This window comes from Pocillopora verrucosa, chromosome 3 (assembly GCF_036669915.1).
Source record: "Pocillopora verrucosa isolate sample1 chromosome 3, ASM3666991v2, whole genome shotgun sequence".
Lineage (NCBI taxonomy): Eukaryota > Metazoa > Cnidaria > Anthozoa > Scleractinia > Pocilloporidae > Pocillopora > Pocillopora verrucosa.
Genome location: NC_089314.1, coordinates 15,286,306 through 15,358,394, shown reverse-complemented (window position 1 = coordinate 15,358,394; position 72,089 = coordinate 15,286,306). Strand labels below are relative to the sequence as shown.

General features: G+C 38.5%; 1 protein-coding gene and 2 pseudogenes across 1 annotated transcript; 2 read left to right on the top strand and 1 right to left on the bottom strand.

Moving 5' to 3' along the window:
• Positions 1–18,837: 18,837 nt before the first annotated feature.
• On the bottom strand, positions 18,838–57,470 carry LOC131791095 (uncharacterized). The gene is made up of 12 exons (XM_059108410.2): positions 57,248–57,470; positions 42,868–42,979; positions 37,162–38,910; positions 33,930–35,826; positions 31,024–31,238; positions 30,139–30,320; positions 29,066–29,192; positions 28,401–28,529; positions 23,468–23,675; positions 20,915–22,170; positions 20,223–20,331; positions 18,838–20,008 (listed from the first exon to the last, which is right to left on the bottom strand). Exons 2-12 carry the CDS (start codon positions 42,977–42,979, stop codon positions 19,957–19,959), a joined length of 6,036 nt encoding a protein of 2,011 aa, XP_058964393.2. The 5' UTR covers positions 57,248–57,470; the 3' UTR covers positions 18,838–19,956.
• LOC136280004 (uncharacterized) lies at positions 39,228–40,237 on the top strand (annotated as a pseudogene).
• On the top strand, positions 52,551–53,456 carry LOC136279429 (uncharacterized; annotated as a pseudogene).
• Positions 57,471–72,089: the final 14,619 nt, after the last annotated feature.

The window sequence follows — 72,089 nt, the reverse complement described above, 5'->3', positions numbered from 1 at the left end:
GATTGAATGTATTCCACACTTCCAGCATGCTTGTACTGCTCATCAGATATGTGTTTATCTTGAAGAATGCTGTAGAAACCTTTTTTTCAGGAATTTTTTTCATCAAACTTTGTAAAACTGCCCATGAAATCGTAAGGATAAACACCTTTCTTTTTCATAAGTTTGAATTTATCATCTTTGAAAGCTTCTGATGTGTATTTGAATGCTTCATGAGGAAGATCACTTGCTAATCAATCTAGACTTAAGCTCATGAATTGGAAACTATCGAGGAAAACCAAAGGCATTTCCACATAAAGGCCATGTATTTCTCCATGTTCTTTGGAATGTCATCTGTTTGTCTTCTTCTTTCTTGTTCTTAATGTGTATTTATTACCTCTTTCACCAATCTCTTGCAGAACAAAATGGCAGTCATAACTTCGTGGATTATGGAAAATAACAGGTATCTTCATATCTTCAAATTTGAATTGGAAATAATTAACATTACAATCTTGATGTGCAGATCTTCTATATTTTTCTGTAATATGGCAACGATCTCTTACTCTTGTGTCTTTCTCTGTGTATAATCTCCCAGAAATATGACATTCTTCTGCTTGCTTGAAATGTTTCTCATCTTCTTCGGACCTTTTCAACGGTTTTTTGAAATGCCTCTTGGCTGTTTGTTTAGAATTTTCAATCCTCCAAACATCATTTCCATGAATTTATACACAGGTTTTTGCACAGGTTTGCTAAATCTATCATTATAACAACAAACGACTTTACATCCATATCCACAATCTAAGTGTTTCTGATATGCTTCTGTGTATGATTGATTTTGTGTTGTATTGTCTCTTATGTTTGTTGAGTATGTCTGCAGTTTTGAAAGATTGTAAACATGCAGAAGTATTTTCTTGCTTTGTGTTCTGTCTTATTATACATTAGAGAATTAAAATCTTTTATGAGGACATGATGCTTTTTCTCACTTTTTGTTATCAATAAGAGATTCAATACATTTGTGAAATGTTCTTTTGACACATAGATGGGAAAGAATTGTTTTTCTTCATAGCCAAGTACATTGACATTGATGATTTTCTGCTTTTCAATTTTGTTGTACTGCTTGATAGATACTGGAAATTCAATGTCAGAATAATCAAACTTATTTATATAATGTCTATCATCTCCTTTAATTATTTGAGTATCCTTCCCTTGTGGATGAAAAATCGGATGTGGCACCACCTAAAACAATTTTCATTTTCTTTGTTTTTGATGTTGATCAATTCCTTTGTAGAATGTGAGTTCAGTTGGAAGTGGAATATACGAGGATCCTTTTACTGGATTGTATTGTACAATGTTTATCCAAAGACAATTAACAGATTTGATTGTCCAAACAGATCCTTCAGAAATCCAAATAGCTATCTTATTGTTTATCTCTTCGCTGGAACTTTTTAAATCATCTTCCAAATCAAACACATTGAGGACCGTTTTTGGTGAGCTGTTAAAACAAGCTGTTTTGGTTGTTGGACCATCTCGTGTCATCTTTTCAAATGTGGCGATTCAAAAAATTTCAGACCTTTCAAATGATTTTCCTTTCAAATGCTTTGGTTTTCTCTTCTATTTTAGTTCTTGGTCCAGCGACTGGCATAATATTTTTTATGGTTTTTGGTTTTGGAACTGGTTTATACCCTTCTATGAATTATGGTGGTTGTGGAATGATGCTGTCTTTATATTCTTGAACCATCTGTCTTGCGCTTTTTCTGGGAGCAGGAATAGGCCTTTAAACTTGCTTTTCTTTTTTTTTCGATTCTTTCATTATGCTTTAATAATAATTTGATGAGTTCTGATTTACTCAATTTTTTCTGATCACTCTTTGTGACCATATTATTTGATTGCATAATATTTGTCATATTGTTACTAAAGATTTTAAAATTTTTTTAACCTGTAATGCAGATTCTTTAAATGTGTGATCTTAAAATAACCACTCTATAGTTGATTTAAAATTTTATTTTTGCATAAAAACATGTTTACTTGTCCAGTTGTTCTTTTTGCAGTTTGTGGTTTCTTTTGCTGCTTATGTGTTTCCATTTACCAGACATTCAATAATTGAAATCATTTCTACATATATCGCAATACCACTCTTTGTTCAGCATGCATTTTGTTTGTGATCTTATTGCTGCTTTTCTTTCTTCTTCGGTATGATATTTTATCTGACCACCTCTTTTTCTCTTGACTTGATTCTCCATATATTATACCATAACTATATGTTGAAATATTTATTAAATCATTGATTGGTATCCAACAGTTCAAATCATCGTCATAACCGTTCCATTTCACAAGAGCTTGTTTCTTCTTATGGTCTCTTCTTATGACTTTATCAATGCGAAACACTTCTTGTGTGGCTTCAATAATCCTGGCTCATAGAAACTTCACTTTTCTTCATTATTCAGGTCTTTTATTTTGTGTGATGGGATTAGTATACTTGATTTCATCTATGAAAAACATCTCTTCTGTTTAATTTGGAGTATATCCTTTGTCAATTGTCTTTCTCTTGTATTTTGATATCTCACCTTATCACCAACTTTGAATTTTGATTTTGTTGCTGTCTCCATATCACCAAACATCTTCAAATAAACAGTTCCCTTATTCTTCTTTTTATTTGCTTCTTCTGACATCATTTCAGTGCTTGAATGTTTTGTGTTGCTGTACTTTGTCAATGATTGTGGAAGTATGTCAAAATACTGTGTGTTGCCTTGAACTGTGAACTCTTTCCACATTCTCTGTTTTATTGTTCTATTCCATCTTTCAACAACACCGGATTTTTCTTCATTTTCTGTTCAGTAAATTGTTATGCTGTGTTTGTCTAATAAATCCTTGAGATGTTTATTATAGAACTCTTTACCATTATTAACTCACAGATATTTCAGTCGTTTACCTTCTTTAAATATGCTCTTGAATGCTTCAGTTACAATTTCACCTGTCTTGTCTTTTAAAGGTTTTACCATGCATATTTATTGAATAAATCAATAACCATTAGCAAATGCTTATACCCCTTGTTTCATTTACTAAATTTCTGCATGTCAACCAAATCTGCTGCCCAAATTTCATCAATGTGATTCACAACAACACGCCGTTGAGTGAAATACCTCTTTACAGGTTTATGTAATTCTTGTGCTAGTTCTGCCTGCCAGTTCTTACTTTTTCCGTTTTTTAAAACACCTAGTCCCAGTTTCAGTTTTGTGTTGATCATGTTTCTTACCAACCAATCTCCCCACTGTCTTTCATAATAAGGTACTGCATCAAGAGCTTTCACCGTTTAACTATCAGCTTTATTCTTACATTTTTGTCATCTGTTTTCCTATTTGGTTTATCATAGATATCAAGTATTTCACCAGTATCCTTATCATATCTCAGTTGTTTGTCAAGTGGGCTGTATGGTCCTGTGCATTTATGTCCAGGAAGTGTGAAACCTGATTTTGGTTTTGGAAACTTACCAATTGCTTTGTGGGTATCAAGACTGCCACCATGATGAAACGGATTTAATTTTTTTGATACACCAGAAGTGAAACTATCAAGTGCTTGATCAATGGAGAATAATACGTAGGCGAATTTCTCTTCGAGTGTTTAACTCGATAGCTCACGAATGAACGCATCATTCATCAACCTGACAGAGTGGCACCAAAAGCGAGTGATGTGTCAGCAGCTGATTGGATCTATCAACACAAATGAAAAATACGATATTTTTCATGTGTGCTGTTACAGCTTTTCTAATGGCCGGAAATCCCTGTACAACACTGCAGTTTATGTGATAAATATATTTATCAGCCATTCCCTTTATCTTGTTCTTTGCAAAATCAGATGTGATAGCCTTTAGAGCACCAATCTTACCAAGATTAAACAAACCTTTCATACCAGTCATACCAGCTTCTAGTGCTATTTCTTATAAAAATCTGCCCCCAGCTTGTGAGGGCTCATTTAGTTTCCCTGTTTTACAAATTTGGTTTTAGTCATACCACAAGAAGCACATGTACGGAAATACATCTGTTTGTTTCTACTCTCTCACACAATATGATACAACCATTGTGTATATTAATTAAATAGTTTTTAAATAGTGCTCTAAGAATCTTTCATTCTTCATTTGATCATATATCAAACACTTTTAATAAATCAAAAAATTATGTACCCTTACTCATCTCATTTATAAAATAATATATAGATTTAGCTAAGCCTAAAAGCGGAGCTCTTGTTAGTTTATTTTCTAGCCCCTCAATAATAATAAAAACTGTAATAAAACTCTTCAGCACTGGCCATAGAAGAGTTTCTTCAAGGGGTATTTTGGGACCAGTCCGGGGGGTTGGGAAGTAAGAGAACAACTGACGAGGTCTAGAACCCTGGGACGATGTTCTCACAACTTGCAAAGCAATCAAAACGTATGCTAGTCAGTGGTATCTTCAAGCAGCTGAGGACCTTCATTGTTGTTCCTGATGTTTTGAGCAAATTTTCGAAGATAAGGAATCTTTTCTTCTTCAGATGAAGTGTGTGATGTCAGCATCAGTTGAAATTTTATTCTTTTTAGCGTGACTGATAATTTTGGTTTGGGAAAATGTGCCAAAATTGAAAGAAACAATGGTAAACTACTTCGAGCTTAGACAGCACCGGTCGATTGAAGAGTACACATGTGATAACAGTGAAGTTTTAAATCAAGACGCCAGAATCGTATAGGCTTCTCTCATATCTTCTCTTGAAGTTGCCAGGTATGACTGTTTGCCCCACTGTTTTTCACTAACGTTTCAACCTCTTCTGTTTCGTGTAAACATTTAAAAGAAAAGTCATTTTCGGTGCGTGCCTGAAGCTGTTATTTTTTAAAAATTTTCCTCTTTTGGCTATCATTGTTTCATGATTGTCCTCTGACTGAAAATACACGACGTCTTTTTGAGATTTTTGCTGTTATTTGATTCAGTAACCTCTGCTGTAACTACTTATAATGTTGGTGTCTTTAAGTCTACTGTCCATGATCTTAGCAACTCTAGCTAATGAAATAAGAAATTTGTCTAACATGTTTCTTGCGCTGCAAAAGTTTGCTTTAGAAGAAGACAAGCTAGAACTAAATTGTCATGATCAAAACTTGATGACGAAGAGAGACTTAGATTCGATCACGAAGATATTTGTGCAAAACTTGAGATAATACCTGGATTTCATTTTTACATCACAGCAATCAATTCCGAACATCAATCAAGTTTTATCTTTAGTTTTAAAGTTGAGTTGATGTTGTTATTGGCTTCATTACATAAGTTAAAAAGTTTTTGATGGTATTTTCTCATGTTTGCAAATTGTTGAATTTATTGGAAGGTACTAGAGTTGTTGCAACATGTTAACATGAAACACAACAATAAATTTTCATTTGACTACCTACTGGCAAGTCGTTGTATTACATTTCAACCAAACCATTTTCCATAATTTGAAAACACCTTTACAAAATAATTAGTCAGGTAAAACATAAACCATGTTTGAGACGACGTCATGTCCATAGTAAGCAAACAGGATTGAGGAGGGTGTATGTGGCAATAGGCTCTCTTGTCTGTATCATTAATTTGCTAATCGCTCCTGTTGCCAATGTGTTGACGAGGTTGGCCTGTCAAGGTAAAGGAACTGAGGATTTTAGCGGGCAGTAACTTTTTTCAAACCTGGAAACTATTATTGTGAAAGCCATACTTATGCCTGGTAACTCATTCTTATTCTGATAAACTAGTTTTAAGAAGGATACAATATTTTATTACAAAAATTTGATGCATAGGTTGTGCAAAACACTTTATTTGACTGTACTTTTATAGCCAATACCAATCCGTACACTAAATGAAATGTTAGTAGAATTAGTGGAAAAAATAATGTGCCAAACATCTGCAAGATTTCATGTAATTATTTAAATTACATGAATATTAGCTGATACTAGAAGATCTAAGATCTAAAATTTGTTTGAAAAATTAGAGCTCAGCATGGGCCAAATAAACAAGGTTCTTAGAAAAAGAAATGTGTACTAATGAAAAAACTAAGCAACCTTTTTACAATAGTCTGTGCCTGCATGGGATGTAGAAAAGAAATTTGAAGTAGTCATTATCCTGGTTTTATATGTTGAAAACACGCACACATTTCCAGAAGAAAATCAAGTCTACACTGGTGATTTGACATATCATGAGCAAACCGTACGGCTGATTAAATTTTATTTGATGAAAAACATGAAGGGCAATAGAGCAAATTGGCTGGCACAGTTTCCCTTCTGTGATCGTTTTCCTCATATCACTGTCTTCTGTTCATCTGCTTCCTTTCCTAACAATCTTAACTATTGTTGCCAACAAATGCAAGGAGCGTTTAAAAATGTGTAGTTATTATCACTTTAATCCCTGAGAGTGACTAGCATTTAATTTCTCCTTTCATTATCATCCCTAAAACAAGCATTAAGGTCATGAGAATAAAGGAAATGATAATCAACTGAAGAACCTCTCAATTGTTTAACAAATTCTCCTTGCCAGTACATTAGGAAATGTATAGAGAACAGTATGGAGAATATACATACTGATGTGAGGGTATAAAGGGTTAAAGACATCATGTAATCAGTTTTTAGTATCTAGAGTATTGCTTGAATATATAATTATGGTGATTGAAAGCGCCTAGTAAACTTCGGTCTATGCTCTTCCACCTTGGAGGGTGCCTTGTGTACATAGAAATTGAAGTTTAGTTCCTTTAACAGTTTTTTTGGCTACATTTTTTTTTGTTAGATTTGAAAGCATCAGAAAATTTTCATCATTACAATATAATGAATTCCCCAATTTTAACCCTTTTGGTCCCACTAGTGACCAAATTGGTTGATCCAATTCCAAATTCTCTAACCTAACATCACATAAATTGTATGGCAGACTGTAAGGAGAATTACTAATGAAATCTTGAGAGTTAAAGGGTTATGTAATCATTTGTACCAGAAAGACAGCAAATAAATATAACATATTCCAGTAAAGTGTTCTTGTGTACAATGAAGTTTCAAACTCATTGAAATTAAATTGACTTCATGATTCAGATTTTAGTTTAAGGAATGTGTAATAGGTCTTCACATGGATGAGAAGAGAATGCCATTTATGAATTTTAAAATAGTAAATGCCAAAAACTTAAAGATATAATTTAAAAAAACTACTAAGATATGGAATATCTATTCACTGAGATTTTAATCATTAGCTGGCACATATAGAGATATAAAAGAAGCTTTGTGAAAAAAAAAACCAGGGCAATAAAGTTAAAAGTTCACGAGAAGCATATGACATCAACTCGTTTACTGATGTTCTTACCTGAATTCAGTCTGGAAAGAGAACTCTGCAACACTTCTGTTTTATCTTCTTACACTTGAAATTAAAACATAAAAATTAATTATTTGCAGGCAAGTTGAGGAGGAAATGAAGGGAATGGATATATGTTACATAAAAAAGAAATCCCTTACAATAAAAGTAAAGCAGAAGCATATTACCTACGTGTCTTTGCTTCTGAATACAGCTATAATAGGTATTCTTTAAGCAATTATCTACAAAAGTTAACCGGGTGCAATATACGGTCGTAAAAGCAATGTTATTCTAACCTTCCTCCTTGAAGGGTGCCTTGTGTATCAAATATATCAAATTCAGTACTTCCAGAGTCATAAGCCAGGTTTTGGGGCTACAAAATAATAAAATAATCAACGAGTTATGGCGGGCAAATTTATCGAGAGTAAATTAAGTATAGTTTCGTAAAATCGTATGGAAAGTTTAAAATGTGCTTCACTTGTGCTACACATACGGATTTATCGTTCTTAATTGCTGCTCAAATTCCAAGAGTGTGACTGAATTAATTCAAATGAAAATATCAACATTTTTGTTCAAGCGTGATCACCATGGACCCCTCTCCCTCCCTCTTGGGTAGTTCTGTCAACGATTTTGAATGTTTTGGCCGAAAAACAAAAATTGGAAATTAATTGCAATTGATTTTTATGACAAAAAATAACGGAAATAAAAAATTGACATCAATTTTCAATTATTGATTTTAAACGAAAATTGAATGGACGAAGGACACACGGACCCACACGGACCTTCTCACGGGACAATATTGTCAAAATCAAATAACCGCGTCAGACTTAATGCAAACACGGAGATTGCTGACTCAATATCATTTTATTTCAATTTTGGGAAAGGCCACTACCTCGTTCTCAGGCTAAAACAACACTTCTTCGACAAAGCGCGATTTTTGTTAAATGAATAGAGTAAATCCTGCAATAGTTGACTGAAGAGAGAAAGAGTTAGAAACGCGCTCGCCGTTCGTTATCATTTGAAGGCTTTCTATGTAAAACAAAATCCGTAAGATGACTTCTTTTTCATCAACACCACGACTGTAGAAGATATTCCAATCGACAGGACAAATACCTTGAAGAATACGAACACTATGAAATGTTATTCGAGCGACGAACCGGCGCGAGGGATCTAGGCGATGAAGACCAAAGTCATTGTTTTACCAAAACGTGACTTTAAATTATAAACTGAGGCTAGTATCAAACGACGATTGCATTAGAGAGAACCCAGATAAGACTCGAGTTACCTCCTCCTCTTTCTTGGATCCTTTGTAGTTCGCTTCTCTTTGTTGATGACCTCTTCTCAGTCTGTATTCAGGAGCGTCTTTACATACAAACATACATATATACACTTTATTGAGCATCCCTAAAAAGGGCTTTTCGGCATCAATATTAAAAATAAAATTAAATAAATAAATGAATAAGTTAATTACATCACTAATTGATAAAAAACCATATAAAAACTATCTACAAGAATAACTAAATGAATTAATCAATTACAACATTAATTGATAAAAAACTATGTAGAAACTATCTACAAGGATAACTCAATGATAACTATCTAAAATAATTATCATCTAGTCTAGATTACGTCGCAAATCAGTTCTTCGATCAAATGTCTCCTAAAAGCTTTAGTATTTGTTATTTCCCTTAGGTCTTTACTTAAGTTCTTCCATATTTTCACGCCAAGGTAATAAAAGGCGCGTTGGCCAGCAGTGATTCTACAATGTGGAATATTAAGGCTTTTCTATATCTTGTCTACCTGCTGTGAATAGTGGCTCGAGTTGAAAATTTGTCAGACATGTAGTTAAGTAGTCTTTGTGTTGCTCTTTGCTAGATATTCGCCTTTTTCCTTGTCTTTTCTTGTTCTCTTTCCCGTTCCTTTCGCCGTATTCTGCCTATTTTGGAGTCCTCTCTAACTTTCTTACGCGTTTTTCTCGACTCGCTTTACGTCTCTTACTTCTTGCCTTTTTTGATCGCTCAATCTCTTTCTTTTCATCCTATTTTCACTCAAAGCCCTCTCTCTACAAATTTCAATTATAACAATTTCCTCCCATTGACAAAGGTTTAGCTCTGCCGGTATTGTTGCTTTGCGAGTTGATTAGAATTGCAAAATACTGAGAATTACTCTTCAACCTCAACCTCACCAGTTCGATTTCCCGCCAAAAACCTGGATTGCAAATAATTTGCTTACACGGCTTCACATCTACTAGCCCACGTGAAGCCCTCGTGCAATGGCTAACCTTGTGCCCGCGGTAAGCTACACTGAAGTTCGACACTCGAGAATGCACACTTCATTGTCATCTGCCGATGTCTCCTGACGCACACTAATAGGGTATATTATCCTTCTCCCTCGCCCTTCCATTACTTAATGGCTCAGATAGTGCCCGTGGTACGTTTGGCCGCGCATGCCAAAAGTAGCAACTTGTACGGTCGGTCGTGCGGTCGTACGGTCGTAAGTCCAAATTTTTTCGGCTTGATGGGTTATGATAGGTTACTACTATTTCATGTAATTATGGGCTACGCTGCGCGCGCTTCGCGCGCTGCGAGCTCTGCTATAAAAAGAATTATCCATAAGTTGTTGTATTTATATTTTGAATCTGATTATTTTGATATAATATTCTCAAGTTATTATTTTTTTTTAGCGTGTTTGACAATTTCTTGAAATGGCGGCATTCCAAAACTGTCAAAGTAATTGATTATATTATCTCTCATATATGTAGCAACCCAATGTGATCCACTCATATATGAAGGTTCAAGATTGTAAATAAAAAGTGCATGTTTATGGTTATGTGGAATTGATCCATCTCTTGATAGTACATCATTTATCGATATAAGAAACATCACTTCTCAAAACTTGTCATCGCCCACATCCATAATCAAGGTCATCATAACCTCGGAATGAACTTTACGCTTGCTGAATTACGACAGAAGTACTGGACTGTCAATGGGAGAGAAAAAATTAAGCGATGGAAACGAGAGTGTAATGTCTGTAAACTTTGAAGAAAACGCAGAGGTGAACAAATCATGGCACCTCTACCTGAAGCCAGACTTAGCACATCATTACGATGTTTTGCTCATGGTGGAGTCGATTTTGCTGCGCTGGCCACTTTGTTCTCAAGCTGACGAGGAAGGTGACTGCAAAGCGTTATATGTGCCTGTTTACCTGTGCAAGCACACGAGTAGTTCATCTAGAAATAGCTTACTCACTGAATACAGCCAGCTTTCTTAGCGCGTTTCCCAGAATGGTCGCCAGACGCGGAAAACCGGAGATGATGATTAGTGACAATGTCACGAACTTCACATCAGCTGAAAGAGAATTGCGTGACCCAGTCTCGTCTTTAGATCAAACTCGGATCAAAGAACAGGTAGCTCATGACGGAATCCAGTGGCGATTTAACCCCCCTGTTGGATCGCATTATGGAGGAATTTTCGAAGTCCCTATCAAGTCTGCTAAGAAAACTTTACGCGCAATCCTCGGAGAGTCTAGAACTACGAATAAACCGCGATGGTCGGTTTGAATCCCGCCCGCTCAGTTATTGTAGCAGCGACTCCAACGACTAGCATGATTTAACACCGAACCATTTCTTTTATGGCCAAATGGGTGGACAACTTGCACCCAGGGTCATCAATGGTATCACATTCAACCCCAAAAAAACGTCTTTGCTTAAAAATGCTGCCCAGCCGGAAAAACAAAATATATTTATGAAAAATGGCAACGAAAGTAGGGATGTACTCGACGACTCACGAAAGTGTTACCGTGGCCCGTGGGCTGAGATAGAAAAATACTGACCGGGTAAAGAACCAATCAGATTGCAGGATTCGTTACCGTGCCCTCTGAAAAAAAATAACATCCTCCACTGGAACCTCCAGATCGCAGAACTTACTGCAGGGAGACAACTACCGGTGAGTCTGCTCCCTCACAAAAACATAGCAGAAAGCAAACCAACATTTAGAGCTCACATCAACCTTCCGAAATTACGGTTAACATTTTGGGATAGCTTTAATAATGCAGTACACACAATCCCGATCTACATAACATCGACATGATGAATTATCAAGAGGGCATGATAACTGGAGATGCAGCGCGCGCCATGTTGGGATTACCGATCAAGTCACAAAACTACGATACAGCAATTGGAATGCTGCTAGAACACTTTGGAAGAAAAGAAGTCCTAATTAACGCGCATTTGGAATCACTCTCAAAACTCACTACCCCTTCAATGGAAGTTCATGTCTTTGTTTTGATGCTACTTTTCGACATAGAAAAAGTATGTCGTATAAAATTATTCACCAAAAAATAAACGTTTCTTTGCCAGCTTCAATAATGACAGGGGATTAAGTTTAGACGATAAAAAAAGGATTCTGTTAACAGAAATACCGAAAGTCAAGTAAATTCATTAAATGAGGTCACGACTCGGGTAATATTCATGGTGAAAATTGCATATTTGAGCGGTCGAACGAAAAAAATCATTTCTCGAAAAATAAAGTATATTTTCACAAAAAAAACTACACCACAATTATTAGGACATATTAGGCTACAAAATATGAAAGTAGGAGAGAAAACGAATTTTGGACGACTTGCCAGAAGATTTCAAATTTGTTCGATGGATGTTGACATCCTCTCTTAAAAAGGAAATCAGACATGTTGACTGGGAACGAAAAACATTTGAAAATTAGCGATCTTGTCGAAACTGATCAAACCGTTGTAGCCGAACAATTTGCTGATTATTTTTTAACAATGGCCCTCAATGGTGCCGCCAGAAACATCTTGAAACTTAAAGAGAATGACTTTGACACACATGTCTGCATTCAAGCAATAAGATCTGCTGTATCTACAATTACTGGTATCAAGCCATTTAGTTTCAATACAATACATCCAGTTGAGGTATAAAAAGCACTAAATGAGTTAAAGCCAAGAAAAGCATCTGGACACGACAAGATATCCCCTCACATATTGGAACTGTTATCAAACGAATTGGCTCCATCCCTCTGCAAAATATTCAACACTGCTACAGAGTCATTGAAATGGCCAGAGGATTGGAAGCGAGATACCTGGACACCTGTTTTTAAAAAGGAAGATAAACAAGATGCAAGCAACTATAGGCCGATAACATACATACTTTATTAAATTCTCCCCAAGGGGCTTTTCAGAATTAATTTACAATGTGTATATATAATATAAAAGACTACGGATATAAAATAATAACTTACTTGTACTTGATAAAGAAATAACTTAAAATTACTACTACTAAATTAACAGTCATAACGACTAACACTCTAATATTCTATAGTTGTATGTTGAGATACCGGTATCCTATTTCTTCGCTATTTCAGCCTTTGCATGCTTTTCAAATGATCTTAGTGATCGAGCAGTTCTAGTGTTGTTACTAAGACTATTCCACGATTTTGCTACCCTATAAAAGAAACCACGTTGGGCAGCCGCTGTCCGGCATTTTGGCAGATGATTTGCGCAACACCAACCAGCAATACTTTCAAGATCCTCGGCGACTTGTTGCAGACAAGAGCGGATATCTTTAGACGTACACGATAGGTAGATCTTAGTGTCGTCCACATAGGATTCGATGTTACTGAACTTAGTTACCGTTGGAAGGTCATTCATATAGAGTGTAAACAGCATCGAGCTTAAGATGGACCCTTGAGGTACCCCATGAGTTATCGTGAGGGAATCCGACAATGATGTTCCAATTCGAGTACACTGCCATCTATCTGACAGGTAGCTCTTCAACCAGTGGAGTACCTTCTCTGAGGTGCCAAGCAGGTGGAGTTTGCTGAGCAGGGTAGAATGACAGACTGTCGGAAGCTTTACTTAAGTCTATTAGAACCGTTGCTGTTATTTGCCTGCTATCCATCGCTCTAAGGATGTTGTCCGTTACTAACTGAACTGACGCATGGCAATCCTCTCCGCTACCTTAGAGGGGACTGGCAGTAGCGTGATTGGACGATTGTTACTCGCCACCTCACGGTCACCTTTTTTTGGTGTGGGATTACTTCATCCTGTTTCCACGCTAGCGGAAACACGGAACTTGAGAAAGAGTGGTTTATTAGGTCAGTCAGCGTTAGAAGGATGTGCTCAAGGCAGTCCTTAACCACCGAAATGGGAACTTTATCAAAGCCTGGTGACTTATCGGTAGGCATGTCTAAGATCACTTTTCCCCCTCGTCCCTTTGGGCCTGTTGTGAAGTCAGCGTGACCTGCGGCGTGGGGTTGTTGTACTGTAGGCCGTGGTGGTTGGCCAGCTCTGTAGACTTCTTGGCTACTTCTTGTCCGACCGAGATGAAACATCGGTTGAACTCATTCGCCAGGACGTCGGTATCCCTTGTATGTTGAGGACGCTGGCTAGATTTGCTGGGAAGAGCCGGACGTATGATTTTCCACAAGGAATAAATATTACCTTTATTGGTGATAACTTTTTGTGTGAAGTATTCTCTTTCTGCATGCCGGATAGACTGTTTAATCTCCCGCCTCAAGTCCGCAAACGCTTTCCAGTCCTCATGGCTTCCGCTCTTACGCACCCACGTATGGAGCTTACTCCTTGTATTTATCCGTTCCCTAATCTCAGCGATGGATGGATTTGATTTGCGCTTTAGTTTCAGAGTTTTTATGGGGGCATGATTATCAAGACATATTAGAAAGAGGTCGTTAAAAGCGTCCACTTTGTCATCCACTGAGGCCATTAAGTTCACAGTTTCCCGTGGTACTTTGTGATGTAACTGGAGAACTGGTCAGCGGTATAGTTTTGGAAACTCCGGATTGTGATGTAGATGGGTGGAGGCTTAGGTACTTTCATATCAAGGACGACATACACTAGGTAGTGGTCGCTGATGGTGAGGTCTAAAACACCACTGGTCTTTACTATGTCCTTGTTTGATACCATGACAATATCCAAGAGGCTACGTGACTTCAAAGTGACCCTAGTAGGTCTGTCTATCAACTGGTGGGCGTTCACGGAAGTACAGAAAGACCAAAGAACATCACTCCTGGGGGTTTTGAGTATTAAGTCAAAATTTGCATCACCAGTCAGTACGATGTCCTTGTTACGGGATAAGGCCTTCACGTACGTTGGCATGAGCTCATTTTCGAGACAGGAAAGCCTATGTCCGGGGATCTGTAGACAATGCACAGCGAGATCGAACGCCTTTTCTTGTTTTGGATTTGTAACCAGAGTTGATGTAGACCTGATTCGCCGGTGCCATCCAGGTCCTTGAGGACCAGGACCAGGTCCTTAAGCCATGTCTGACATAAGCACAAACACCAGCGCCGGACTTCATCAAGCGATCCAGCCTGAATATCTGGTAACCTTTAATCTCGACACTGATGTAGGTAATAGTCGCGTTAAACCAGGTCTCCGAGATCGTAAGAACATCATATTTCTTCTCTAGCGCCATTTTGCTTATCTCGTGAAAGTGTTGACGGTTTTTCAGAGACTCGGCGTTAAGAAGAGCTATTGTGAGTTGTTTATTATGGTTTACACGCACTAGTGACTTAGCGCTTGCGTTATGCAATTATCCCTGATGTGGCCGGGCGAGACAACCCTGTTTTTCTTTCCCTTGAAACGTCTCCCGGTGTACACTGGAATCGCTTTTTTCGCTTCTTTATCTGGTCCCGGTAGAGGATGGACGTCGCCGCCCAACGTGATACGAAGCTTTAGAAAGTTGAAAGAAGCATCGGAGTTGGAAGAATACGGAAATAACAGTGATTCCAACTGCTGGAAAAATCTATGAAAAACGTCTGTGTGATCAAATTAGTAATCACACGGACCCTATTTTAAGTCCAAACATAACAGCATACAGAAAAAATCATAGTTGTGACACCACCTTGTTACGGCTTGTGGGGGAATGGAAAAAGAAATTAGATTGTGGAAAAGTCATAGCAGTTCTGTCAACTGATATGAACAAGGCTTTCGACTCGCTCTATTCTCCTCTGCTAGTTAAGAAACTGGAAGCGTATAACTTCTCTGATAAAGCATTGGAACTTATGCGATCATATTTCAACCAAAGAAAAAAACAGAGTGAAGCTAGGCCCTGTCTATAGCCAGAGGAAAGAATACTTACATGGATGCCCACAGGGATCCTGTTTTGGTCCCTGTATGTGGAAGCTTTATCAAAATGATCTCAACTACAATATTAAGAACTGTAACATATCAATGTACGCAGATGATCATCAGGTCTACGTTACAGGAACGTCTATAGCTACAGCACAGGTGCAAAGTCAACTTCAGTTTGCTGGAAATCAAATTACAAAATGGTACGAGCAGAATCTACTACAAGTAAATGGCAAGAAATACCAAGCTATGTTGCTGAATATTGGAGGAAAGAAAAAGGTATCTCTATCGATATCCTATGTGGAAATGAAATCGTTGGTCATTCTGATAAATTGAAACTCTTGGGTGTGACCATTGACAATCAACTAAATTTCTCAGAAAACATCAGTCAACTATGTCAAAAGGCGAGTCAACAAGTTGGTGTATTAATGCGGATAAAAAAGTTAGTACCTGAACGAGCCAAACTAGTAATCTATAGGTCTTCAATATTACCACACTTAACATATCGTCAGAAAATCTGGCACTTTGCAAGGGCATCCGACAAAAGAAAATTGGAACGTATACAGGAGAAAGCCCTATGGATTGTCTTCCTAGACAAAACATCCACGTATGAGCAGCTATTTTTTACAAGTACGTTTTTTGTTCCTAGCATATACTTTCTGCATTTTTAGAATTGTATTGTAAAGTTTATCCTTTCTTTTTAAATTTTCCTCCTAATATAGTGTCCCCAATTAGCGTCATTATGACGCTAGATGTATTTGACACTCAAATGAGGATACTTACTTATTTACTTACTTGCTACAAAAAAGAACAGCAGAAAGAACCTCTAGTTTCTTAAGAAATACCGACAAGACCATGGAAAAGCATTTCAGCCGACCTGTTTGAACTTAACAGCACCGACTACCTGGTTACCACTGACCGTTACTCTAATTACTTCGAGTTAGATATGCTGACATCTAAGACTACCAGAGGGGTTATTGACAAACTAAAGCCGTTCCTTGCAAGATATAGGCTTCCGAACCGTATCACCACAGACAATCACAGCATGAAATCGCAAATGTACGCATCTTTAACTCTTGTGAAAAGAAACGTAAATATAAATATATTATGAACCACATTGGTAAATTGCTTGTCAATTTCTTATGTTTTTAACTTTCTTTTAGAAATAAAAAATTTCAATAAAAGTTTTATTTTTAATTGAAACGTGAGAAATGGCCAGGCCCTTTTATACTGGACTGAATAATACAAACCTCTTGCTACGTTACTGTAAAAATTACAAAATCAAGTTGAAAAGTTATGACAATAAAATAAATTGCCATTTATAAAACAGGTGTTGTTATGGGTCAATGCTTGAAAGGCACGTACGGCGCCTTTTTACGAAAGCGTAAATTATCGCAAACGTTCTCGATACGACTTTTTGCATTACGCGCTAAGATAGCGCATTACGTTGATGTTGTCACGAGCTCACATTTGTTATGGTCTGATTAACAAAAAGGGAATGTTGCCAAAAAATCTAGACAACCGCAAAATGGCAAACGGGAATGTGAATATTGTCCTTTTACGATAGTTTAATAACGCGTAAAGATCGCCTTTCTGATCACTTTACAGTCGCCGTAAAATATCGTAAATATTCTCTATACGACTTTTTACAAGGCACGTAAAGATAGTGTTTTTAGTCTCTCTCCGTGATCTTTACGCACTATCGTTTTCAGTGCGTAAAGACATTCTTTACGAAAGTGTAAAGAAGTTCGTTAAGACGCGTAAAGAGGATCTTAACGCTTACTTTACGGCATGTCTACGGATTCGTAAATTCATAATTTCATGCTGTGAATGGACCACAGTTTGAACGAGTTTTAGAAGTTTGCAGCGGAGTATCAGTTTGAACACATTAAACTTCGCCACGATATCCGTAGTCCAACGGAAAGGCAGAGAGCAGTGTTAAAACTGCAAAACATCTTGAAGAAAGCTGCCGATACTGGCCATGACCCTCACATGTCTCTACTGAACTTTAGGAGCACCCCATCAGCAGGGATGGACACCATTCCTTCACAGCGTCTCATCCACTCAGAACCCGCACTTCCCTGCACGTATTCCTGATGTGAAGCTCAAATTACAACAAGGACAGAGGAGCTAAGGAGCTGTCACCACACAGAGTCGGAGATGTGGTGTAGATTCGACCCTTACCATGTCAGTCAAAATGGTTTAAAGCGCAAGCTGGTGGTCAGGTAGCCTTACGCTCCTTATAGTTTGCAAAGGAGATAGTAGACTCTAATTTTTCACATCCTAATAAAGTTCCCAAGAACTTCCAAGGGATGCCAGATGAACATAAAGTGCGGTCAAAGGTCAATCCCCAGATTCGACATCAGCATTGCAGATGCCAGCTGCTTCGCAGCCAGGTTCCCAGGCGGCTCTGCAAAGTGCTTCCGTTCTTGGCTTAAATAGAAGCGATGGAGTTGTTAGATCTTCAGAGTTCCTGCAGCCAGATCTTCAGCCGTCTCCACCAAGTGTTCCCATACCTGTCTCCACAAGAAATGGCAGAATTGTAAGGAGGAAACCGGTGTTGAGGCTGAGCTAACAATCTTGGACTTTTGAAATTTTTTAGTTAGTGTTAATCCGTTTTAAGTTATATTTACGTTTTCAGTTTTCAATTTCCTGTTATTATGTTTTTTGTTTGTTTATTCAAAGAAGGGAAATGTAACGATGTCACAATAGCCTCTACGGGCTTGCGCTGCACAATGAGAACTGATAACCCAGATGCATGTACACGTGTTTTGTTATGTATCTTTGCAATGGTCAACTTTCGATCAGATTACATCATTGTGTTATTTAGCTGTATTATTTAGTCCACCTATGGATTTCCTGATTACGTTACATCCAATTTTGGGAATCTTTTCTGAGGGACATATTTTGGCCAAAGAATTTGTCTAAGGTATCTTCTATTCGTCATGGAAGACGACAAGAAATGATTTCTCGACCTATCTACTGCAGGAAAAAGCAAAAGAACAGGAAGCAGATTATTGTGTATGATACAGGCCTAGTGGTTAATTCCTCTTTTCCCCATCTTGAGGCCTCTTCAGATAGCAAAGTATAGGACCCAACTCAGAAGGATCCATTTGGTTTACTCCAGTTGATTAAATTCATATAGACGGAGAAATAAAACCGCGGATGAGGCTTATCAGGATACAGAGGTCTTCCTTCATATGGTTGATGGAAAGGCAAAACGGAAACAAAAGACAATAATAGATATTATGATCAAGTTCAAGGGCAGCCAAGTGTCACTAGGCTTCCATGGTGTGACTTTGTTGTTTATCGCTCAGGTTCACACAATATTAATGTTCAGCGGATGTACTCTGAGTAGACATACTGGGAGGATAACCTTTTTCCAAAGGTAACAAAATGTTATTTTGATCATACTTTGGCCTTTTTAGAAAAATTATGAATGAACAGCTACATGTAGGGGGGGGGGCCTCTACATAGAATCTACAGGGAAATATTTACTGCCCTTTGTCCACTGGGAAAGGGAAAGAGATTGTCCAGACACGAAGCTTATTTGGCATGTATAAAATTCTTTCATTTATACTTCAAGAAACCTTGATGTATTACATGTGATACAAATGAGGTTCTAAAGTTATTGCTTCCCATTTACCTCATAACCACTTTTGTGCCATACTATTGACATTCCTTGTGATTTTTTTCAATTAACTTTGAGTATGTGGGAGCTAAGCAAAAAAAATTTCTGTCTGGCCAGATCTTTAACACACCAAAACGTTCACATAAGTAATTAAACTAAATTGTGAACAGTATAGAAACAGTTTCTTCACACACATTAAATCTCACAGATAAATCAGGGTATAATAATCCTAGTCTATTTTCACTAATACGAGAAATTCGTCTTCCACGGTCAGGAAAAAATTCCTGTCCCCAGGCTCTGGATTTTCTTCATCGGATTCATAGCTTGAAGCGGAAGATTCTTCAACATTTTCATGATCAGAATCAATCAGAGAATTTGAATTGATACAAGCTTTCGTCAGTTATTATGCATTGATTTATCATTTAAACTAATTTGACGTAGGCGTTATGGCCTTCTAACAGCACGTTTTCGTGGCGGCAATGCTCTGAAGTCATTATTTAACCATGCAGTATCTCTATTCAAATCAAATGATCCAACATAGAAGACCATAGCTTACTGAATGCTACACAACAGAGAGAGAGAAAAAATGGTATAAAAAAGAACGATATCAGGATCTTGATATCTATTAAATGTTTTTTTTTTCAATCCGTTATCAACTTGGAATGTACTTTGAAATTGAATTTAATGATTTGCAGAACATATGTTAAAAAATCGAATGACGCACCAAAGGTACAACGGTTTTCTAAAGAAGTTATTTCATTTTTTAATTCTAATCGTAAATTTCATCTGTAGTCCTACCGCTACCACTTAACCCTTAGAATAATTCTGAGATGTTTTGAGTTTATATAAAATAATGCTGACCACTGGTTCCGCATTCCACGTACCCCGCTCCTTCTGCGCCATTCTGTTTTCATTGCATCCAGTAAATTGTTACAATTCAGATTCAGCCTTGTTTCTGTCTTTCTTCGCCATTGCATAAACACTGTTCATAAATATATATATATTATGATTAGAAGACATTTTTTTAACGCTATAATCGTCTAGATCCCCTTCCGTTGTATGAAGCTATTGTCTTTACACTCAGATTTCACATTTTTAAATTTTTCTCCTTTTTTCGGATATTGCTCAATCCAACTCTTTTTCTTCTCGTGAATACCTTATTCTTAGATTAAGAAAATGAAAGCCATTACACATACCTTATTCTTCTCCTTCGGAAGCAACAAATAATGATCAGACCCAAAATAAAACCGCTTAGGAGGACGCCTATAATGCTCAGGACAATTATTTGCGTGCCTTGAAGATCATCTGAGGACAGGAAAAGAAAACGAGTCAGAAAAATTTCAGATATCTGTTGTAAAATTGGATATCTATCTCCATAACAGAAGTAGCTCCGAAATACGTTAAGTCACGAAACGATGACCAAAATATGTTTTAAATTTCTCGGTGCATAGTCAGTTTGACGCCTTAATCAACCACACTCGATGCATACGTCAAGGTAAAGGCTGAAACTTGAAGACAACCCTCACAAATACGTATCCTAAATAAGACGACTTACGTTCAGTTGAAAAGGTGCGCTCGTTCGTAAGATTTTATGATGGTAAGATGCGTGGGGTCTTGACGCTTTTAGCAGGCATTTGCGAAACAAAGGGTGATGGATTAAGGTCAAGAACAGACCCCTTTTCAGTTTTAACACTTTATTTCTCTTCATTGTGTGGTGGGAAAGTGACCATTTTCAAGATCACGGAGACGTGACTCTAAAAGAAAAGCTACCAAACAGTGTTTTGGTAAAAGAAGAAATAAAATGAAATACACTTTTCACGTAAAGATAAATGCACCAGCCAAATTCGTAACCCTGAGATGAAGGTGTTGGGCAAAAAAGCTAGCTCACCTGTCCTTTCCACGGCAGTGGGTTCATCAGGCAGATTGACGCGTAAAGTAACTGTGCATCGATCAAATTTCACTCCGTCCGTCGCACATATGGTTATGTTATAAATACATTTCTCCTCCAGCTCTTGTACGTTACGAACTGCTCCCTTTTCATCAACTTGAAACATGTTTGAGTTTGAAGAACACATTTCTGAGGATGGTCCATCGTCAATAAAGTAACCGATGTTGGCATTGGATCCATAATCGGCATCGGAAGCCGAGACATTAAAGAAGTGCTGTTCTGGTTTGGTTGACCCTATTACTATAATGTCTGGGCAATCTGTGAACACAGGGGGAGAGTTGTTTGCATCTTCCACGATAATCGTGACGTTTACACGCGATTGCCTACTCGGAATACCATGGTCACTAGCGATGACAGAAAACCTGTATTTAACTAGGGGTGCGTTCAGTTTGAGTTTGTCTAAAGTTATGATGGCTCCACTTGTAGGAATGACATGGAATAGATGTAGATGGTCGTTTTCCCGCAGGTTTTCCGCTAACGAATACGTCACGTATCCATTACAGCCACTATCGCTGTCTAGTGCTGTCAAATTCATTACCACAAATCCTATAGGAATATCATCTGAAATGGTAGTTGAAAAAAGGTTTTTCGTGAAGTACGGACTATTGTCATTGAAATCTTCGACTTGAATTGAAACGTTCGCGGTTGAATTATATTTACCGTCGGAGACCTCTACAAGAAGTTCGTAACCGCTCAGTGTCTCGTAATCTAATGATTTTTGGAGCAAAATCGTTCCGTTTGTTTCACTGATGCAGAAAGTGCCATTAATATTACCGCTAATGATTTTATAATGTATTATGGAATTCTCTGCTGAGTCCTCGTCTGTGGCAGAAACTCGAATGATCGGCGTCCCAAATGAAGCCATTTCTGAAATGTTTCTTTTATAATACTGTGGATTAAACACTGGTTGGAATTCGTTCACGTCCAATATTGTTATTAATAAGCTCATGTTTGATCGAAACTTTCCATCCGTCGCCTGGATTAGGAGTGTGAAATCACCCCTGCTTTCACGATCAAGGTTTCCGTTGACAGAGACATTTCCAGATGAGGCATCAATAACGAAGTTTTCTTTATACTCCCCTGACAGCAGAGTATACTTTATTCTCGAATTGTTCCCAGAATCTTTATCAATCGCTTTCACTTGATATATGAAAGTTCCATTTGCTACGTTTTCCTTGACAGAAATGTTCACAGTCCTATTAGTGAGATTAAAATTGAAATGTTACTTTACAACTTTTCGGAAAACGCTGGAAAAAAACCTGTAATGCAATAAAATTTATGTTACATTTTAATTATACAATAAATGGATGAGAACTTGAAATCTTTGTCATCTCCTCAGCGCGTGACGTTTCTTTAAATGACCAGCTTATTATCAACTTTAAAAGTGTTAGAGACCTACATTTTAAGGTCAGATAAAATAAAGGCCAAACAGAGACAAAAATATCGGAACTAAACGACGGCCAATTCTATCTATGCCTCAGCAAGTAATATAATTAAACCGCGCGTTAAAATTCCGACTAAAAATTCGCGCCTTAGGAGCGAATAGCTCGTAAGGTGATTGCGTGATAAAAAGAAAGGATTAATTCGACGTGATCTGTAAAAACCCAAAACATGGTAAATAACCTCCCAAATATATGCAAAATGTGGCCAAAACAGATACCGAAAGTCAGCTTGAGGAAAGGATGAAATCGCATAAAAAGTTCAAATGAAATAAATACCTTTAAAACCTCAAGATATGAGCCAAATATAAGCAACATATAGTCATGTGGCAGCCAAATGGATACCTGATAATCAACTTAAAGGCATGAATTAAAATCGCACATGCAGCGCGACAAAATATTGCTATATCTATCGTTGGGCCTGCTGTCATTGTCGATTTTAAGACTTTGAAGCCCTTTTCTTGCCAATTGAGTATTCTCACACAAATTTCCTCTGCGTGTGTAAGTTCTACACGGGTGTATTTTGATCAAGAATGGAGCAAAAAGAAGGAAAAACCGCGATGATTTTCGCCTTCGGTCCAACAAATATTTTAATGTGAATAGTTGGGACTATTGTCAACATCAATTTCAAGACTTTGAAGCCCTTTACTCTCCAATTCTTGCGCAAATTTCCTCTTCGTTTGGAAGGTCTACACGAATGTATTTTGATCAAGGATGAAACAAAAAGAAAGCCTCTGGCCCAAAGGCAGACCCTATTTTGAATAATTTTGATTACTCCCTGCACCCTGGCAAAATTTTCGGCCTTTGTACCACCCCCCTCCCCCAAATATTTGAACAGAAGACAATAGCATGACTTTTAGTAGAGAAGCAAATCTACTAGGGGAGGCATGAGATAGCAGGTTTAATCCGGGTTTTAATGTCTGAACTAATTGTTGAAAAAATGAAGAAATAGAGTGAGTGTGTGAGTGAATTTTTCCTCCATACTTAAACCTCATAAGATGACAAACGCTACACCATGAGGTAAAAATCAACGAGCCATGTCACAATACCTCACCTGTTATGGAATATCGGTTTATTATCGTTATCATCCAAAATATGAATTGTCACTTCGACTTCAGTTGATTTCTTCGTGTCCTGATTGGTAGCCTTAAGTGTCAGGTGAAACAGGTTTATGGCCTCGTGATCTAATGGAATTTGATTTCTTAGACTGAATCTGTCCTGTGTTACCTCAGGGAATAGTACAAACGTACCCTTCGTGTTTCCTGGATGATATAAGAAAGTAGAAATATAGGTTGAGTTTTGTACCGAAAAGAATCATAACAGCTATCATTTGCCATCTTTAAACAAGAAATGAAATTGAAGAAACTTAGTATTAAGACTCAAGTTAGCTAGGGCTATAGTTGGAAAATTTATTACTAGATTTACATGGAAATAGCAGATTTCAGGACTGACCGAAGAGAGAAACATGTCAACTGACGGTAATTGCGTAAGAACCAAACTTTATTAATGGGTTTTACACTAGGGCCTCGCACTTGTAACCTGGAAGCCAATACTTCATTCTAATTTCTTTGATTTTGTAATTCAAGTAGGGTATCATTAAATTCATATGTCACGAACAGTTTCTCATCTTCTCTTCTTTGCTCGCGTAAAAAGGAGGAGAAGTTTTAAGTAGACAGTGGATCAACTGTAAACATTATGACTGCTGAGACGGTGACAAGGCTTTATGGGCACAACAGCTTCAACGAATTAGAGAAAACCACAATGACTCTTGTAATGTAAAACCAGTCAGAAGTTAAACCTTTGGGCAAGAAAAGACTGAAGTTAGTTAGCCCAAAGAAAGATAAAAGGTACAGCATTGAGTTCCTTATTGTTAGAGGTGCATGCAAATCCATTTTAGGCTTGAGAGCCAGTGAACATCTTTAATTTCTAACTGTCAACAAACAGAATATCCATGGAGGGGACTCGGATGGCGTGAGGAGTGAAGGTCCTAAGGTGGAAGACTGCATGTCGCAGTACAAGGATGCGTTCACTGGAGAATGCAAACTGGATGGACAACTCCACCTGGAAATCGACCAGAATGTCCAACCAGTCCAGCTAACTACACGGAGAGTGCCAATCGTCTTCAGAGAACCTCTAAAACAAGAATTGGACAGACTGTCAGATATTTCATTGATTCGAAAGGTCGATTCACCGACTGAGTGGATTTCAGCAGTGGTGATCACAACGAAGAAGAATGGCCAAGTCAGACTGTACATAGACCCAAAACCCTTAAATGAAGCCCTACGCAGAAATCGTTACCCTCTACCCACAATAGATGATGTACTGCCTCTCCTATCAAAGGCCCGTGTGTTCACATTACTTGATGCGAAAAATGGGTTCTGGCACGTACAGTTGGATATTATTGATATTACACTTGAAGGGTTACCAGGGCAAAAAGCTATAGCAGACAACACGGATGAAGGAGCCCTTGAAGGTCATGACCGCAACCTTGGGAGGTGTTCAACCGCTGTAGACAGAAAGGTATCAAGTTGAATTCAGAGAAGATGCAAGTAAGACAGAAACAATTCAGCTCCATGGGCCACATTAATTCTTCAGAGGGTCTTGGCGCTGATCCAAACAAGTTGAAAGCCATCAACAAAATGCCGTCCCCTACTGATAGGGCAGATGTCCAGAGAGTACTAGGCATACTAAATTACGTACAGAAGTTTGCACCCAATCTAACAGATTTGGCAAAACCACTGAGAGAACTTGTCAAGAAGCAAAATGAGTTTGTATGGGAGGAAGGAGTTCATGGCAAGTGCTTAGAGCCAGTAAAGCAAGTATTAACCCTAGCGCCAGTGCTCAAGTTCTTCGATCCTCAAAAGAAGACGATACTTCAATGCGATGCCTCCATGAGTGGTTTAGGGGCCTGTGTGCTACAAGAGGGGCACCCTGTCGCTTATGCCTCTAGGGCCCACACTCCTACGGAAACTAACTATGCCCAGATCCAGAAAGAGTTATTACCAATTGCCTTCGGGGTTGAGCGTTTAAGGGCTACGTCTATGGTAGAAAGACTTTTATCGACACTGACCACAAACCCCTAGAATCCATTATGAAGAAGAGTCTGTTGAGTGTACCAAAGCGGTTGCAGAGAATGCTGTTGCGTCTGTATAAATTTGACTCAGTGAAGTCTCATACAGAAAGGGCACTGTAATGCACATGGAAGATCCCCTCAGCCGAGCCTTCCTTCCCTGTGCTAAACAAGTAAGTGGTGACAAAGAAGCAGTATGGAGTGTCACTTACATGAGTTCACCAACAGAAATTGAGCCTGAGAATGTAGATATGATTGTGTTTGTTCCCATTCGACAACTAACTCTCTTAGAAATCAAGAGTGCCATGGAAGTTGATGCAGAGCTTCAGGCATTAGCCACTATGATCAAACAAGGCTGGCCAGAGAGCAGGCCCTACGTACCACTCAAGTTGCGGGAATACTTTCCTTTCAGAGGAGAGTTGTCCATACAGCAAGGAGTCGTGTTCGAGAGTGAGCGAATAATGGTACCATCTACCCTAACGCAATCCATGATAGACAAAGTAGGTGCTTGTCACCTGGGTGTTCAGGGGTGTCTCAGGAGAGTTAGAGAAGCCTTCTACTGGCCAGGCATTTACAAGCAAATTACAAAGTTCATCTCAAGGTGCAGCATTTGAAACAGCTACAAACCAGAACAGCAGAAAGAACCTCTAGTTTCTTAAGAAATACCGACAAGACCATAGCAAAGCATTTCAGCCGATACGTTTGAGCTTAACAGCACCGACTACCTGGTTACCAATGACCGTTACTCTAATTTCTTCGAGTGAGATATGCTGACATCTAGACTACCAGAGAGGTTATTGACAAACTAAAGCCACTCCTTGCAAGATATGGGCTTCCGAACCGTATCACCACAGACAATGGACCAAAGTTTGACTGTCACAAGTTTTATAAGTTTGCAGCGGAGTATCAGTTTGAACACATTAAAACTTCGCCATGATATCCACTGTCCAACGGCAAGGCGAAGAACAGTGTTAAAACTGCAAAACATCTTGAAGAAAGCTGCTGATGCTGGCCATGACCCTCATATGTCTCTACTGAACTTTAGGAACACCCTAGAAGGAATGGACGGCACTCCCGCACAGCGTCTCTTTGCGCGCAGAACTCGCACTTCCCTTCCTATGGCTAGTCATCTGCTTCAGCCAAAAATTATTTATGATGTCAAGCTCAAATTAAAACGAAGGAATCTTAAGCAATCCATCTACTAGGACAGAGGAGCTAAGTAGCTGCCACCATTCAAAGTCGGATATGTGGTACTGGTTCGACCCTTACCATGTCAGTGAAAATGGTTTAAAGCGCAAGTTAGTAGTCAGGTAGTGGTACTTTCCTATAAAGGGGAAGACAGAAGATGGTAGGCTAGCACCCAAATGGTTCTCATCTTTACAAAGTTCCTGAGAACTTCTAAGGGATGCCAGACGAAGATAAAGAGCAGTTAAAGGTCGATACTCAGATTCGACTACCCGCCAGGAGACCCACTAAGGGGATACTCCAGCTACGAACTGAATCCTCAGCATTTCAGATGTCTGCTGCCTCGCAGCCAGGTTCCAGGTAGTTTTGCCAAGTGTTCCCGTTCTCGAATTAACCAGAAATAATGGAGTTGTTAAACCTTCAGAGTTCCTGCAGTCAGATCCTCAGCCCGCTCCACCAAGCGTTCCCACACCTGTTTCCATTAAGGAGGCCTGCGTACCTGAGGTATCTTACTACCTAGGGAACCGGTATTAAGGCTAAGGGAACAATCTTGAACAGTGAACATTTTTAGTCATCCGTTTCAAGTTATATTTACGTTTTCAGTTTCCTGATATTGTGTTGTTTCTTTGTTTATCTAAAGAAGGGAGATGAAACGATGTCACAATAGCCTCTACAACGAGAACTGATATGCCAGATGCAAGCACACGTGTTATGTTATGTATCTTTGCAATGGTCCACTTACAGTTGGATTGAAATTGTTGTGTTATCTGACTTCGTTACAATGGCTACGTCTCAGTAGTTAATACCGCTTAAAAATGTTAATGTTATGTTTTAACTACGGTGCACGTGGACATTGCAGGTCATTTTAAATGATTGTGGTACATTCAAACGCAAATACGTCATCTATAGTCAAAAATTGGAAAAAGCTTTATATCCCTATGCTATTCAAGCGTCGCCTCCAAGATTCATGTTGATTAACGTTAATTTAAATGACTGTTAAAATGTTATACAAAATAACATTACTTCCTAAACAAACGAAATCTATTGCGTAGGATGCCGAAACGTAGGATGTCTTGAAACCTAGGTTCGTAGATTTGAAATGTGATTTTCAAATGTCACGAAGACACAGGTTTGTTGATTATTGCTTTCAAGCGTTAGTTTAGATAAAGGTTAGGAAAGGAAAACTAGGGAGTGTTTGTGGTGAACAATCCAAGTTCAAGTTATTCTAACATCACCTCAGTGATATTATGAGCCATAAGAAAAAACACTAATATTAACATCCGCAGATCTCCTCTTTGGCTTGGCTTGGTACCCACATTAGATCACATTCAATCTTGTGGAGCTAGAATTTCGTTTAAAAAAGTAGAATAAATTTATTTTGAAAAGTTGTGGATCAACGCGATTTTACTAACTTGTGATTCATTTTTTTTTTTGGGAAAAGTTCTGGACCCAAACAATAAAAAGCCGTTTTATGGTTTTTGTTTGGTTCATCTCTGTTAAAAGTGAGGAGAATCGGTTTAAGAAAAAAGGAAGAAAAGAATCGGCTGACTAGGATTAATCAGCTGAAAATTTAGTAATATCAAATCCCCGACACATTTCTGTTGATGCACCTCCTAATTTGACTGAATTTTGAAAAATTGTTTAAGGTAAACTTTTTAAAGTTACCCGCTCAGTCCTGAAGGTATGCAACAACCTTGTAAGTGAGAGGATATTTGCCGTTTTCTTTACCAACCTTTAACTATGACGAGAGAGACAATGGCAGCCATGCGTTCCTTGTCCAAAGCACTAAAAGGAAGCTCAAATGAAGCATTTTTGTTTTCTGTGGCATTAAACTCTCTGGTCTCAAACTGCGGAGTGGTGTCTACAGCAAAATAGATAAAATTAGTAAATGAGTGAAGGAAACAAGTTGTTCCGATCTAATGTGTTGGAAAACTTTTCAGTGTTGCAGATCCCTTTTGTTCACCTAAAAATAGCACTTTGGCTAACTGTGGTCGAGAGGATTTTTAAGGAACTCAGTGTTGCTGCCTGAGTGAGATAAAATGATGATGTTTGCTCAATATTTGCGGACATCATGCAACCCTATAATTTTTCAACATGAGGTGGTATCAAGAACCTCCTTTGAAGCAGGTGATTGAAAGAAGGGTATCTAAAGATTGAGGGTTTAGATATAAACTCTCAGAGCCTTGAATAAGATTGCACATAGTAGAGTTTTGAGAAAACTCTTCTAATTACAAGGATTTTGCATATTCATCACGATCGGTATAGTATTTTTAAAGGCATCAATTTTCTGTACAATTGTGATGAGCAACATATGACAGCTATGTTACAGCGGCAACAACGACAAGCAAAATAGAGTGTACATGATTTTTGATTAAAGCGATTTTATATTGATATTACCGAACACATCAAGGTCAGCTTGTGTTGAGTACACCTTGACGCCGTCATATTCCGCCAGACAGACATATTGACCCGTGTGTGATACTTGCACGTTAACAAGAGACAGGTCATGAGATGGTACAAAAGGCTAAAAATTGTTACAGAAAAGACAGGAAAGAAAAAGTTAAAAATGGTAAGAAATTAGTATTGGATTATATTTCGTGTAACCTACTTCAATGAGTATCACGACGTTTCGACTGCAGACTGATCCTTTTTTCAGACATCTTACTATAACCAACTACAAACGGAATACATATTCAAAACGCGCTATCCACCACCCTACCATAGCAATCATGATACTTCATTAGGTGAGACGTAACCAACCTACCCTATCGCCTTAAGAGACTCGCAGTACGCAGTCGAAACGTCGCGATCCGTATCGCGAAGTTAAAACATCACGAGAAAAACAAAACAAACCAAAAACAATCCACCTCATAATTAGAGTATCGACCAAACGAAATTATCATGCAACTTTTTCATCATTACAATATATTTTATAAATAAAGCTTGAACATAACGCGCGCTGTCATTTGTTGAAAAAGCATACTCTATCTTAAAATGTTCAGGGAAAAGCGCCCCGTGATTGGTCAGAACGAGGTCATTTTATTTCCATAGAGCACGCGCCTTACGAGTGCACTGTAGAGATATAATGCACGCAGCCTATGTCATCGGTACGAGCGCACGCAATTCACGATACATTTTATAAAAGAAATTTTAGAAAATGTTCCTCGAGCATTGTTAAGTTAAGTGCTTATATAACTCAATAGTGCACTTGAGAGTTTTTTGTTTCTTTAATAATGAACTCGTTGTAACCAATCATGGCGCGCACATTTCTCTGAACATTTTATAAAACAGAACAGAGCACAGTCAATGCTGCTCTATTTGTTTAACATCGAATTTCATTTTTTAGTATTTGTAAAAGGAATAAAGAACCATTTTTGTTTTATTGATATTAAAACTCTTACGTAAAAGGTCTTCGATTAATTCAATACTTTTTACACTTTCTTGTCAATTCTCTGGTCCATTGCATGTACCTGGTTATTCTTTAGCCATTGATAAGACACATTTCCCTTAGCTACCGCATCACATCTCCATGAAACATTTAATCCTAGATCGCCGCCGAGACTAGTGTACGCTGGTGGATGACGTATTATACGTGGGCCTTTGTCAAACTGAATAATGTTGTTTCCTATTGTCTTGTACTGCCTTGTCTCCTCTAAAAATATATGATATAGGGATTTTAAAAAAGATAGATGTGCATAGCTTAATATTCATACACAGCGTCCTTGTAGAAAAGGTTGAACTTTAACTACAAGTTGATAGCTTTTCTTAGTTAGAAAAACTTACTTTGTTTTGTCTTATTGAGGATTGTAATTTTTTTTATCTGAATAAAAAAACTAAAAAAAAAAAACTAAAGTCTTATACTATTACTGCTGCTGCTACTACTATTACTACTACATAAACTACTACTACTGCATGGTTACTAATAATACTACTTCTACTACTGTTGCCACTACTACTACTGCTTCTATTAATATTGCTTCTACTATTACTACTGCTACTACTGTTACTTATTACTACTTCTACTACAACTAATGATAATAATATTAAGACAGTTCTTCAATTACAATCGTGGCTAAATAGCAGTACGTAGTAAGCACTTTTTCAGTCATGAGTGAAGTTCAAAGAAATCTTTTCAAACAGTTTTTGAACTTCTAAACAATATCGAATTGATGTTTTCATTCCACACGAGAATAATAACTGATATCTGTGAAAAGGTCGAAGAATAACGTTCAGGAGCAAAACTTGAAGCAAATACATTGCAAATCATGAATTTAAGTCGGACATCAGACCACTTTTCCAACTTTGGGAAGCAGGTCACATTTAAAATAAAACGACGTGATAAAACGACGTCTTACCTAATAGTACCACGCTAAAGGTACCTCCATTGGTTACTTCAAAATCACCCTCGCCACTGCTTCTAATCATCAAATACAACGTCTGCCACTGCTCAAGGTAAGCGGTAGCAGATAAACTTAGAACCACTGACAAGCCATCAGTTACACTTTTCGTAGCTTTTAATCCATTGGTATTCATCGCGTCCCCATTGACGGTAAGTAGAAGTTCCATAATTCTTGAAAGAAAAGAAAAGAATGCAGAACAGCTTTATTCTTTTTTCTTACTACCGTGAGGGCAGAAATTTTGGATTAATTTCTGTTCATAGGCATTCGGTTAGCGTGACCTACAAAGGTAGAGGAAGACGCAATTTTTCCACTGAAGGTGAATTTCTTATCGGAAGCTATCGTTTCCATAAGCTGCTTGTTCATCTGATAGACTCGTTTGATGAAGTTTGTAGTTCTATTTAACAAACAGAGAAGCCTTGACTGTGCTCTGTTCTGTTATAAAGCACGCAGGAAGCGGCTAGAGCACAAAAGAAGTGTAGGGAGAAACAATCGACTACGTCTCGTGTTTCTCCCCACTTCTTGGGAGGTTGGGAGAACACTCGATAAGCTGGAAACCACTTCGCTTCGCGTCGTGGTTTCCTACGCTTATCTCGTGTTCTCCCAACCTCCCGCGTGTTTACATCAGGCTATGTAAACACGGAAACCATTTTACATTTCTTTAATAGTTCGGCAGGTCGAATTTAACACTTTTGCCTGAAGTTTTTAAGTCTCTAATACAGAGTATTGTAGTGAAATGTTCAGTGAACTTTAACCGAATTATGGCTCATAAAAACACGCGAGTTTTTTCACACGACAAGGTAGAAAACAAACTTTTCAAGGCGAGTGTTTTTTGAATGAACGACAGCCGAATTCACCGGAACATGAAGATCGCTCGGGATGACAGCGCCGCAAAACTCGGCTGCAGTGACTGATGTGACTTTCTACTCAACGCATCGGTAAGGATATCAGAGCAAGCTCTTATTTTTTCCGTACCGTACGTAAGCTTGCAATCAAACTGAGCGTGAAAATCTTTAAAACTCGGAATATCTATTTTGTTTTTCCTTTGAGGATTTTCGTATCTGCTCACGTTTTAATAACGTAAATTACGGCGCCTGGTATGTTTACAAACCTTTGTTTGGTTCTTCTGTTGCAACTTGCCGGCTCGCTTGTTCTGAAATTTCACTTTCAGTTATCGGAAGAAAGCTAAAAAGAAGTCCCGGAAAAGGTCGAACATAGCACAATTTGACAGACGGCGTGACAGGTTTAGCTCAGCTCTATGCTCTATACTCTCATAGAACACGCTCTTTCAACCAATGACAGCACGCGTTATATCCGAACTTTATTATAAACTCTCATAGGGCGCGCTCTTTCAACCAGTGACAGCACGCGTTATATCCGAACTTTATTATAATGATAATTACGCAGTTTGCCAGCAATCGAAATGTTGTTCTCTCTGTTCAAACTAACCAATCGTCTTCTTTGATCACAAATGGCAATAAAATTGCCAGTCCGTTTACAATTTGGAATAGTAATATCGTACAAATGCAAGTTGACCGCCATCCAAAGACATCCAAACCTGGCACCGGAGTGAGTATTGAGAACACCCAAAGTCATTCTATGTCGTTTGACCATTCCCTTTTTAAAACCAGTTGTAAGTACAAGCTAGCATGCTTTTATGAAAGTTTATTTGTCAAGTGTACATTATTTTTAAAAGAGAGGCCAAAATGAAACTAAATTTCTAAATGTTCATGACCGGACATATTTCGACCTATAATGAAAAAGATCAGTTTGTCATCTTTGAAATCTTGGCCCTCAATTATGCTTAGCCGCCAAAGTCACGACTTCGTTTGGATCTATCCACACGAAAACGATATGCCAGCGTTTCCATACAATCGACTATGGGGGAAGAGTTTCAAAACGTCATAAACGCTGTCTACCAGAAAATGAAAAACACGAATGGAGATTAATAACAATTAACGTTATCAAAGATAACCGGCGACAAGTACACAAGGCCTTCAGAAATCGTGCAATGTCCAATCTACTTGCGGCGAAAGGGTAAACTGTACTGCTCGGAAATGATTGTGTTAAAAAAGCTTGTGGCAATGATATTTTCTATAAGTTTTACATATTGCCTATCTATTATACATCATACGCTGAATTAAATTCTCTATACCTATATAGATAAAGAGAGAGAAAGAAATTTTTTGCGGAAGTAAAACGTATTTATATAGATATAGAAGCTCCATGGGTGAATGACACATGCGTTAAAAAAGGTCGGCTAAGAGCCGAATATGTCTCAGTTGATAGCTTTTTGTTTTTTAGTCAAGGGTTGAGGATTAGACGTCGAGAACCAAAAGTAGCTCTCAAAATCATCAGAAAACGTAATTTTCCGAAGTTTCCTTTGAATCGTCTTTTCACCAGTCTCTGGGGTCTGTTTTCGCCCCATACCCATTTTCAGTATGATTTCAAGACCATGGGCAATAGAGTTTGTCACGATGTGAGTTTGAATCCATTTTTTTGCTAAAGAAGGACGCTTGTTTTAAATCTTCTATCGGCTTAATACTTGTATTTGCTGTCTGCATTTTCTACGCTTTTGTTCGTTGCGATAGTTGTTTACTAAAGTAGTTAAAAAATGAAGGAAACTACGAATAGTTGATGTACCACAGTAACACGCCACCCCAAACTCCATGCCATTCCTGATTTTTCAGTGGGATCATTTGCATTTTTTCCTCTGAGATCGTTTTCGGTCTCGCATCATTTGCGTTTCAATTTGTGGATCATTTGCATCCCACCTTCTTTCACAGCTGTTTTAAAGAAATGCACACGGAAAATCTTATTCTTCGAAAGCACGCAATAGAAAATTAGTGGAAAGATCATATTACCTTGTTTGATTTGATAAATGTGACGTCTTCACCACAACTGTGGTAGCCAGGAAGTAAATACCCGGTAGTTCAGCAACAAATATTCCTTTTATGAAATCTGAGTTTGAAGACTTGCACTTTTCATCAAAGTTTTCCCAATCTCCGATAGCTTTCCACCATGTTCCACTGATGTAATGGCTTGTTTTCGATCGCAGTGTTAAGCAGGAGTATTTGTCATTTGAAGTTACCAATACAGCAAACATTGTGGTGTTTGTGACAAGTAATGATTGCGAATCGGAGTAAACAGAAGCAGCCATCGTTTCCGATTCATTCAGTCGAGCAACGACAGCAGCACTATATGACACAATAGCGTCTCCTTCGGAGTTTGCTAAAACAGATAAAACACTGTGATTTGATAATCCTCTAGCATCAAACTTCACTCCAAAGAGGCTTCTTTCGCCTGCTTTTATCTGGAAATTAATCGAGAGAATATATAGCCCACTTTCCATCACGTAAAGTTTATCTACGGAGTATCCACCACGAGTTCTCCATTGAGATAACTCTTGCCATCCTATAGAACTTGACCAGTCGGAGATATGCTTTAGTTGAACAGTTGTGTTAGATTGACCTCGAAATTCCACGGATATCGTGACTCCTATTAGAGACGATATCTCAGTTTTAGACTTAAGACAGACTGAAATTATTTCGTTCTTTTCTAGGTCAATCAGTCCAACGAACCCAAAGGTGTAGTTGCTTTTCCTCCAAGTGTCAAAAATTTTAATGAGACACCCTGCAGACTTTTGACTTCCAACACACGCAGTGATATTTGCAGTGAGGTTTCCATTTAGAGTGAACAGGAGAGATATCAAGTAAGTGCCTTTCACAGGTGCAGTGAAGTTTCCTTTATCATTCGGTGATGTCGGATTTGGTTTGTATATGTCGCCACTTATGTAGGCCAGTTGACTTCCACCCCTTGACATAAATCCTGTTTTTGAGCATCCCGGGATCGCTTTTTTATTATGGCCATCCTCGAGAATTTGATGAAAACCTGGAGTTTGACGACGCGGAAGAAAACGCACTATCGAAAACCACGAATTTTTTATGGTGGCGAAAGGAGAATTTTTTTTAGATTTTATGCATGGGTTAATTTTCTGTCCTTTTCTCAGGAATATCACTCCAAATGCACTGATGACAAATTTGCCACTCTTCTGCACGTCACTGAGTTTCGACGCCGAGATGCCATTATGAGCAATTATCCCATTGATGCAAACTCCACTATCAAAAGCCTCGTCACCCTTATAATCTTTTACAATTAAAACGCTTTGAAGAAAATATAAGCCACTGTTCTTGATATTTATTGAAGTGAAAGGTGTTATTTTATACTTTTTAGAAACTGACGGCACAGATTTCCAGTCGGCGACTTTCTTATATCCCGTCCGCCCAAATGCGTCATAGATTGCGGTTGCCAAAAATCCGGCAGTGTAATCACTTTCCCATCGAGAAACTAAAACGGCGGAAAAACTACTGTTTGGCAGTACTTTACACGAGAAACTGTTTTGGCCAAGTAAGTCGATAAATATTGAAACTTTCTGATTGGGATAAAGGTGTACTGTACTGGATAGCGTCAGCGTGCTGACAAAGGCACCACTTTTTGAATTTAAAGAATTTGACTGAAAGGTTGTTACATTAATGGACTGTCCGTCTGCTACAAAGGCCATTCTGATTTGAGATAATCCTGAGTGAAGTATTAACATTATTGCACTGATGAGGTAAAGACCATCTTCTTTAGCCTTGAACCTGCCTGTAGCGGAGTCAAATCGAGAATTGCTCAGGAAAAAAGGGTCAGACACTTGTTGGATGAGTTTCCATTCGCCAATTTCCCCACCAGTGAAAATTTCGCTGGCTTCCTCTTGTTTAACTAAACGGAGAGGATGAACAATGTGTGTATTCGTGTTTACGAAGTGAAAAGAGTACGTTTGATAGATAGATACTGTTATGTGCCCCCCCTTTTTAAATAAAGTTGTTACTTACTTACTTACTTATTTACTTACTATCAGTCGAAAGGTTCGAGAAAAAATATTTAAGATTTGAACTCATAAATGAATTTAGGTGATAAAATAAATGCAGAGTACTTGTAAAACCAATCTTCGAGAACTAAAACCTAAACAAAACTTCCCGTTGAGAACTCTAGGCAAGGTCAAGGACAAAACTCAAACACGATTAGTGATGACGATCATCGAACGAGAATTAAGCCCTACTTTAACAGTCAAGGACACATAACTCAAAGGGTAAAAATAAATGTATTGTCTTGAAGCACATAACAAACCAAGACTCACACATGGATTTCATGATAATCTAACTGGCCTAAATAATTCCCAAACATTTAACCAGAACAAATTCTAATTCTAGTCGTTCCCATACGTTAAAATTATCAATTATCCTTTGAAATCGAAGTGACGTATAGTAAGATATGCCTTTATTCAAATATCCCACGACTATTAGCGATATTGAGAGAGGGAACATACCAAAATAAATTTCCTTTCAACCTCTTAAAGATAGTTAGTTTCAAAAAGTTATAGAGAACCCAAAGTAGTTAGTAGAAACAGGGAAATAAAAACTAAGTTGATCCTAAGCATGACAAGATCTTGACGATGGTAAGACCTGAATCAAGGATTATATACGGGCTTTTAATATTCTGCCTTGTTGTCTGTCAGTGCCACCTCCGATTGCGTTAGCCATCGCCCAACTGCCCTAGGTTAAATCGTCTTCTTTGGGCCGTATACCGCTCAGAAATTTGTTTGATTTCATCGTTCAAAAAGTAACATACGAAATTCCTCTCCATAGGCAGACTACTAGGTGAATTACTCGAATTGGAGAAAAATTGCAGGTGCAAACACAATAAAGATTACACGCATTTCCGATGGTCATCATGAAAACATTATTGTATTTCGAAACTGCACCTTCCCTGATACGAAAAATGTTCTTACCAGTAAAGTATTTTAGACCAAATTTTGTTGCACTCTCCGTGGTTTTTGGAGCAGCCTAAATATCCAATGCAAGTTAATACTACCAATTCTGTTTCATGCCTCAGGATCGCCAATCATCCACCACATACATGAGAAAGCGAACTAATGTTTATGAGGTAGAATGTAGTAAAGGAAGGTGATGTGGTGTAACGCATATAAATGTAATCACTGTGATGTATGTTGTAAATAAGGCTCGTGTAGATACATACAGGTATAAATAGCCTTACCTGCTAAGATTCCTGGGGTAGCAAGAGAATCTGCTCCAATTAACACCACTGAAAAGCCTGTTTCAATAGAAACGTTCCAGGATGACGATGCTGTAGTTTTGACGTACACCGAGACATTTTGACCTTTTCTAAGTTTTATGGAACCAGCCACATTAAGGGTGACCAGTCTTTTAGGATTTTCATCTAATGCGTAAAGTCCATTTCTGGGATCTAATGAGTCGTCGATAGCAATTATAGCTGACAAATACCCCTTGCCTTCACCTGCAAAAATTACATTGCAGGACACAAAGTACGATCCATCTTGATGTGGCTGATAAACTCCTTTGATTGGAAAGAATGCATTGTCGAAGGAGAACAACCCAGGAACATTGTTAGTTTTCCATTCAGTAATTTTCGTCCATTCTGGGAAATTCAGAGGAATGGCTTCTGTAAGTGAAGCTGCAACACCTGGCCAGTCGTAGGGAACAGTAGAAACACAAAACAGTCCATCCACCAGACCGCTTTCACGAGAATCGCTATAAACGTAAACACTTAATGAATCACCTTCGTTAAGCGAAACAAGACCGCTGACAATTAATGACCTGAGACTTGAAGAGAATGAATATGCTGCCAATAGTCCGCTGTTACCAGATGAAGGTTCAGTGACTGAGACAAGCAATCGAAAATCACTCTGACTTTCCGTTGAGGCATTTATATTCATGACAGCTACCACAATGAACACTCCACTAGTGTACGGCATGAACGTGCTATGATTGGTTTTCAGAATCATCTCTAGTGATGGAAAGTTCCTTTTTGAATAATTTACGATCCAGTTTTGCACCTTATTCCATCCAGGACTCATTTGCAATTGATTGTGGGAAGGTAAACTGGCGGAGAATTGCTGATTAGTCTCCATTTGTTGATCAAGAAAAAGGCCTGAAAAACTAGTGCCTGTTAAGACTACAGGGAGTCCCTCATCGGAACACTCAATCCTCATCTCAACACAATCTCCGCGTGTCAAGTTAAACATTCCGGACACACTAGTGGAATATCTATTTGTACCGGACGAGTACCTCTTCACCAAAGTAGTATTTGAGTTTAAAACAATACTTACATCCACGCTCGTCAATTGAGTTTTGGATTCGAGGTTTATGTTTGATGTAAATTTGTGAATTCCATCAACAATTGAGCAATACAGTCCAACAGAAGGTGAAGTGCCGCTGTGCATCACAAATAAACCTTTGGACCCACTGGTTCTCCAGTAGTTAAGCCGGCTGGTGGTGTGAGGCTTAATAACTTGGTCACGTGATAATACAGCGTGAAAACCTGGGACAGAACCTATTCGTGACATCTTCATCACTGAAAAGGTGCTGTCAGACAACAGGACTCCCGCTGAGCCACTAAGGTAGCAAGCTATGACGTCGTTCTCATAAAGAAGCAAAAATCCAGACATACTTACGGTTTCTGTTGTCGTGGTCTTTCCAACAAAACCTTCGAATCCATTTTTTTTTTCAAACTCGTCATTAATTACCAGACTTACTTTTAAGATGCCAGTAGTCACATTTGTCAGTTGTAAATTTAGTGCAATAAAGTATATTCCCTGTTCGGGTGTAACAAATGTGTCCTGATATATTTTTCCTCCTGCAGCATCGCCCGCGAAGAAGCCCTTCCGTTTCTCCGTAGCCCATGGTTTGACAAGATTCCAGCCGGCCTCAGGTATGTGAGACATTGCGTTCTCGAGATAGCTTGAAACTCCGGCCTCTAAAAATGCTGTGAAAAAAGGAAAAGTATTAATGACTGAAGGCATTATAGAAAAAAAGTATTATCAAAGACTATTACCTCCAAAAAAAAAGACACTATCATTAATAAACAAAAAGATTACAACCTATAAAATAGAGATAGCCTTTAAAAAAAGGACCAGAGAATATCCAGAGCAAAATCAAGATCGCATTCGTGAAAGGACGAAGGACTATTGTCAAAAGAATCGAGATCACATTCGTGAATGGATGAAAGACTATCGTCAATTGAATCAAGATCGCCTCTGCCAATGAATGCGAGACTATAGCCGGAGAAAACGAGAAAAAAACTCTCCTCCAGCTCAAACTGAATAAGAGGAAGAGGCACTCACACTTTTATTACTTTCTGCATGTAACGAGGTAGTGCACTGTGCTTCTTTTATTCACCAAAGCTCTGTAAGGAGTGAGTTGATGATGTCACACCTTTTTCGTCACTGTTAGAGACCATTCAGCCGTTCATACAACTGAAACCGTTACGAGAAATATTCATGTTTGCACCCAAGGGATAACAAAAGCCATGAGTCGTCTCCAATAGTGAACTTCCCTCTATCTCTAGCGAAAGATTCTGAAACCTTCAGCCAAATGATACCTATTCTATGCGAGGGAATAGAAATGAGTAACGCTTTCCGATTCAAGACACCTTGAAGCATTTTAGCAATGGGACCCTCTGGGTGTGGCAAGACTTGTTTAAGCAAGTCGTTAGTCCTGGACCATTTAGACGAATTGTTTGTAAACCCTACGAACGTGATTCATTACTGTTATGGCGCATTGCAAGATGGTTTTCGTGAGATGCAAGAAGAAGGTTTTAAGTTTCACGAAAGCGTACCTGAACAAGGACAGTTGAAAAATTGTTCCCTAAAGAAGGTGGTTTACTGGCCTTGGATGTTCTGATGACCGAAGGAGGGAACAGTAAAGAAGTGCTGGATCTTTTTACCAAACATTCCATGATCACAACGTCACCGTTATCTATTTGTTTTAAGACATGTTTCCACAACGCAAATATGCTAAAAGTATTTCAAGGAATGCCCATTACGTGATCGCTTTCAAGGACCCTCAAGAATTTATTATTGTAAGCATTTCCTACGTAGTGGCAAGATATTATGGAAGTGTACCTGAAAGTTACTCAACGCCCCCACGGATATCTGACCTTAGATTTACATCCTGCCAGTAATGACAATCGGCGCATGTTCAGTCACATTTTGACACATGAAGGATGTATACGATTGTATCAGAACAACCACCGTCACGTACACATCGTACGAGAAACTTTTGTTTTATTGAATGACCATCATGACCGATAGTTCGCACGACAAAGATATCTTTGGTAACCCAACCGAGGACTATGACAAAAAAAGGCAGGATAAAAGGAAGACAGCCATGATGCGTTGGAGAATGATAGTGGTGGTGACTCCGAGACAAAAGACGTGCAGAAGGGTAATTATGATGATGCTGACGAAGACCATGGCAATGATGACAACTATGCTGATGTTAATCCATGGGTAGAATTGACTGATCAAGCGCAAGAATCTTTGAGTGAGCTCTTCGATGAACAAGTTCAACTCCATCGACTACAGGGAAAGTCCGATTAGTTCTCTGAGAATGCTACGGGATGAAATACACAGATAAGTCATGCAAACTGTCTGATGCTTTATGAATAAGGACAATGCGGATTTTTACGAGGCGTTAAAGTCAGCCATTGAGAGAAGAAACTTCCTATTAAATCGACTTTTCAAAAAGACCCCTCTTGGATGAATCTGAAGAAGAAAAGGAAGAAGAGGAGGAAGTAGAACAGAAGGAAGAACTTTGAATGAAAAGGATGTTTTACTTTTTGAAAAAATGGTCGAACTTGTAACTTTTATTTCTGGTTTGATAAAAAAAAAGTTGAAATCTGTGAGCGATGAAGTCACCTTCATAATTTAGTCATATTATATTTGGGGAATAGAGGTGGGTAAGTGTGGGCAGGTTCGTTTGTTGTACTTTCCGAGATCTGTGTTTTTCAGTTATGTTCATGTTAAAGTCTTATTTTCTCACTTGAATATCTTTCAATCAGATAGAGTGTAACAGTGAGTGTTAGAGTGTAAGGAACATGACATTAAATATTCACCGACGCAAAATCGGTCCTTTGTGACTTTGATCATACGTAGAAAGCTCGTTTTCATAAACCAAATATATTAAGAACGTTTTCAAAGACCCAACCAGATTTCGTTCAGATGGAGCGGGTTACACGAAAGAAAGTCAATGAAGAAATGGAAAAACTAGAAATTTCTAGATACAAATGCAATGTTTTTGAATATTCACCAACTCAACCAAAAAGGTCCTGAGGGATTCAGATCAAACGTACGTTTCCATCGTTCAGAATGATGAACATAGCTGAAATGTTACCGAGAGACGGTATGTTTGTTCATGATATTGTGAGTAGCCAGATGTGTTCTCAAAAAGTTCATGAAGATGGTGATCGAATTTACTTTGCCACTCGCTTTTTAGCTTTTGGTAGACCAAGTGAGAAGCTGTAGAAAGATTTCGTTATGTTCTCCACAATGTACACGCAATGTAAAACTACCCCAATTGAGAGATCGTCTTGTTTTTGTAAATTCAAGTTTAAGTTTAAGGCCAACAAATTATGTTTAAAGTGTAATTCTGTGCTCAAGTCAAAAAACTCCCACATTGATTAGAATACGTCTATTAATTGCGCTTGAAGTTTTTTATCGCGCTCTAAGGTTGAAAAAATCTCCCACGACTCAGAAACTTTTCCTTAAATTGAAAAATGTGAGTTTCTGGCGAGAAGATAATCGCTGTTTTAAAACAAATTTACATTTATTATGCATGCGCATTTTCTAAAAACACTTTACATCAAGGATGATGTCATCTAGATACACGACAATGATATCATGTAGGTTTACGTCATGAATATATTAGTAGTGAGGATGTCATGTAGGTACACGTCATGAACATATTAGTAGTGATGATATCATCCCCCATGGTCATGTGATGATAAGTGTCAATTGGTCTATTATTCTACTTTGTAAACATGACGACAAATTGTCGTCTTATTTTTCTAAAATGCGAGCTCTATTTTTCTTTGGCCCCTCAGGGACCAAATGCTGCGCTGTGATTGGTTAGGACACGAACGCCCGCCCCATAGTACTCACTCTTTCAGATGGCAGTGTCATTATACCAGGCATTTTGTAATAGTGAGTAGATGAAAGAAAAAATGAATGAAGAGGGAACATTACTTTAGAAACTGTGGTGCTGCCTCGGTGAGAGAGGTAATACAAGATTATTTGGTTTTATCAACTTGGTTGATAATGTAAATTAGCCACTGTAAAGAGTTTCTTAAGCTGACGTTTCGAGCGTTAGCCCTGATCAGAGCAAACGAGTCATTCTATTTCATCTTTTTCAAGATAGTATGGATAGACGAAAGTATTCTGACAATGAATATCATTGATGGGATCTTCGCAGTATCGAACACTACTTATGCATCAATGAAGATATGGCTTTGCAAAATTCAGGCCTGTATGGAATATGAACGCACGACCTCTGCGATACCAGTGCAATGCTATGCCAACTGAGCCAACAAGCCAACTGGGAGCTGGTTCTTATGTAAGTTCGCAATAAACTCTTGAAGTAATGAATAAATGTATATGTGAATATATGAAATCATGTGAGTATTCTGACCAGTTACATGCATTAAAATGACAGCCATAAAAAAAGATTCTTCCCAGCACAGTTTCAGTCTCACGGTCAAATGATACTGTATTTGACGGCGACTTACAGAAGAATGGTTGTGTTCCATAAAACCGTATTAGTCAAGGTAAGTTTACGAAAGTTCCTAAAAATACAAGGTTTTAGGTTTTAAACATTCTTAGTTTATTATAATCTGCATCAAACAGTAGGATAAGTTCTTGCTTCTTACCTGTGCCTTACCACTTACCTGTGCTAGGTAGAAACAAAGAACCCAGTGAAAACAGCAAAATAAAAGCCATGAAGATGATGAACGAATAGTGATTCTTGAAACAAAAATGATCTGAATAGTTGATTTTCATCTATAAATCAATGAAAAAATCATTGATAAGATTCAACAGGTAGAAAAGACCTTAAAAGTGTTGGGCGGTGTGGTTTCTAATCGTGAACCAGGCAAAGGGATGTGGTGGGGGTTGGGGAAGGGCGCCTAGGATCGTTCATGGTAATCTTTTTGCTAAACAAGAAAAATAACGCAATACGACTATAGACTCCGATTCCTGAACCATACATTTTATGAGTACATTTGTGCCAGTTAAGTTGGTCAACAATAATAGTGAAGGAAACTTTGTTGCAATCGGAAGAGAAATACATTAATTTAAACTGACATTTCCGTCTCGAGTACGATGTCAGACGACCTAATATTTGCCCTCTTCAATAGTTCTCTAAATGTAACCTTGGTTTCAATGAGATTTTAAGACAGTACACACACCCTGCTGTCCCAAAGGTGATAATGCAATAATTTTGAGGAGACTAACACTTAAGCTCTCCGCTTAACAAATTACATGCACCCTCGGAACGAAACGAAAGTATAAACAGCTACAGAGAACCTTTGCTTCTGAATATTAAGAGATTTCAACAGCCTCAACACATGCAACTACACCCTGTTGATTTGAACTGTATGAACAAAGAATCTAAACATATTCAATAGCTTGAATGTGACTTTCATTTCACGCTGTCACACATTAGGAGCATGATATTGTCGATTCTTAGTTGCAAGCGTTGGCCCCTTAGAACCGGAAATATTTTTAAAAGATATATAAGGTAGAATGTTCGAAGTCAGTTCTATGTTGTTTGAGCACATGACTTATAAAATCCTTGAACGAGGAAATGAACTTAGAGGGTTCATTTGCCTGCTTTGTTCAGGATTTTCGTAATAATGAAAAGTGTCAATCAACTCCACGTCTCCCACTGTGCGCCTCATCCTGTGTCATTAGATGGCTATCAATATTCTTACAGAAAAAGCGTTTTTAAAAAAAATAATCATGGGTGTCTACAAAAGGAAGAACGAGGACTCAAAACCGAAAACTCAAGGAAAAAGTCATGGAAAACAACATGGGAAGACGGCTAACTCACAAAACGTCGCTCTGCGTTACTTTGAAATACACGTTATCGTTCGGGTTATCGAGCTGGTTCATACTATAAGTTGTAAACTATACTTGGTGATGATTTTTATCCCCTGATTAACAATGTAACTTTCCGGTCGGCCCTCCTCAAATAGCGGTATACTGATGTCGCTGTTCTAGTTTTTTGTATCTTTGAGTGGATAGAAAATCACGAACCTTTTTTTTAAACACCTCGGAGAGCGTGCACCACCAGCTGATTTTATGTGGACAATGGAGGGGGAATTTAAGACCGGGATTAGTCATTATTAAAACAATCGTGTTCAAGGCCAAATCATCGGTGGATACACTTTGAATGAGACTGTCTGGATATCATCACTGTCACTCCACATGACATCTCCCTAACTCGAACTCCAAAGGGAAATGAGAAATGGTTAGAGTTAGCAGGATTCGAGTTATCGGGATTAGCGCTGAATTTCAATTACCCTATTGTTAACTAATGGTTTTGCTATTCCTGCACAACTAAAAGTCAATTTTGTAAATTTAGGGCTTGTTTACATAGAGGTGGGGGACCCCAGGTAGGTGGGGTGACCCTCCTAGGTGGGTTGCCCGGTCTGCTAGGTAGAGTAACCCTGTCAGCCGGGATAACAATTTGCCATGTAAACGTCTCAAGGTGGGGTAACCCGCCTAGCCGGGGTCGCTTTCATGGCAAAAAGCTCTAAAGCGAAACACGTATGTTTTAAAACTTTGTACATTTCTTAGCCGTCTCATGGCAGAGAGTTTCCAAATTGTGACGCCTGCCATAACTTCCTCAAGAGGACGTGCTTTGTTTGTTTAATGACCTTGCTTTGGACCCACATGAAAGTTCTTGTTTTTCCTGATGCACTCAGGAGTTGACTCAATTGATCAGAAGCATTATGATTAAATACTTTGCTGTTCAGATTGAAAGTCTCTTGAAATTGTTTGGTTTAGCGTTCTAACAACAAATGTTTGATCTCCCAAGATCACCCATCTAGCATGCCCACCCGTACCCATCAGTAATGAATATATAAGTATGTTCTTCAGAGTTTACTTAGTAGAGAGTGGAGAGAAGAGAGAAAAGAGAATAGAGAGAAGAGAAGACTAGAAGAATGTAGACAGGTGCAGTAGAGTAGAGTCAGAATTCTACAATTGAAGAAGAAGTATCCAGTGAGAATCAAAGTTTGAGACCCCATGAGATTACATTACCAGAGTTACACAGAATGAAATAAGCTTGGATGAAAGTGGAATTAAGAACTGGAGAACCGAGTAAATAAAGAAAGCAGGAAAAGACTGTTCAAGATTATTGGTGCCTTTCGCCGGGCGTGGTGTGCTCGATAGCTAGTTACGGGGAGTTCGAGTTAACTAAGTTCGAGTTAGTTGATAGAAAATTACTTAAATAAAACATTATGAATAATAAGTTTTTTTAGCCATACCGTTTTAGAAGTATTCGGTCTTAATAGCATGACATTTGTATGGCCAAATATTTGAAATGTGTTGTGAAAAATATCACACATTTATTCTTAGAGAACTTTCACTAGTATTTCATTTCATTTCGCGAACAAAAGCCAATAATGAATTGCGATCTCCTGAAATCTTTCTACTAGAAAAGACCAAAGCTAACTCTCACTGAAGAGATGTAAATAATAGCCAAATACTAAATTTGAATTTGCGCAAAGATGGTTTTCCATCAAGAACATGTATTGCAATCAAATTTCAACGCCTCGCAAAGCGTAGCAGGCGATATCATTGTATTTAGGTGCCCGCGAAAGCGTTCAAGCGAAGGTCTTCGTTTTGTAGTTTGAACTAGCTTTCTCTACAAAACCAAGACGTCATCAATAACAGAGCTTGGAACCCCAAAATAAATAGCAACGTAGGTAGCCTAATAAGGCTGAATTGCATGACTATATAAAATACAATATTGGCTAAAATTATAAATTATATTTAAAGAGCATATTATTTACAAGAATAATACACAGACCTATTGTCTATTCAAGGCAGGTAAATAAAGGCAAAAAATGATGAAGCTTGTGCTCGGTATTGGACACTATTGGTTCGAAAAATTTATTAAATTGCTCGATACGTCTATCCTTCAGTGATTTCAGGTTGAACAATGAAAGATTGTCAAGATATGATAGGCCAGGTGAAATTATAGATAGGGCGCGTTTTTGAACACGTTCTATGCCGTTGCTTAAATAATCAGGCAGTGCATGATGGTAGAGAGGATCACAATATTCGAGTACAGGTCTAATACAAGTAAGATAGAAACTAATGATATCACGAGCTGGAACTTTGGTGCGCTTAAGCAATATGAGGAAGAACATCCGCTTATTAGCCTTTTTCAGTACGTCTGGTGCTGGCTATTGTTACGCCTAACACTTTAATACTGTTTACACGTTCATGCTCCTTAAGAGTTGACAGTAATCGCATCAAACTGGTGTTGCGTTCTTTTAAAGTCAATCAGCAGTTATTTACACTTATCTGGGTTCAGCTGAAGCTCTTTTGTGAGAGACCATTGCTCCACAGCTGTAATAGCGACTTGCATTGCACTTTGTCCTCCCCTTGGGACCACCTCAGCTAGTGTTGTATCATCCATATATTTCCACGCCTCGAGGCCGGGTGTGTGGAGATCATTGATCATCAGGATGAAGAGCCAGGGTCCAAGTTTGGTGCCGTGAGGCACTCTAGATGGAACGGCTCCCCATTCCGAAAAACAGTCACTTGAAAGCTTTACACGCTGCCGTCTGTCCATAAGGAAGTCACAGATCCAACGACCAACCCCGCTCGGAATGCGCAACCCAAGAATCTTGGCTGCCAGAGTATTGTGATCCACAAGGTCAAAAGCCCTCCTGTAATCCAGGAGCACAACACGCACCGCAGAACTGGTCCCGTCCGTGGCTTGCACTCAAGTGTGCACCATTGAAATGAGAGCATGAACAGTAGAAGATTTTGGGATTGCGCTGAATTGGTTAGGATCAATCAGTTCCAAGACCACAGGGCCAATATATTTACTAACAACGAACTCCTCTGCTAACTCGGACAGAGCCGGAGTTAGGGAGACGGGTCTGATATGCTTGGTAATGATGGTCACATGTTTTTCAGGTCTTTCATCAGTGGTGAAACGTAAGCATCCTTCCTCGACCGAGGAAGCTTATGCTCGGCGAATGACGAGTTAAGAATATCGCAGACCGGGGAAGTTGGAAAGCCAGCATATTCCCGAAGGGGCAGTTATTAATACCATCAGGACCACCGGCCTTTCTTGGATTCAGCTCTAAAAGAACCTTAAAGACCTCTGACAGGCTGATCGTTAAGATTTCAGAGTTTCTCGAAAATGGAGGAAGACACGCAAGCGGGCTAGAAACCTGTATTGGCTCAAGAAGAGCGGTATTAATCATATTTGCAGTGTCTAGGTTGGAGCGCACCGCGATCCCGTCAAGGTGGAGATACGAGCAAATGTCTTCGCCACCAGTAGCCTGAGCCATACCCGCTATCATCACGACCTCATTCCACCACTGGCTGGGTTCGGTGGTCTTAAGATAGGCGACTTTGGTTGCATAGTACTTTCCGTGACACAACTTCCGCTCACGATTAGTGATGTTACGAAGGTCTCTAAAACGCTTAGTATCACCTTGCGCATATGCCTTTGGACGCGATTAAATAAAAGCTTTAAACTGAGGAGACACCCAAGGAGCGTCATTTACGTTAAGTTTAATGGTCTTGAGAGGCATGATGATGTCTAGGCCAATCTTTACAAGGTGCAGAATCTAGAACGGACCGATCTATGGAGCCCAGATACCTACCAAGCTCGCTTTACGGCTTGGACGAGTATCTCTTCGAGTGTGAGAACGACGACTGCAAGTATTGAGCATGCTCCTCAAATTGGGCTCTAGTAGAACCACGAAATGGTCGGAAAGACCAAATGGAGAAAACGTTTATACAAGATCTTTGTTGTAGGAAAAAGGATCAACAACCAAAACTCCTGTGCGACACACCATGGCCATAAGAATGACGTTTAAAGCTACCATTAATATCTCAGTGGATTAACAACGAGGATGACGTTAAAAGTTAATATTTACGTCTTGGATCAACAAAATGCACAATATACTGTAAAAAGTGTTCCTGTTTTTGCTCCTGTTTTTCACTATGTTGTTACTATGCTCATTATCCAGATTAAAATCATTATTTAAAAATGAAAATGAAAATGCCAAAAATTTGGGTCGGACGGACGACACTTAACGAAGGAAAAAGAGAGAATGGCCTCAAATACCAAAAAACCATCGCAGACGTTCTAGAAGGATGTGATTTGCAAAGAAGAGCTTTTGTTCTTCGTGTCATTCGGGAGAGGAGGAAACGGAAAAAAATTGTGAAACGATTGTGAGTGTGCCACAATTGTTCATGCAGAAGGCTCCTGAGAAATATGGGACGGTTTTACCCGCTTTGGAACACGTATTCCAATGACCGCTTCAAGAAAACATTTAGGATCTCACGTGCAACATTCCAGTTTATATTGGGGATAAAGTGAAGAAAAGGAAATGTGAAAGTAACACAAGTGAACTGAAAACAGCAGCCCTTGCATGTTTGGTACTTGACAACATTTGTATTGATCTCAGAGATACAATGCCAAGAAAATTGAACATGGCATTTGACCCCAATCACCAATCGGAGACGTAGTAGAGGGAAGGTAAGGGAACTTGATGATTTAGAGAATGTAAGAAGATCAGAGACACTACCTATCAAGGTTTACTTGTTCGAGTTGCTCTTGTTGAGAAATTTTGGTCAGAATAAAGAAAGTGGCATCGTCAAGTAAACAGAACAAAGTTTTAGGTTTATTCATTTATCATACTATTGACCAGGTATTTATGATAATATCTACAAAACAGTGATCACTCTTAATGAAAGAAGTGTATTGAGTTGTTTTGAGTGTTGAGAAATTGGAATGATATGTAGCAATCGCAGAGGATATAGCTTGGGGAAACATAATCTCTATGGTGATGACTACGTAATCCATACTGAGGCTGTGGGCTAGGGTTGGAATGTGTTAAAAGCAATTTGAAAAGACTGAGTTCATGCTCTCTTGATTTCTAAATATCTGATTTTAAGAAATGGATGAGCTCTTTTCTGGGCTCATCCTCAATTGCAGTCCTCGTCAAGTAAACGGCTTCAATCAATGGGTCTTTTTTTTTTCCAGTTTCTTTGTTGGTGTTGAATTCACAAGCAAAAAATGCTTACCAGCACAGTCTTGAGAAGCTTCATTATTGCCCTCATTTTCTGATTACTGATTTACTTTTACTCTTAATACTGATGGCTCTACAGCCAGTTCTGGTCTGCAAAAGTCACATGTTTTGAACACTTCAAACAACTGATTTAATCATGTACTGTAACCCTGATCATCTTGGAATACTAACAATCGGACCAAATGTAGTAGTTATAAAAAGCGGGTCCTGGCACATTTTGAAATCAACCGCGATTTCAGAGGGAACTCATGAATTTAACCTTGAAATCAAAAGTGACTTGACATCAAGGTTGATTTCAAAAATACAGTTTTTGAGCATTTTGAAATCAACCTTGATTTCAAGGGAAAGTTGAATTATTCGAGATGATAATATTCACACCTTCTTCATGATGTCTCACTCGTGAGTGAATATTATCACCTTGAATGATCCTCTTGTCACGCCATCGGCATTACTGAAAGGGTGTTGATTGTTTGTGTGAAGATTCTCATATATCAATGTTGTATCTTCGTGCAAAGAAGTCGTGGTGTGCCCCAGTTGATTTGTGCTTCTGTCAAAGTTGGGTTTTTATAGATGAGAAGTCATCAAAAATCTCACGGTTGACGATGTTGAGCTGAGCATCTGAGAGGATGAAGAGGTGACATTAAACATTCCCTGAGGCTGACGCTTTCCTGTTAATTGCAAACTGAACTCCTTCTGACATGGTTTGATGCTACTCTGGTTTACAGATGTAATGAATGTAACCGAAGAAGTTACAGTTCATAGACTCAACGTTTCGACACTCCTGTCTAGTGCCTTCATCAGGGGTGATCTAAACGCTGCGACAAGAGGTCCCTTTATATGATCACTAATTAGCGGCCTTATAGTGGTAATGGATAATAATTAGCGGCCTTATAATGGTAATGGAAGATGTGGAACAGAGGGCCTTAGCTAATTCACCGGTGAAACCCTTTTTCTGGAAACGATATGTCGATGATGTTATTTCTGCGGTATCCGATTGAATACCCTCTCTGTACATGCTTGCTCTCTCGTTCTTAATCTGGAAGAGGTCATCATATTGCTTGAAAAGATCATAACCATCTGTCCAGCACGATTTCTCCGGTGAATTTCACAGTAAATCTGTCAACAGGAGCTCTATTTATGATACTGAGTTCAACTAAATTTTGCAAGAGATTGAGCAGTATTATTCACTGAAAAAACCCTTCAGAAATAGAGCAAAAAGCTCATTTGAGGTTGACGTTGAGGCTATGAAAGAACAGAGCAAAGAAGATTACCCAAGAAAATTCAGATCATTCCTAAACATAACGAAATAAGATTTGAATTTGAAAAGATATCAAACGGGCTGAATGTTGTTTTCATAAGGTATGCACATTCAACAATATTAACTTGTCTGTCGCAACAGGCAAGTTTTTTCTTGTTTCTGATCTATCAGAAGCAGGCTAAAGAAAATAAATTTAAAAAGATTTATAACGCGTCAGAAACAAGACTCAAATGAAATTTTTGTTTTTCAGTTCTTGTATTATGTCGAGCTTGACAAGAGAAGCAAGTTTGAAAAGCAGAATGAAAACATTGCAGTAACCGTGCTTGGTTATTCCTGGAGGATAAGCAAAGAGAATATAAGGACGCACGTCATAAACCTTCTTCTCATAGCAGATAAGAAAAAGAAGTACTCCTGCCTGATTAACAACATGTGCAGACTGCTATCAAGTTAAACTTCCAAGGATAAGGAAGCAAAAGAATACTGTCTCAGGTGCCTGAACTGAAGGAAACATCAAACGCATTCCCAATAATAAGAAAAAATACATCAGCTCTTAACTTGTCAATTTCACAGCTTGTTTCTTCTTTAGTTCAAAAACAATTCTCACTTACAAGGGTAATGAACTCCAAAACAAAATAATTAGGTTTTGAAAAAGCAGGCTTCAGAACAATTCACACGGAAAATAAAGCTGACATGTTCATTTCATGGCGCCGCATAATTGATGGCGCGACAGAATATATGACGCATCAGTGAAATTTCCTTAGCAAGCATTGCCTTGAATTATAGAGTATTTTCCCGTTTCAAGCGATTTCTTCGACTTAGTAGATCTCGAGATATTGATTCTTTTTGAAAACAGATTTTTACAGGTGGTCTCATTCTCAATGAAACATTAAAAACATTATTTTTATTAATTGCACGCCAAAGCGTATCGTGTAAACAAAAAAAAAATGGAGTGACTTTAAGTGAGTTGACAATTTTCTTTTGTTTTTGGGCGCAGGTTATCTGCCGGTGCGGGTAATCTCTTGAGATTTTTTCTCGTTTTTGCTAAAATTGACTGATGCGGGTAATCTGTCGCGCTGGTAAATGGCCGGAAATTACAGTATGAGAATGCAAAGAATGTCTGGAATGAGTTCTAAATGAAGACAAAAAGGGATCATCACGACGACTATCTTAAGACAGACATTCTCCTGCTTGCAAACGTGTTTGAGGAGTTCAGGAACGTCTGTCTCGAGAATTATGTGCTCGACCCTGCCTGGTATTTCACAGCTCCTGGATTGGCTCGGGATGCTGCACTGAAGGTGACAAATGTTGAGGTTGAGCTATTGAAAGATTCAGACATGCTGCTGATGATTGAAAAAGGAACTTGGGAAGGAATCTCGATGATCTCAGATCGCTTTGCACAAGCAAACAACAAATACATGGATGAAGCTTATGATGAAATAAAGCCAACGAAAATACATCATCAATCTTGATGCAAATAATTTTTTCTGGCTGGGCAATGTGCTAGCCTCTTCCTGTCAGAGGTTTCACGTGGATGACTAACTTCGACAATTGGCGAGATATTCCTTGCATTAATGAGGTAGATCTTAAATATCCAAAAGAGCCTAATGACTTACATAACAACAATCTACTTGCTCCTGAGTGATAAGGAGAAGTAAGTCATTCATCATAAGAACCTCAAACAATATCTAGACCTTGGTTTTAGGATCAAAAAGGTTCATGGGGGAATAAGCTTCAAAGAAGAGCCTCAGCTAGAGAAATACATTGAGCTCAACACGAAGCTGCGCGTAAAAGCAAGGAATGAATTTGAGAAGAGTATTTCAAGTTGACGAACAATTCTGTGTTTGGAAAAGCTATGGAAAATATCAGGAATCGAGTAGATGTGAAATTAGTCCATACCCGCAAGAAAGCATTGAAATTTTCAGCAAAACCCAACATCAAGCAATGAACCATACTCGATGAAAATCTCGTTGCAATCCATATGAAGCGAACTAAGCTGGTGCTTGACAAACCGGTCTCTTGAGGAATGAGCATCTTCGATATTAGCAAGACGTTGATGTACGACTCCACAATAACTACATCAAGAAGTATAGAGATCTTGTAAAGCTTCTATTCACAGACACTGACAATCTTGCATATCAGATTGCAACTGCAGACTTCTACAAAGATCTGGGTGAAGATGTCAGAGATAAGTTTGACACAAGTAATTACCCTGAAGATCACGTGTCAGGGATCCCAAATGATCGCAACAGGAAGATCGTAAGAATGATGAAAGATGAAGCTGGCAGAAAGATTATTAAAGAGTTTGCCGGATTAAGAGCAAAACTCTACAGTCATACAATGTTTGAGGGAAAAGAGGAGAAGAGGCATAAAGGGATTAAGAAGGCTGTAGTAGAGAAGAATATAACTCAGGACGACTGCAAGGAGTGCTTATTCAGCGGAAACATGCTAATGAGGAAAATGAATGTAATCAGATCACAGAAGCTTGAGGTCTTCACTGAGATGATAAAAAAGATAGCTTTGAGTACAAATGATGATAAGAGAATAGTAAGAGAAGATAAGATATCAAGTTTTGCTCCTGGTCACCATCAATTAAACCAATAAAAAATGTGAATCCTGATATTATTCCATTAAATGCATTAATAGTCGGACCCGTAAATTCAAAACGTTCCGCCATTGTCGTATGACATTTAACTGACAGGGTAGTGCCGCCAAGTTGACGGGCCTGCATGGCTCCTACCACTGGCAAGCAATTAAGAAAATATTTTTTTCCTTCAGAGTTTTAGCGGCTCTGACCAGATTATCTGTTAAGTACTTTCCTTAGATATTTCTCACTTTCTCAGTCACACGTAAGGAAGCAAGTTATTAAAAAAATTAGAACTTTTCATTTAGGTAATTATTTGAATATGTGAACATTTGATTTTTTCACATGTAACCGGATGATCAAGCTGAAGCCTCAAAAAGGAGTGAACTCAACTGTTAGTAACAATCAGGTAACTAATTTGGAAACTTGAGCACTTGGTAAATACGCCTCAGCTTGCAATTCTGATGATTAAAGTTTGCTGAGGTAATTGAAATGTCAGTACCCATGCAGGAACCTTCCACATGACCTGTACAGTCATATGCTGTGAGATTTAGAAAAATGCATTTTTGTCAGTAGAAGTAGTAACAAAAATTAATGATATCGTGTAAGCATGAACGTCTGGGAGAAGTTATGGTGGTAATTGACCTTTTCTTTGCCAAGATGCATTGGGTCTAATGATCATAAATGTATATCTTTTAGCTTTCAAACTTTCAACTTTGTATTAATTGCAACTGTTTACCATATCTATTTCCCTGTACCTTAATCCCTCAAAAGTTGAAGCAGGTGAGTCAATAACCTGACTTCCTTTGTTTGGAATTGTGTGATTACATAATTTTGCTGTGTAAGTTAATATTATTCAGATTGCATTAAGTACTCTTGTGGAAGCTTTCATTAATGCTTGGTGTTTCTTAACAATGTTCACACCCAAACTAAACATTGACATCTGGAAATGATCACAAGATATATGAGTTCTAAAGGGTGGGAATCTGGAAAAGCAAGGATCCTCCTTTAATTAGGATTGAAATTAATAGGGGCCCTCCCATTTTAATTCATGTTTTTACTTTGACCTGCCTCCTCCCCTGTAATGCTTAGGGCACATAGATGAAGAAAACGTTTTTTGTATTTTGCATGTGTATTTTGCACATGTATTTTGATATAATGCACAAAGCAAGAATATAAATGCCTTAGCTTAACAAGTTCAAGAATTAAAATATGAGAGTTGTGCAAACCATATCTTACTTTTTATCCTCCTTTGGATATTTATCCAAATAACATAGTCACTAACAGTTTCATTCACCCTCAATATCCACTGAGCTTCTTTAAATGAAGAAGGGAAAGTGGCCCTCTTAATACTGACAGTTCTTTAGGACATCATCAGTACAAACCTGGTCTAATTTGTAAATGAAGGTGATTGTTTCACGTAGGCTAACCTTAAAAATTTGTTGTGAAAATCACGTGAACCTGTCATCATAAGAATGTTTGTCTCAGTTTTACCTCACTAGCCAACATGTAAACTGAATAAATAGAAACTTAATTTGTTCGAAGTCATCGCAGGCTTGAAACACAGGTTTAGAGGAAATCTGCCTGTGCTTTCAAGATTTAAATCCAGGATTATGACTACTTCAAATGACTTTACTACATGCCATAAAGGTACAGGTGGGTGTTGTAAAAATATTCGCTCAGCTTTTTCATTAATACATATTTCTTTTTCTAAGAATCTTGTATATCCGGCCTATGCTGAATTCTAATTTTTCAACCAACTTTTCTTCTCTTTTGAATATTCTTAGATCTCCTAGTATCAGTTAATATTCATGTAATTAAATTAATTACATGAAATCTTGCAGGTGTATGGCACATTATGTTTTCCTCTGATCCCCTTAACATTTAATTATGTGCAGGGATTGATATTGGCTATAAAATTTAAGTCAAATTAAAGTTTTGTGTACAGCCTATGTATCAAATTTATATAATGAAATATTGTATCCTTAAAACTAGTTTATCAGAATAAGAACGAGTTACCAGGCACAAGTATGGCTTTCACAATGATAGTTTCCAGGTTTGAAAAAGTCATTGCCTACTGAAATCCTCAGTTTCTCTGCCCTGACAGCCCAACTTCATCAAAACATTTCAAAAAAGAGCAACTGGCTAATTATTGATACAGACAAGAGAGCCTATTCTCAAATACACCCTCCTCAATCCTGTTAGCTTATTGTGGGCATGGCATTTCAAACTGGGCATTTATGCCACAAATTTTCCATCCCCTGATTAATTATTTTGTAACGGTGTTCACAAGTTGTGGAAAATGGTTGGGTTGAAATATAATACAAAGAATTGCCAGTAGAAAGTCAAATGAAAACTTTTTTATATATCAATAAAATTTATTGTTGCGTTTCATGTTAACATTTTGCAACTACTCCATCTTCCAGCTTTCAACTAATAGCAAACATGAGAAAATACCATGTAAACTTTTCAACCTATTTAATATAGACAATGACAACATCAACTCAACCTGTGAACTAAAGAAAAAACTTGATTGATGTTTGGAATTGATTTCTGTGATGTGGAAATGAAATCCAGGTATTATCTCAGGTTTTCTTGAAGACATTCACATTATATGCAGTTATACCAGAGGTTACCGAATTAATTAAGAGAAAATATCAGAAAAAGACGTCGTGTATTTCCATATAGAGGAAAATCATGAGACAAGAATAGCCGAGAGCGAAACAGTTTTAAAAAGTTACAGGTTCAAACACGAGTTGAAAATTACTTTTCTTTTTAATTTTCTATGCTAAACAGAGGAGGTTGAAACGTTAGGGAAAAACGGTGGGGCAAGCAGTCACAACTGGCAACTTCAAGAGAAGATATAAGAGAAGCCCATACGATTCTGGTGTATTGTTTTACTGAGTCACTATGCTCACGTGTTTACACTCCAATCGACTAGTAATGTCTTAACGCAACGTAGTTTGCCGTCGTTTCTTTCAATTTTGGCTCATTTTCCCACACCGAAATTATAAGTCACGCTTAATAGAATATAATTTCAACTGATGCTGACATCATGCACTTCATCTGAAGAAGAAAACATTCTCTATCTTCGAAAATCTGCTCAAATCATTCTAGACCTCGAATAAGACATTCATACGTATATTAACTCCATGATCAGAGAAACTTTAATTTATGCGCACATTCCAAAGTTAAAAAAATAGGAAAGGATTAGAGATTTGTCAGGAGCGTGGAAAAAGAGGAATCTCATTCGATCTTGAAGATTTGAAACTATGCTAGTTTCGATTTCAGTTGTGGCTTGAAGCTCTACCAAATGAGATCAAACTTCCTCAGCAATAACAACTTTGTCAATAATACGTCACCTTTGTAACTAGCGTGACGTAATGTTCTATTGTGGTTATGTTTAACAAAACCCTACATTTCGACTTTCAAATTATTCCTGTAGGTATTACTATATTCAGCTGCATCCTCTTACAATTCTCATCGTCGATAGATTCATCGGAAAAAACTTATTAGGTCCTATGCCAGTGTCGCTGTCGCAAGATGTCGCACTTTTCTGTCAGTTTTTGCCGGCTGTCAGTCCATCGGGACGAGATTGTCGCCACATTTTTTTAGCAATGTCGCTTGTCGCCAATACTCCTTGGAAGGCCTTATTGAAACTTCGATCTCTTCATGTACTTAATTGGGGCTATTAAGTTTGTGACATGAAACATTCGGCGTTTGAACCAGGCATGTACATGAAGAAAACATTCCCTATCTCCATATATTCCCTACCTTAACTCCATAATCAGAGAAACTTTAATTCATGCGTACATTCCAAAGTTAAAAAAATGGGAAAGGAAGAGATTTGTCAGGAGCGTGGAAAAAGAGGAATCTTATTCGACCTTGAAGATTCGGAGCTCTGCTAGTTTCGATTTCAGTTGCGGCTTTAAGCTCTACCAAATGAGATCAAACTTCCTCAGCAATAACAATTTTGTCACTAATACGACCTTTGTAATGTCCGTAATGTAATGTAATAACGTAATGTCCGATTGCGGTCATGTTTAACAAACTCTACATTTCGACTTTCAAATTATTCCTGTATGTATTACTATATTCAGCTGCATCCTCTTGCAATTCTTATCGTAGAAAAAACTTACCAGGTTCTGCGGGAGACAAACGTTTGTTTTGCCATTTAATCACGTCCCTGCTTGTTCAATTATGTCACTCAGTTGAGTGCTAATTTTTAAGTGTGGAGCAATGTCGATACTGTGGCATAGGAACTTGCAAAGCATGGAAACCCACGTCACTATTTCCTGAGAAACGTTTGTGGCAGCTCAATCACTAAAAGCTAGAAGGAATTGAACTTTTGAATCGAATGACTTTGTACTTCACAATGGATCACCCATCTACGTAGTCGTACGTCATAAAGTTGAAGACAAAACAAACAAAGTAAATAGCTATTTTTGGCTGGCTGTTCTTGATTACAAAAAAAACGAATAAAGGCCTGATCACTGAATTGGTTAACGCAGAAGTATAAACACTCTTCTGAATGGTTCGATACAGGAAGTTGGATTGTTTGAAATGGTTGTGTTCAACTGTTGCGTGTTTTTGTCATCTCAAGGTTCAAGTTCTAAAAAGAATGTTTAAACTTGCCCGGAACACCGAACAATTCCTCACTTGAGAAACCAATTTCGGTGTCAGGCAGAAAAGTTTCGAATACTTTACTTTTATTGATATATTTCCTTCCGTCCTTCCGAATCAGCTCCTTGAATAGATTATGAAATGTACGTTGGTCGGATTTTATTAAACTGTTAGCGTTACGTTACACCTAAAATTAAACGAGCCTCTTTTTTTCGCACCTCCCACTAACAAGGTCTGAAATTGTCTCAGAAAGAGTGAGTTGATTTTCTGAAGTTTTGAGTCATACACGCTATACAGCAGAAATGAGGCCTGCATTCCATACGTCAAAAAATTGTAGCCGTCATGCCATAGCCAACATACGAATGTTTGAGGGTACAACATAGGTTTAGCGGGATGCGGGATGAGGTGGGATGTGGGATATGAGAAATTTTGAAGGCGGGATCCGGGATGAAAATAGGAAGGCGAGACCGTGTTATGCTTCGTTTCGTAGGCGGGATAGTAGATAGGAGGAGTATAGGCGGGATCATAATTTAGCTCAATTTACGCGTCACACGACCTCGAAGACATTATAAAGTATTCCTTTTCTTTATAAACGACTTTAATTAATGCTCCCATTTAGCAATGGTTGTTTCTGTATTTAAAGACACCTTTCCAGGATTTCTTTTAGGTTGGAACTGTTAGATAGAGCAAAATTCGATTGTTACAATACAATACAATACAAATTTTATTGTCAACTCCCCGTGAGGGCTTTTCAGAGACAAATATTAATAATACAGATAATCAAAAAATACTCAAAAAGTGTCAAAAACAATTATTAAGAAACTATTTACATATAAAATTTATAACATTACAAATTGATTTAAGATAATTAAAAAATACTCAAAAATTATCAATAAACCATAGAGAAACTATTTGCATAAAAAATTTTTGACATTAAAAATTGATTAAAAGGAAGGCTTTCATTTTACATTTGAAAATGCTAAGAGATTCACTTATTTAAAATGGGGTTTTAAGGCATTCCACAATGTTACAGTTCTGTAATAAAAAGTGTCGACTTGGTTTTTAAAAAGCGGTGTATTAAGCTGGGAAGATGATCTGGTCGTCCGACTGCTGATATTCCCTCTGGAGATAAAATTTAAATTGGGGTAGTTTGGTACTTGACCTGTCATAGATTTAAAGGCCAAGATGGCGTCTTAGATGCAGGTGGGACTTAACTGGTATCCATCTCAGGTTTTTCATGGCTGGAGATACGTGATCAAACTTCCTTGTCCCGGAAACTATGCGAGCAGCGAAATTCTGTACTCCTTGTAGTTTGCGTATATTGCTGGCAGAAGTATTCGACCAAACGGACGAGCAGTAATACGACTTACTAAACACGAGAGAATTAATTATTGTAACAAGTATGTCTTCTCTAAATATATGTTTAACTCGGCTAATTTGCCCTAAGGCAGACATATCTTGTAATTTTTTAACCAGAATGTCATGGTTGACACTGTCGAATGCTTTGCTCATATCAAGGAGAACTACAACTGATGTTTTCTTTTGGTCAATTGCGGTGAGAATGCGATCAGTAGTGTAGATCAGTGAAGTCTCGGTGGAATGCCATTTTTTATCACTACTTTGATGGACGGAGAGACGATCGTTCTCTACCAGGTAGGGCATAAGTTGATTTAAAGCGATAAACTCGCATAGTTTTGAAAGAACAGGTAATAGCGATATAGGGCGGTAGTTATTTGGCTTTTCGTGATCGCCTTCTTTCAACCCAGGGATCACTTCAGCTGTTTTCCACTCTAATGGAAAAGTATTGCTTGCGAGGGACTCGCTAATTATGGACGTCACGGATGGCAAAATAGCAAGAAGACTATGCTTGATCACTCGTATGCTGATTTTGTCAATCCCCGTGGCATTGATGTAACTACCTTTTAGAATTCATCACACTTGACGGGCCCTGTTTTTCCCTCTTGGAGGAGGATCCGTTTTTCACTTCTGAGAGTGTCTGGTTAATAAAGTTTTCGGGCTGCTTCTTTCTGCCTCTCTCTGCCAGGTATGTTTTGAACAAATTTTTGTTTTGAAGAATTAGTCGTTAGGAGTCGAAACAATTCGCCTTTAGCGAAGCCTTTTTTTGCTCTTAGTGGGTGACGCGTTGTGTAGAACGTGTGCTTGAATGTCTCTGCTGGTTTGAGGTGGGTTCTTATATCAATAACAGACTCCCTGTTAAATCTTTTATCCGTATAGAGAGTTGTGTCTAAGAAAATAGCTCTCTAACATATATTTCAGCCGTAAATTTGATTGCTGGGAGGTGTTTATTTTTTGTTCAATGAACTGGTTGACGACATATCTGTTGGTGTGAAAGAGAGAGATTATGTCGTCGATGTAGCATTTCCAAACCAGCGGTTTATAAGTACTTTTAATAAAGAGATTGTTAAGGGAAAATTTACTGATTTTTCCATGTGTTTGTTTGGAGCATATTTATTCGTAAACTTTCAAATTTAGCCATTTCCAGTCCTTTCATTTTAGTAAATCAAAAAAATGTATAAAAACCACAGAAGCTTTTGGAGTAGATTTTTGTTGTTACTCACTTTTACTATGCACCTGCTTGTCGGCACTTTTGTTTTATATTACATGGGTTTTTTTTTAGGTAAATATAAATATTAATGGTCTTTCTGGAAAAATTGATTTTCATGGTAGTTGGCAGCTGAGTTTATACTCGTAACTTTAATTTCTTTTCATACGATAATTTCCACACAAACCTTGCATAGATAAGCAGAAACTTTTAATTGCTTTTCCGTTTTTATTTCCTAAGCTGCGCTACTGCAATTAAGATAGGTATTATTTTTTATACCAGAGCTGTGAATTCGCACCTAAGTTTCCTACTTTAATGGCCTCGAGTTTATTGCATCCGTCTTTTTAATTTTGAAATTATTTCCGTCGTAGAAACAGATGGAATATTAAAGTAGTTTTCGTTTAACTTCAAAGAGACCTTTTTCCGCTCCTTTGTGTCCCTATTCAAATATTGCGATTTGTGTAACAATAGCACCTCACACCAGTTAGTTCTTATGCAAGTACCTTGTACAGCTTTGATGATTACAATTTTAGTTTTGACTCTAGCATGTGTGTTAGCGCGCTCTACGAATAAAAGCCTACTGTGGACACAAATTGCTGTTTCTTCCTTGACGTCCGTACTGTTGAATTTACAACCTTCATTACGATCACGCAAAAACCGTTACAACATAGGAAAGAGAACAAAATACATATATATATATATATATATGCTAATTCAAAAAAAAGAGCCTGAATAACAAAAGAATAAATTCCTGTGAAACAAAATTAAATTTAAATAACAACGGTCAAATATGCATAATAACAACAGTCCCACTTTTGACGTTGCTTATTTAACAGTCTTCATGCCTAGCTTGGCAACAAGTTTCTCAAAGCGATGCTTAGGTAAAGGTTTCGTAAGGATATTAACAGTCATCTCTTCTGTACCGATGTATTTCAGAGCGATCGCTCCGTCTTGTACTCTTTCGCGAACGAAGTGGTAACGTATATCGATGTGCTTGGTCCTGGCATGACCCACGGGATTCTTAGGCATCGAGATAGCCCCTTTGTTGTCTTCATATATTTCAGTTGGCCCCTCTGGAGGTTCTCCTATGTCTGCCAACAACCTTCGAAGCCAGATTGCTTCCTGAGTGGCCGTACTGAGTGCTACATACTCTGTTTCTGTTGTCGACAATGCAACGATAGCCTGCCTTTTGCTTAGCCAACTTACTGCCCCACACGCTAGAAAGAACACGTTTCCTGAAGTAGAATGACGGTCGTCCCTATCAACCGCCCAATCTGCATCTGAGTGACCAATCAGATTTCCATTAGCACACTTCTTGTAACTCAATCCAAGGTATGCAGTTGCTTTCAAATATCTGAGGATTCGCTTTGTTGCTGTTAAATGGTTTTGTGTCGGATTGGCACAGAACTTCGACACAACTCCCACTGCTTGGGCGATGTCTGGACGAGTTGCCTTTGCAGCATAAAGTAGGCTTCCTACAATCGATTGATACGAAGTGACATCAACCGGTCTGCTGAAACCATCTTCCTTTTGCAGCTTGACGTTCAAATCAGCAGGTGTAGACACCGGTTTTTCTTCTGTTTGCCCAAACTTCTCGACCATCTTTTCGACGTAGTGCCCTTGATGAAGGAAGACTTGCTTGTTTTTCACACCTTGAACGATACAGACTCCGACATAGTAATGCAGTTCTCCCATATCTTTCATCTTAAACTGCAACTTTAGACTGTCCTTGACACTTCTCATCTCCGTAATGTTTCTTGCTAGAATCATCAGATCGTCAACGTGAACTCCAATTATAGTTAATGCATCCTTTCTGATGAATACGCAGGGATCTGCAGAAGCTTGAATAAAACCAATCTTCTCAATGCACTCCCGAAAAACTTTGTCCCAACAACGGGGAGACTGCTTCAACTCATACAGCGACTTCTCCAGCTTGCATACCAGATGCTCCTCCCCAGGTTTCACGTATCCTTCCGGCTGCTGCATGTAAATTTCTTCATCAAGTTTACCGTTGAGAAAAGCTGTTTCTACGTCCATCTGGTGAATTAGCAAATCATTCTGAACTGCAAACGCTAGCAAACAACGTATTGAAGAGAAACGAACTACAGGCGAAAAAGTTTCATCATAGTCAATACCATATTTCTGGGTGTAACCCTTGGCAACTAGGCATGCTTTGAATCGTTCCACTGTACCATCGCAGGAGTGTTTCAGTTTAAATACCCATTTGCATCCAACAACTTTCCGACCTGGAGGCAATTCAACCAACCTCCACGTCTTGTTTTCAATCAGCGAATTGTATTCTGAATCCGTCGCGACTTTCCACTCTGCAGCGTGATCACCTGATCTTGCTTCTTGTATAGTTGTAGGTTCATCAATCCCAGCAAGATGATAGGCGACATGGTGTACGCGGTGAGTTGCCGTGTCTGCGTATTCGTCATAACCATATCTGACTGGTGCTTTTCGTGTTCTTACTGACCGTCGAGGTTCCCTTGGGCAGTCTTCTTCTAAATTCTTCATTTCTTCTTGTTCTCCTTCATCCTTTCTAGGGATTACTTCGTTTTGCTCTGCTACCTCATTTTCATAAAACTCCACATCTCTTCGGATGTACATCTTTCGGTTCGTCTCATCAAAAAGACGATATCCCTTTGACGTTAAGCTGTAGCCCACGAAGCGCATCTTCTTCGATTTCTTGTCAAGCTTTCGTCGTTCACTGTCTGGTACGTGGGCATAGGCTATACACCCAAATACACGTAAGTGGCCCACATCTGCTTTCCTTCCATACCACCACTCATAAGGAGTTTCATTCTCTTTTAGCACCGTCGTGTGAAGGCGGTTTCTCACATAGGCAGCTGTACAAACGGGTTCAGCCCAAAAAATGTCCGATAATGCCGCATGCGCGATCATTGAACGTGCCGACTCAACCAAAGTCCGATTCATTCTTTCTGCTACACCATTCTGTTAGGGTGAATGTGGTACTGTCAGCTCATGTCTAATTCCTTTCTCCTTCAAATAGTTCTGTAATTCAGTAGACAAATACCCGCCGCCATTATCCGTTCGCAAAGTTCCTATCGCCTTTCCGACACCGTTGGTTACTGGGGCTCCAAATTCTATAAACTTCTCTAATACTTCTGACTTGTGTCTCATGAAGTGTACAGCACAGCACCTAGTGTTATCATCGATAAATGTAACAAAATACTTTGCTCCTCCAATCGATGGCGTGTGCATTGGACCGCAGACGTCACCATGCACCAGCTGTAGCCTTCGCGTCGAGCGGATCTCTCCCACTGCGGGGAACGGTTTTCTACACATCTTTCCTACCAAACATCCTTCGCAGAAGGACAGTTCAGTCATTTTCTTGATGTTAATACCTCGTACAGATTCATTCTCCATGCATTTCTTGAGGCGTAGTTCGTGTACGTGTCCAGGACGTTGATGCCATAAGTCGCTACCTTGAGATGACTCAACTGAGACGTACGCAGTGTCCGCAGTGATTGCAACTTGACAATCTAATTGATAGAGTTTATCAACCAGTGATCCCATTCCAGGAAGCTTTCCATATTCATCCCGAATACAACTTTTCTGGGGACCAAACTCTACGGCGTTGCCCTTAGAAACTGCAGCTCTTACGGAAAACAGGTTGCAAGTGAATTTAGGCACGTACAGGACATCATATAAAACTGCTTTCTTGGCTTCGGTCGCTTGAAACAGCATATTCATTCGTACTCTCCCTGATCCCAACGCTTTCACAACACGACCATCACCCAGCGCAACATTTTCAGGCTCGGCAAATTCCTGAAAATTCACCAAAACATGCTTCTCTGTCGTCATATGACCTGATGCACCCGAGTCGATAATCCATGGACAACGATTTTTGTTTGTAGACTCCACGCCCTCAACAGACGCCATAAATGCAGTAGCATAACCATCTTCACCTTCGAAGTCAGAATTTTTCGGTCGGCGCTCGTCACTGTCGACTATTTTTGCTTTGTTCCATTTAAATTTCTTGGGACAATAACGGCGAATATGACCCACATCACCGCATTCAAAACATATAAACTGCTTATGGGACGGATCGCTTGGACAATTACGGCGAACATGACCCACAGTACCACATCCAAAACATGTTGGCCGCTCGTGTGCCGTATTTCTCCTTAAGGTCCCCGTAAGTGCTGATTCAGCTTCATTCAACTGACCAGATAGCTCTGATTGCTTCATTTCTTCGTGAATGAGTGCTTGCTGAACATAATCCAGGCTAACTCCATCCACTCTTGCTTCGATAGCGGTGACAAGGGTCGCGAAACTTCTCGGCAAGCTTCCTAACAAAGTCACAACTTGATCCTCTTCGGAAATGGGCGCCCCAATTGCGGCAAGTTTATCGGTGATATCTTTCATGAGCTTAAGATGTTGTTCCACCGGTGTACCTTCTTTCATCTCGGAGCGAAAATATCTCTTCTTTAAAAATAATTTGTTCGCGAGTGTCCCTCGTTCAAAATGTTTCCTCAACGCATCCCATGCTTGCTTTGGTTCTTCGCTTGAGGTGATCAAGTAAAGCTGAGCGCTATCAATCGCCAACACAATTGTCGAGAATGCCTTTTGTTATCGGTAAAGCGCTTGAGCCGTTGTCGTGGCATCGTCTGCAAGGACTTCTGATCCTTCTACCAAGCCCCACAATCCTTTCGCCAACAGTAAATGTTTCATTTGAAATTTCCAAGTATTCTAATTGCTCCCGTTGAGTTTGTCGATCGACTACTTTTCCTCCATGTTTCATTCACGTACTCCTGGGCCCATAACCTGTTGAATTTACAACCTTTATTCCGCTCACACAAAAACCGCTACAACATAGGAAAGAGAACAAAATACATATATATATGCTAAAAAAAAAGAGCTTGAATAACAAAAGGATAAATTAAATTAATAATCCTGTGAAACAAAATTAAATTTAAATAACAACGGTCAAATATGCATAATAACAACACATACAAGCTCACTCGAAGCAGATCTCCGTGTGCCAGGAAATCGTGACGAGTTTCCGTTCTCGCAAGCCGAGTGGTCTCTACCGAGCTAATTTCCCCCCGTTTGTACGTTTCCCGCGAAAGTCCAGTTCAGCGAGCGAAAACCTATCGTCACAATATGCGTTTCGAATTTAGCCATAAAGATTTTTGCAAAAGCTGCTGCCTTTTTTGTGACCACGGCATTTTTGTACGTTTGCAAGTACCTTTGTTCGTTGAATTGGAATGAGTTTCGTCGATGTTTTCTCTGGGAAGGGCTTTGGAATGGGGAAAGCATCTCTGTAAAAGCTTCGAGAGCTGCGCATACTATGTTTCTGCCCTCAACTTGTGAGATCTTTATGTATAAGCTCGTAACATGCATTGAAACAAGTATCACTTCTTTCGGAAGCTTTTTTTTTTCTGTGAAGTTCATGAAGTTTGCTGTAACTTTGAGATATGACCTTTATTCATCTGCTTCATCATCTGTATCATCAATAAATGGATATTTGCTCAAAAAGTCTCTTTTGTTTTTCGTTCCATTCTTTTGGCTTGTTCTATCGTAAATGGATTTGAGTGTATACTTTTGAAGCAATATGTCTTGGTAAAGACATTTTATAATGTATAATATTATATATCGGTAGTATTATACATAATAATATATTACAAATGTATAATACATGACTGTCAACATTTAAAATACAAGACAATTATTGTGCCGGCAAGTCCATTTCACATTCATCATAACCCCATCTTCATTGCGTACGCGGGTCATTAAAAAAAGTTAAATGTGGGACAGACAATTGATTGCCTTTATGCTGAGACTTTCCTTCAGAATAATACAGGTTTCCGTATTTTATGAGGGTCTCCAATAGGTTTTTCGGGATCCGAGATGAAGATTATTGAAAGGCCGGGCACCGGGAATAGAAGGGAGCGAGATGTGGGATTCCTAATATGAACGGGACACGGGAATGGGCGATTTTGAGGAGCGGGATCGGATAATAATCATCTTAACAAATCGAGAACTGGGATGTCTATTGATAAGAATTGAATTGTGGAGAAATTGATCTTCTCAGTCCGTGAAAAGTACCAGGCGAACAGGCGGCGGTCGGGCTGTTCAGAGGCACACTTCAGCTATTGCGCGGGCATGAAATTGTATCAGAAGCGAAGTTGCCAATTTACCAAAAATCCTCAACGGCCCATAGGGTAACGAAGCATCTGAAACTACTGCGTCTGTTGAAATGCTTAACGGCCTTGAAAAACCTCTAGCAATTTCAGAAATATACCTATATGACGCTCCTAACCTGTTGAGTTTGTCGCGGAATCTATGCGGACTCCGCGGTCGCTGGTTAACTCCATATCAATCAAAGAGGCCAGAAAGCTACAACATTAATCTTGATTCCCCTTTATAACCCATCGTTTCATCTCTGAAAATCATCAAAAAAATCTTTAGGCTACCATATTTTTGTCTTGGATGCCTTTTAAAATCTGCGACTGTGACAAGTTTCTCTCAACTACACTTGTCACGCAATTCTTGCTCTAGGCGGTCACTTGACCAAGTAAACCTACCTTTTTCACCTCCTTATTCTAGATGATTGATAAAGAAAGGTAAAAAATATGAAAAAATTTCAAGGTTTTTTTGGGTGAATGGAAAATTTCATGTTTAGAGAGATGCATGTAAGCGAAAAATCGATGAGAAAATCGAAGCGTTTCTTTGATCTGTCGTTTAGTACTTGAAGATTTGCTAAAATCAGGAAATAGGGCTCTTGTACAGAACAAAGCATTCATCAGTCTATAATTTTATTGTTTATTATCATTATCACACAGTTCACAATAAGGAAACTGTAACAAGAGAGGAGATTTTTAGGTCACACGTCGTGTGCTTGTTGACGTACAAGTTCCCGTGTGTAACAACTTCGGCTTTTCCAGACCGCGGATGACGGGAAACTCTGCCCCCCTTATTTGAAGGAAATATCAATAGCCCCATAAAATTCATTAACTACGCCATGTTTCCAGATAATAACACTGGAAAATGTTTTTTCAACTTTCCATCATCAAGAAATTCCACGTAGAAATAGCATTTGTAGCGCGACTGCGTGACTTCTCATGAGAAGTAAAAAATTGTTTATCTCTTTTTCGTCAAGAAGATACCTCGAGAAAATTCTCAGTCCTTCTGTTATCTTATTTGCCTGTTTTTTTTTTAAATTCAGATATCATCTGCATTTGCTATTATTTTCGCTGATTGTCATGGCCTTTCCTGCGTGCACGTACAAGCTAGTTCATATACAGCACTCGTTCGAGTTTCTTTGCGTGGTGTCAGGCTAAGGTGTAGGTCTGGCTCAAAATATATCTGCACGCTGCAACACGGGTTCCTATGTTTTCTCCTTTTTCTTAATTTGTATTTTCATTCTCTACCTTGCATTATTACACACGTATGTTTTTTATTCCCTCAGCGCGTTCCCTCAGTAGGCTATGAAAAGTCAATATTGACCAGAACTAAAGCCTTTTCTATCAATATTTGTTTCCAAGAACCCCTGTTATTTATAACTCTATTTCTCAAGAAATGTGTTTTTATTTGCTGTTTATTTCCATTAGAACATGAAACTAGGTCCTGATAAGTTTTTTCGTCTCGTGACTCCCAAAAACTGTGTTTGCGACAACATCAATTGAGGAATCAAAGGCAATTACGCCCGAGAAGTTCTCTTTCAGCCTTCTACCCGCAGAAGGCAAACCCATGTAATGAAGCGTCGTAAGACCTCTGTATACTAGAGACATTACGTGATGTTGAGTGGGCAAATATTTACACTAAATCTGTGACCCTCAAACGGATCACGCACTCGTACATGTAACGTCCGAAAAATGTCACGCATGGATAACACCATAAGCGCACCTGGCGAATTCTATCCACTGGCTTCAATATAAGAGACAACATATTTACTATTTGTATATGAGCAAGCCTATTCACCATACTTGTAAAACTCCTTGATGAAGTCTACTATTGTCAGACGAAACGTGTGGGAGATAAATACAAGTTTTTACTTTCTCTGTTCGCGCAGCGGTGCTCACTAGTTTGCTCCGTCAAAAACGCTTTTAATTTAAGTCGCGTCGACCTCGACAGAAAAATTAAGCTCACCCTGTCGCAATCGATGGTTTGATACCGTAAGTACCAATTTACAATTGTTTTAAAAACTTTGTCTACCCTTGATTTGCACGCAGAAAAAAAGAGGAAAATTCCGAACGGTATTTCAAAATATTTTATTCATTGGTCAATTCATGAACTTTTTTATAACAGCCCGAGGAAAAAGCAAAATTGAAACAACCGGTGGATCGGTCAAATGAATTCCAATTTTTCAATAAGGAGTTTGTAAGTTAATTTTTCTCAGTAAATTTAAGAGGGGGTTAATTTTTTGTGACAGCCGAACATAGACATCTCTGAAACGTCCTTGAAACTTTTAAGAGGTTACACTTCCGGTAATATTTTCCTCTCTCTCGCAACGGCGCAACAGACATTGTTAATCCTATGTAGTGTAGGTGTATTAGTTGTATTACGTCTTACGCGCTGGCCAGGGACGGCAACAGCTCAAACTTCTAAATTCGTGGGTGTAAAGCATAAAAAAAGCATTTATAAGACGTCAATGTATCCCAAACATGCATTTCGTCCGAGAAGAAGCTTATTCTAGCACGTATTGGCTTATGTGGAGATTACGAAGGCCGGGATTTCACGATATGCCTTAAATATCGTGCACAACTCGGTGTGAGATTCAGACCTTCGGGTTCGTAAATGCCAGTATCCTCCTCATAAAAATCGGAGAGGTAAAGTTAAGAGAGAGATGAATCTGAAGATGGCAGAAGAAATCAAAGCTGGTGGCGAGTCCTCCTAGTGGCAAGGTGACTATAAACCTAATAGAACGCGTACTGTAACTGCTATCTTAGAGCCGGCTATGAATAAAAAAAGAAGGGCAAGATGAGCGCTTATCTGTACATCATTTTTCCTAACTGGTGATTTGTGACTTAGATGAACTTTGTATCATATGATTGCTAGAGATACGCAGGTACTGTATAGGTGCTCACATAAATAGAGCAGACCAACTGGCACAGCTTGGAGCACCTAAGGGTCTCACAAGGCTCATCACATTAGAAACCTTCAACAAAATAATCGTAAAAACGGGTGGTTATCAGCAACGTGCATAGATCCCTGAACGCGGGTCATCGCGAGAACTAAACCCAATCCGTCACAGACAGAACAAGAAAGCGAGATATTCTTGCTAAGAGGAAGGATGTATCAAGACGTTTCAGTCATCAGCTACCATCCAAAAGCACCTTAACAAAAAAAAAATAAATAAATAAAATAAAGACATTTGCATCTCACTTTTCTTTCATATTTATTTTCTTTACTCACGAAAACAACTGACAATGTCGTGGGATTTTTTCATCAAGGGAAATTTGTAGCAAGCCTACAGGTCAAAATACTGCTGGCTCATTCTTAATAGATTTTACAAGTCACGCAATTAAACGCCCGGCAAAACTCGATCTAGAGAGATGTAGATTTATATGTAGTAATAGAACGCTTGAAAAAAAAATGCAGATACTTTACGATCGAAGAAGCAAATAATCATGGAGATCTGCAGATTATTCTGAAATTGAATAATTCCTACGGAGTCTTCGGATGAATCGAATAGTCTAAAACCACAGTCGTTTATTCGCCTCTGTTGATTGACAAGCCGCCCATCAAATTGACTGATACTTGCGGTGAACATTAACTAAGGATGTAAAAATATGTGTGCAAACTCTGAGAGTAATTGGTTAAACACCATCGCGGCGAGAGCTTCATACATTTTACTTATTTTGAAGCAATATCCTTGGTGAAAACCAAGAAAAACCGGGGGTGTGGTTTCTCTTCCCCCGGAAAAAACCAAAACAGAAACCAGTTTGTCTTTTTGAGTTTTGGGGTAGACCCTTTAAACTGGCAAAGTTTCATTGAAATCGGTGAGATGGCATGTAGCACGACTGCCTGGTGCTCTTGTGGACATGCTCATAAGTTTTCTTTACCTCCCTTCTTATAAAACTATGGGATTGCCGTCACCTTTTGTGTTTTATGCACTTGTTGACATTGTTATTCGTTTCTTTTATACCGCCCTCTCTGTACTAATACGTTCGTCCGTGATCGAAGTTTAACGGAAGAAGTTGTTACCGCGACTAGCGAACGTTATTCGTGCAAAACTTTTAAAACTTCTAAAATGAACGATATCATTATTTTGATGAAAAGAGATAAACTTACGCCTTACGGTGACCACAGACTTCCACGTATCAATGCTGGTTGAGAAAATCAACACATACCGGAAAGGCCCTCCTAAGTTTAGGAAATGGACTAAGACAAAATTGTATGATCAGGATCGGGACTGGTATAAACCGTCGGGATTACGGGATTGAGGAAAAACTTTAGTCGGGATCGCAGGATTGAAGAACCGTATTGGGGACCCTCTTTTATCGAAAGAGAGTTAGTTCGACCAGCAACTTTGTTAGTGGTAAAACTAACTAGGTAAAGATTTCTGCAAAACCCCACATTGTGCTAAAACAAAGCCTTAGTCCCAAAAGATGTCTAAGTTTTGGCCATTGTTTGCTTACATCAGAGAACGGTATGTATGACATATGAGGTTGATAGAAAAAGAAAAATGCTAATTTAAGCTCGGAAGTATGATAAAGAAAAAAATTTATCTCTCCGAGTATATCAGTCCTGAAATGTAGTATTTCTTATAAGGAAATACTACAACCGTAAAAGAATTTTGGAGGTTTTTTTTCTAGCTATTGAAAACGTTGTAAATGATTGTAATATATCGCAATTCGTCTGTAAATATTAAATTGTAAATTTCTTCCTTGTAATCTCCCATTGAAAATAAATAGAAAAAATAAAAAGAAAACCTTGGTTTTTCTTTTCACCTCCACTTCGCCATTACACCTACTTCAACATTGAATTTGGTTCCAACAAATCTGTAGTTTTCAGTGGGTTTCGCAGCTGCATGTAGACAATGGTTATGGACAATGGTGTTTTTAGGATGGCGAGCAAGTTGTTGTCGAATGCAACTTTCGGTTCCACGAGGAAATTCTCCCAATATTTTGCTTTTATTGAAATATTATCGTCCATATATGCTCCACGACTAATTCATCTTAGTCGGATTGTATTTAAATGTTATAGTCACCACTTGCGTGATTTAAATAGAGCTATCTTTAAACTAAATGTGAGCTACCTTAAAATTGTCTTAAACAAACAACAATTTCTAAGATTTTCCGAGGCATGTAATAAACATAATGCTTCAGAATAGATGTAACATTCATAAGGGAAAAAATCACTTCTGTTATTTCAGTCTTGAAATGAACGTTTCGATTCTTTCACACATCGATAGAGAAGTTTCAGTTCGAAGACTCCTCTTTTTCGTCGTGAACATTGTTATTTGTGTCATGTCACGATTAAGCAGAGACAAACATGAAAACAGAAATGATTGTGCCGGAATTGTTTTCTTTCGGGAAAAGCCACTCAGTTAGAATCGAATGCTTTCAATTCCGGAGGAAAACTAGGAGGAGGGTCAAACGTGCTGAGTGTGTCAGGTCTGAAGACATTTGGGAGGAACATGCCACGTCTTCTACTGATCGCTGGAGACTTAGTAATCTCCATCAACACTCGTGACTCTTACGTAAGAACAGTCTATTGTTATCAAAGTCACCAGATAGTCTTGTGATTATGGCTCAATTAATTTCGGATGCTACGACCCATTTAAAAGTTTGTTGGTGGGAAAATTCACACTCGTATAATTG

Bases quoted from the DNA above. Each gene is read 5' to 3' on its own strand.
- LOC131791095 (XM_059108410.2), bottom strand. From the start codon at position 42,979: ATGAAAATCAACTATTCAGATCATTTTTGTTTCAAGAATCACTATTCG. The intron at 23,676-28,400 runs GTTGGTAAAGAA...TATATCATCCAG, and splicing joins CTCTCTCGTCATAGTTAAAG to GAAACACGAAGGGTACGTTT. The intron at 22,171-23,467 runs GTGAGGTATTGT...TCTCACTAATAG, and splicing joins AAACCGATATTCCATAACAG to GACTGTGAACATTTCTGTCA.